The sequence below is a fragment of the Lissotriton vulgaris genome, chromosome 4_1 (genome assembly GCF_964263255.1).
Source record: "Lissotriton vulgaris chromosome 4_1, aLisVul1.2, whole genome shotgun sequence".
In the NCBI taxonomy this organism is placed as follows: domain Eukaryota; kingdom Metazoa; phylum Chordata; class Amphibia; order Caudata; family Salamandridae; genus Lissotriton; species Lissotriton vulgaris.
This window is the reverse complement of record NC_141691.1, coordinates 2,026,130,711-2,026,202,799: the sequence shown is the minus strand read 5'-3', so window position 1 is coordinate 2,026,202,799 and position 72,089 is coordinate 2,026,130,711.

Here is a 72,089-nt window from a genome sequence, read left to right as displayed (position 1 = left end):
GTCAGCAGGTCTCACACATATCCAATCCAATCCTGTCCTGCAATGACACGCCATCATCGCTGGCTGCGCACACACTGAGCTCTTCAGGTGCCACTAACTCTGTACATAAAAACTCATGGACCCTTTATAATTTGCGCTGTAGACACCAGGTGCAAAAATGTCACCTCAGGCACAGGAATATTCCGAAGGGACATTAACAATTTCTTCACATGAGCGCGCTCATCTCTGGTGCCCCTACCTCAGTGCACCGCAACTCATGGACCCTTTATGATAGAATCTTTTATGTATGATATTTATTTATTTATTTTATTTGTGGTTTTGTATAGCGCTAGAATCACTCCATCAGGCGTATCTCTGCGCTTTTGACCGGTAACTCCACGAACATATTGATATACTGAGAGATGTTTAGATTTGGTTTTTGAATAGAATGGTTTTTAATTGCTTACGAAATGTTAAATGTTCATTACATTGTCGTAAGGTCAGAGGCAGTTTATTCCACATCTTTGGGCCTAAAGTGGATAGAGCTCTACCTCCATGCCTGGCCTTTTTGACATGGGGGACCACAAGTAAAAGGTTGGTACTTGATCTGAGGGACCGCGCTGGGACATAAGAAACAAATCTCCGTTCGAGATAAGTAGGTCCCTGTCCGTTCAGACACTTGTGGATTAAGCAACAAATTTTAAATTTGGCCCTTTGTCTGACTGGGAGCCAATGCAGTTGCTCAAGGAGGGGTTTGGAGGGAGTTCTCGGAGGGGCATTCAGAACAAGGCGAGCTGCCGTGTTCTGAATGACCTGCAGTTTGTCTAGCACTCCTTCATTGGCTGAGATTAACAGACCGTTGCAGTAGTCTATCCGACTCAGTACAAGTGCTTGCACCAAGGTTTTCCTCACTGAGTTAGGTAGAAGAGGGAAGACTTTGCGAAGCAGGCCGATAGTGTGGAAGCATATCCCTGCTATGTAACTGGTATGCTGTTTGAGAGACAGATCATGGTCCAGTCGAATGCCCAAGTTCTTCACAATCTTCTTGGGTTCAGGGACAGCCCCCAGCTCAGCAGGCCACCAATCCGGAGTCCAGAGTATCTTAGCTTCTCCAAATAGCATGATCTCCGTCTTGCTGACATTGCATTGGAGGTAGTTGGAGGACATCCAATGTGCCACTGCTTTCATGCCAGCTGAGAAAGAGTTCTTAACTTCGGCGGAAAGAGATTTGAAGGGAAACAGGAGTTGAGTGTCATCTGCGTAGGATACGGGGACAAATCCGTATCTGCGCAACACTCCTGCCAGGGGGGCCACGTAGATGTTAAAGAGTGTAGGGCTCAAACATGAGCCCTGTGGCACCCCCTTAGAAATCTCAATTTCCGCTGAGCGATATGTGCCCATGGTGACTCTCTGGGTACGATCAGCTAAGAAACTCTTTAGCCATTCCAGGGCTTTGTTCTTAAGGCCAGCGCTCGACAACCGTTGAATTAAGATGGAATGAGATACGGTGTCGAACGCTGCCGATAGATCTAATAGAACCAGGATGACTGATAGGCCCTTGTCCTGGTAGGCATGGAGATCATCAGTAACAGACAGCAAGGTGGATTCAGTACTGTATTTGGGGCGGAATCCAGATTGGGACTCATCCAAGGCATGAACTTGTTCAATATGTCTAGATAGATGCTGATTGACATATTTTTCTGTGACTTTCCCCAAGAAAGGAAGCAGAGAGATGGGTCTTAAATTTGTCAGGTCAGACCATGGTAGGGCGGTGTTCTTCCTCAAAGGTCAAACAAGAGCTCGCTTCCATTCTTTGGGGACAGTGCCTGAGATGAGTGAAAGGTTCACTAGTTCTGTGATCAATGGGCTAAGGTGTTCATCCAAAGTGGGTATTAGTCTGGCTGGTATAGCATCCTCTGGGCTGCCACTTTTGATTTGTTTTATAAGTCGCGATATTTCTTGAGATGAAACAGGGGGAAAGATATCCAGAGATTGTGAGTCTGGTGTAGAGTCAGGGAGAGTAGGTAAGGGGTTCCCCGGAGTAGTAATTGAAGCCTGATTGGTACATAAAATCTTATCGTAGATTTTATCTATTTTGTTGGTGAAGAAACATGAAATCTCATCACACAACTGTTGGGACGAAGTATCAGGAGCTTCACATGCTGTTGGTTTAGCAAATGTCTGTACTATTTGAAAAAGAACTCGAGGGGAGTTTCCAGCTTCTTGTATTTGGGTAGCAATATGTGCTTTACGCGCGCAACGTATTGCTTTATGATAGGAGGATAATGCACTCCAATATTTTTCTTTGTCTTCTAGAAGATGGGATGTTCTCCAAATTTTCTCTAGTTTCCTGGCTCCTTGTTTAAGAGTTCTTAGTTTATCGGAGAACCAGACTTCTTGCTTCCTAATTGGCTTGGATTTAAAAAGTTTTAATGGAGCAATTCTGTCTATAGTTTTCCTGATTTCATCATCAACTTTCTTGAGAGCTGCTTCAGTGTCATTCAAATGTCGTATTGTGGGAGGGTTAAAATTATCTTTAAAAGTAGAATTGGTAACTTTGTGCCACTGTCTACGGATGCAAGGTAGTGTGCTGTGGTGCGTGGGTTTATGCGCCTGGGGGGGGGTTATAAATTCCACAACGAAATGATCGGTCCAGCTCAGCTGAGTAGCAGGCGGGCATGAAATCGCGTGAACATTCGAAAAAACTAAGTCCAAAGTATCAGATCTACTGCCCCAACCTCACTGCCCCACACGTCATGGTCCTTTTACGAAAGAATATTTTGTGTTTTATTTCACATCTGGTGCCCCTACCTTAGTGCACCACAAGTCATTGACCCTTTATGATGAAATCTCTGTGTGTGATCCGATATTCACTGTTATCTTTGTTTCTAGCACCAACCACTCACCCAACATGCATCCAGCACAGACGTCACTGGATATGTGACCCTGGTAATAAAAAGGGGCCGAGCGTTCGTGCCTGGAGCCAGTTCCACTATCTATCTAACTGTGTCTGTGTGTTCATTATGTATGCATGATGGCTCTGGGCCCTACCATATTACATTGTGCTGTTGACTGCGCATGCAACCATGTTACCTCTGGTAGTGGGGAAGGCCTCAGTTATTTAAGTCTGTCTGGGTCATTCTATGTGTGCAAGGGTATAGATTGGTTGATTAGAGTACTGCAAGGAGAGTATGGTTAATTTATAAGTGCTTGGGGATTGGCGGAGTGATTGGAGAAGTACATATGTTGGTGGAGCATAACCACAAGCACAAGCTTGGCTCTAATTGGCTGCCAAACAGTGGCAACCAAGCCTCGGGAGAGCCGATGCTACCCGCGGAATGTGAGTTGGCACCACACTGGTTCCTGTGGCACCCGCCTTCTTTGCTACGGGATCCCACAGCCTTTGCTCTACTACCCTGGGTTCCCGCCCACTGAAATCTGGGCCACTGGCTAGCTGAAATACTGCACGGATGCCTGGAAAACCAAGTCTAGGGGCTTGGAATTCTCATTGTGGTATACTGCTTTCTCATTCAGTAGATACTCTCCCAGGTCGTAGATCTCTGGATCAAGGAGTTCTGACTGTTGGATCCCCGGAGTCCCTTCCACTGGATCCCTTAAAGCGAGCTGCTGGGTCTGTGGAGCACCGGTAATAAAAGGCTAACAATCCTGTCTGCAAGATATTCCCAGCCCCACAGCTGGATCATTGACATACGGCGGATAGAATCTTCGGAATTCTGTAAGCGTAAACGGAGTGGGCTGAACTGGCACACGGCAGTCAGGCGCGCAACTAGAGCCAAATTTTGAGGGAGGCTGATAAAAAGTTAGTCGGGGGGCTAATTCTTCCAGTCATAGGCAGAGTGGAGATGCAGGGGCTCTAAGAAGGGGTGAAAACACAATGAAGCCTCTTTAACATGTAAATGGTCTTTTAAAGACCTGTGAAGTACTCAGGTGCCGTGCAGAGAGCCGCGCACCCAGCACTTTCTCACTCAGGGGATTTAGTAGGTGCATGACTGACTGTATGAGAGAGTGATTACATGTGTCTCACTGAGTGCATGGGTTAGTGACTAAACTGTCTTAATTTGTGCATCATTATATCTGTTGTTCTGTAAACTGCTGCATGTGTTGATCAGTAGCTATATGAGTAACTATATGGGTTATTGATTGGTTGCCCAAGTATTTGTATGGGAGAGTGAGTGTGTGTGTGTGGGTGGCTGGGAGGTGTGTGACTCTGTGCATAGATGTGTGAACAGTTGATTCACTAGATGTATGGGTTCAAAACTGCATGTGGAAACAGCTGTATGGGTGGTTGACTGTGTGCATGAGTGTATTGGTGAGTGAATGGATATCTCAGTGCTACATGTCAAAGTAAGTACATATGTAAAACACAGTACATGTGAGAGTTGACATATATAAATTACTGTGTATAAGAGCTAGTGAATGTGTGAGTGGCTGCATGGATCATTAAAAACTTGTATCAGTGATTGTATAAGAGAGTAAATATGTGTTAGAATATGTTTGAATAAGTAAGGTGTGTATAACTGTATAGTTGAGGAAATGGAGGTGAGATTGATTCTTTGCATGACTGACTAGGTGTATGAGTAACTCCATGGATGAGTGACAATCTGTGAGTGTCTGTTTACACTGAGTGTATCTAAGGTTATATTAGAGTCTGAAGAGGTTCATCGTATTATCACATGAATGATGTCATCAGTGATGTTGTCAGTGATGTCATTTGAGTTCTCATCAGTGATATCATCAGTGATGTCAGTGACCATGTCATGAATGCTGTAATATGTGACATCATCAGCAGTGGAACTCTCATTAATACAGCTTATGAAAATCATAAATGTTCCAAACGGCCCCGAAAGTAAATTATATTTTTTTTTATTGCTCCTGTTGAGCCCTTTATAATGACTGTTTTTCGTTCTCCCCCCCCCCCCAAAAAAAATCAAAAAATATATAAAAACCGATCTTAAAATACAAAAAAAGAAAAAAATGTTCATAAAAATAATAAAAAAAATTAAAACAACAAAAACAAGACAAAAAAGTTCTTTTCAGAACTACCTCCCATTTATAAAAAAAATGCTAGAATGTTTAGCACTCTGGCAACCTCTTTTTTTAAAAAGTTCGCTTCCTGGTTCGCGCCCGGTACGCAAACCGAAAGTGAAACAAAAAAAAAAGAAGAGTGAGTATAAGGGAAGAAGACAGCGAGAATAATGTTAAAAGAAAGACAGCTAGAGGGAGCAACACAGAGATACTGTATAATAGATAATTATACAAAGAAAAGTTGTAAGCAGGAAAAATTGTGAAAAAGAAAATAGAAAAACAAGTAATAGAAAAAAAGAGTGTAGAAGATTAATAAACAAGAATTACTTGGAGAATGTGAGTGAATCTTCAAATTAAAAAGAAACAGAGTAAAGGATGTGGAATAAGAAGTAGGGATAGAACCAGACTAAAAGAACAACCCTGAGGGAAGGTGTTAAAAAAAAAAAGAGAGTGTTAGTAAATAGGAGTAAAACAAGGTGTATCATAGTGAATAAGATAAAAACATGTGGAATGACAGAGAGAAAAAACAGAAAGAGGAAAATAATATGGCTGAGATACCCGCCACCCCCTCTCAACACAATCCCCAAGGATGGGAAACCGGAAACAGTTCTGAACTTTTGGAAGGCGGGAGGGAGTTACCCTCCCGGCCGTATTTATTAAAATATGAAAAAATCAAAACATTAAAATAACAGTTTCATATCATGTACAATTTCATTTCCACATTACGATGTTTTGGCTAACCTTAACATGTTTCTAATACAAAGGTTCTCCTAGCCGAAACTAACATCCTACAAATATATTTTAACTTGAAATTGTACATCCTAACGTTAAGGGCCAACGGCAAGGTCGTAACCGGTGTCAGATCCCTAAACCAGAAATACCCCCTCACTTGCGAGGGGCGACCGCACAGAGGACTGTACCTCATGTGCACATACCAATTTCCCTTATCTTGACGGGGGCCCCAATTAACTCGACGCCATTTTATGGTCGTCCGAGGACTCGTGTGAGGTGTCTAGAAGGTAGCGTAGACCCCCCTCCCCACCCCACACAACTTACCACATCTGCCGTCGCAGATGTCCTGGCCCCGGGAAATTCCCAGGAGGGGCCCGTAGCCCCTCCTATCCAGGGAGGGGCCTTGACCACCTTCCCTTTCCTTTCGGCGTCCCATCCTTAGAAGGGACCGCCTCCCCGTTGAGGGGCCAATGGCCACCTCCCCCCGGGCGCTCCCATCCGTAATGGGTGACGCCCCCCCCATAGGGATCTTCCAATTACTGCTCACCGATCATGACCTTACCGCCCGACCGAAAAATAAATACGACATTAAACTGGAAAGATTAAACCTAAAAGACAACAGATGCTCAAAGTATGACTATCGAAACATCACTGATCAACACTGGTGCAAATACTTTATTCGATAAAATATACTGTAAAGAATTATCCACTTTATTGCATAATGAATCACAACTTTAATCACAACAACCTGTAAGAAAATTGAGTTACCACATCAAAACTTTACTTCAAACCACTTGCTGTCTCCAGGGGCTGGTGGGTGGGTCAAAAATGGCTCTTCGTTCCGTCTCGAGCTCACGTGCAGCGGGGAGGTGCAGCTTCAGAGCACAGGAACAAGAGGATGCTTCTTTGGCTTGTTGCTCCTTTTATCCTTCTTCGGGCGGGCGTAAACCCGCCTCCGCCCGCCTCGGGGGCGTGGCTGGCGGCTTCAGTGTCTAGGACAACCGACTCTAGGGCGGGAAAAAGCACGCCCCGGCTACGCCGCTTGGGCATACCAGCCGAGACTCGCCTCCCGCCCAAGATGGCTTCCCGGGGGGATCGGGGTACTCCACCATACGTTCGGGGGGACCGAGTGGTCGCCCCTTTCCATATGGCTGAGATACCCGCCACCCCCTCTCAACACAATCCCCAAGGATGGGAAACCGGAAACAGTTCTGAACTTTTGGAAGGCGGGAGGGAGTTACCCTCCTGGCCGTATTTATTAAAATATGAAACAAAATCAAAACATTAAAATAACAGTTTCATATCATGTACAATTTCATTTCCACATTACGATGTTTTGGCTAACCTTAACATGTTTCTAATACAAAGGTTCTCCTAGCCGAAACTAACATCCTACAAATACATTTTAACTTGAAATTGTACATCCTAACGTTAAGGGCCAACGGCAAGGTCGTAACCGGTGTCAGATCCCTAAACCAGAAATACCCCCTCACTTGCGAGGGGCGACCGCACAGAGGACTGTACCTCATGTGCACATACCAATTTCCCTTATCTTGACGGGGGCCCCAATTAACTCGACGCCATTTTATGGTCGTCCGAGGACTCGTGTGAGGTGTCTAGAAGGTAGCGTAGACCCCCCTCCCCACCCCACACAACTTACCACATCTGCCGTCGCAGATGTCCTGGCCCCGGGAAATTCCCAGGAGGGGCCCGTAGCCCCTCCTATCCAGGGAGGGGCCTTGACCGCCTTCCCTTTCCTTTCGGCGTCCCATCCTTAGAAGGGACCGCCTCCCCGTTGAGGGGCCAATGGCCACCTCCCCCCGGGCGCTCCCATCCGTAATGGGTGACACCCCCCCCATAGGGATCTTCCAATTACTGCTCACCGATCATGACCTTACCGCCACAGGCCGGATAGTTGACCGGCTATCCGGACCCCCCACAAAACTCCTAACTAAAGGTCATGCTGTAAACACTTTAGCCAGGCTACGAGGTCTCCTATGAGTAACGCATTCCCCACCCGGGACAAATGGACCCCATCCTCTAGATACATACTGTCCCCCCTGATACAACCATGAGGAATAGAATGCAATGCACTTGAACGGAACAGTCTACCCAATTTGTTGTTCACTTTCTTCACCGAATGATTTATAGCAGACACCGAATTCGCCCCCGCCACACCTTTCGTGGAATCATATGGGACCATGCAATCGTGCACCCTGGAACCCTTCTCGCCAACCAACTTACTGTGGATAGTATCGCCTCGAGAAGAAGTCGTCTACCAGTGGTCACCAAATCATTGCCCCCAAGATGCACTATGATTATAGATGGCGGTGACATTGTCCGCCCTAACAAACCCTCGAAAAAAGATTGAAACTGGTCAATACAGAGTCCGCCCCTTCCGTAGAAGGTCACCCTGTACCCGTATTCCCCAGCTACGTGAATCTGTCACCTGCTTTGAATACGTCCGCGGCACGCCTCACGTATGAGTGGCCCACGACCCACACCACTTTTTCCGCAGCCGGTGATCTTTGACCGCTGGTTCCCAGGTGTCGGGTCGACTGCACAGTCCGCCCCGCCTCGTAAGCTTGCGAAACTGTAAACCAAACAAAAACAAGAAGCGTGAGTACATGATATCAGCTTCACAACATGTGCAACCGCACATACCTTTTGTAACAATTCGAGGACCAACGCCCCAATTGTTTCACTTTTTCCACACTCAGACCCCTGGCTGTAGCCTCTGTAGCAGCCCCTATCCGAAAGGAATGGGTCCCAAACTCGCCGGGGTTCAAGCCCGCGGCCGAAATTGCCATTGCAAGCACCCGCTGGAACTGAAACCTCGTCAGCGGGGTGGCATCAGCGTGTCTCAACAAGGTCCCCCCCCCATGATGCCGCCCTCTGCGCTAAATATTCCTCAACGCATACGACGGGGCACATGGGAGATCCGGGAATCCGATGTACGACTACGCAGTCCCCGATCGCACCCTGATCGGTCTTGGACCTGGCAAACGAGACAATCATCGTCTCCCCCTTAACCTGAATGTGCTCTCGGCACAGTCCCCCCCCCCGTATCCTGCTTGTTCTTTGCCACTAGTTCGCTTACCCGCATCGCCCCATGGAATGCTAATGCAAAAGCGGCCCGGAATAACACTGTTTCATACTGGGATGAACATGTCGCAGGGAGTACGGACAATAACAGGGCCAACCTTTCCAGACCTATCGGGTGCCTTTCATCTACTCTGCGACCCTCAAGGCGTTGCCACCCACGCAGCGCTTTCTGCACAACGAAAGACACTGTCGGGTCCTGGATCCCATGAGCCCTTGCCATAAAGGAAATGGCGGCCCAATGCCTCTGGGCCGTAGCTACTGATTTGCCTGCCTGATGTAAAGACAGCAAAAATTTTAAGACATACTCCTCTTGGCCCCAAAGCTCCCCCCTAGCAGAACCCAAAAAGGACCAATAGGAACGGAACGCCCCTTCATATGCCTTCCTTGTCCTGGGTGCTAAACTCTCTCCCAGGAGGTTTTGTAGTTCGGGGCACCGAGAGACCAGAGAGCTTCGGGAAAGGGTGCCGCCACCGGGTCCGCTGTGGGCAGAAAACCCCAGAAGGCCTGCATACGGAAACGAGAAAGCGCATCAGCCGCCTGGTTCAGTACCCCCGGCACATGTCTTGCCCTAAAGAGCACGTTCAATTGCATACACAGTAACACAATTTCCTTGAGCAATCTCAGAATCCATTTGCATCGTGCTGCCTGACTATTGATACACTCAACCACAGTCATGTTATCGGACCAGAACACCACAGAGTGATGCCGAAACCCCTCAGGCCATGTTTTCAGGGCCACCAGAATAGGGAAAAGTTCGAGAAAAGCAATGTTACTCGTCAGCCCACACTCGTGCCACCATGACGGCCACTTTTGAGCCGACCATTGATTACCGAATATGGCGCCAAAGCCTATACTCCCCGCTGAATCTGTCCACAGCCCCAGCTCCTCGGAGGACACCGCCGGCTTGTTCCAGACAATCCGACCATTGAAATCCGCCAGGAATGCCAACCAAATGCGCATGTCCTGGCGAATCTCTGCCGAGAGCCTCGTGCGGTGGTGTCCCTCTTTAAGACCGACCATGGCTTGTGCAATCGAGCGGGAAAAGGGGCGGGCCATTGGCATTACTCTAAGGGCAAAATTCAACTGACCCACAGTTTGCTGCAATTGATGCAAGTTCACCTTAGTCTCCCGAATACACGTTTCGAGGGAGGCCCTGAATTTCACCACCTTTTCTTTGGGTAACCGGAAGCAACCTTCTTCTGAATCGAGCTCTATTCCAAGAAACTCGAGCGAAGTTGATGACCCCACAGTCTTACCTGGTGCCAATGGCACACCAAAATGACTCATCAGACCACAAAATTCTTTTAAAGCCTGTGCACATTCTGGATCCCCGGCTGACCCCAGGAACAGAAAATCTTCAAGATAATGCATAACATGCTGAAACCCCGTCCTTCTTGTGAATACCCATTGCAGAAAACAACTGAATTTTTCAAAATAAGCACAAGATATGGAGCATCCCATTGGCATACATTTATCCATGTAATAGCGACCCTGAAACATAAAACCAAGGAGACGCTGATAGTCTGGGTGTACCGGGAGCAACCGGAACGCTGACTCGATGTCTGATTTGGCCACTAGCGCTCCGGGCCCCAGGCGATTCAACATGGCGACGGCCTCATCGAAAGATGCGTACCCAACCGAACACACCTCCGGGTCTATCGCATCATTCACAGAACGACCTCGCGGGGCTGACAAGTTATGTATCAATCTAAACTCACCCGGGTCCTTCTTGGGGACCACTCCCAAGGGGGAACAAACAAAGTTAGCAACTGGTGGTATGTCGAATGGTCCGGCAACCCGCCCCCGAGTCACCTCTTTCCCAATCTTTGCCTGTACCACCGCCGTATTCTGCAGGACCGACAATTGGTTCCTACAATGTGTTTTACCCTGAAAATTCCCCACTGGGATGCGGAAACCATACGAAAACCCGTCTCGCAACACCCCAGCGGAGACATGATCCGGGTATTCATTGAGCCAAGGAATCATTGCCATGGTATCAACCGGGGTAGGTAAAGGCGCCCCTCGGACTATTTCAGACCTGTTTGGCGCTTCCCCTACCTCCGTTATCACCCGTTTTGGCTCTGCACATGGTCTCAGGATGCGAGGACTGCCCACACCCCCCACAGTCGTGCCTAAACTTGCATGACCCCTGGGGCCTTGTACATTTTCCCCTATTAAAATTCCAGCAGATTCCTTTTTTACCTGCGTTGCCTCGTTACCTGCACCCGCCCGAAAGGGCGTCCCAGATGAATGGCGGGAAAACTCACCCCCGTTACCCCCCGACAATGGTGCCTTTAACATGCCTGAATTCTCCATCTTTTGCCAAGAAATGGAGTCGTAACAATCCCAGGTCAAAGATGCGTCGTGCTCCTTGGCCTTCCGAAAAACATTATCATAGCAAAACCACTGATTGCCCTCATAAGACTGAGAGTACTCCATAATACGTGTCTGATACACAGGCAACTCGGCCAACATCTCAGGCCTTCGTTCCCCCATAATTGAAGTGAATATGCCAAACGCTCTGCCCCAGTTACCTATGTTCTCAGCGACCTTAAAGGCGGCCATCTTGGCGCGCCAAACACTCGGATGCAGAAACTCTTTTTGACCCTTCACATGCTCGATCTCGTAGTGATCAGTTAGCAAAGAAAACATGTTTACATACTTATCAGCCCAAATCTTTTCCTTGACTTCAATCGGAATATGCTGAGCCACTTTCTCCCTTCGTGAGGGTACAGACCCCTCCCCCGCAATCGGCAGTAGCCGCTTACCTAAATTAGAAGCTGTAGCCGTATTCGCTGCCGAACTCGTGCCCGCTGCGGTTTCACCCACCGGAGCCTGTGGGGGAACAGAAGAACATGGTGCCTTCGCAGCCTCTCTAGATTCTCGCAATTGCCTCATTACTGCCCTGGCGTCATCTGCCGTGGTGCCCTCACTATCTTTCCCCAACCACGCTGCCAGTTGTGCAGCTAACTCGGGAGGCATATCCCCCCCGTTCACAGGGGTGACTACGACGGGGATTGGTTGCCCCTCCTTCGGAACCGGGATTGGCTCCTCAGTCGGTGTATCAGGAAGTGCCGGCGGCGCCTCGGGAACCGGAGCCTCTCCCCCAGATGCCCCCCTCTTGGACCTCTTGCCTCTCCCGCTGGGGACTACTCCCGGCAATGCTGGTCCGACGACTCGCTTAGGGCCTCCTACACCGTTCATTGCCGCCATCTGCTTCTTCATCTCGGCCATGTCTTTTACGAGCATGCAGAGCATCTGATCGGTACCGACCCGCTTTCCGACCTTCTTGCCCGGCATTCTCCAACGAAGATATCTGAAAGAACAAAGACAAAATTACAACGCTCAAAAATGGCTCTTCGTTCCGTCTCGAGCTCACGTGCAGCGGGGAGGTGCAGCTTCAGAGCACAGGAACAAGAGGATGCTTCTTTGGCTTGCTGCTCCTTTTATCCTTCTTCGGGCGGGCGTAAACCCACCTCCGCCCGCCTCGGGGGCGTGGCTGGCGGCTTCAGTGTCTAGGACAACCCACTCTAGGGCGGGAAAAAGCGCGCCCCGGCTACGCCGCTTCGGGCATACCAGCCGAGACTCGCCTCCCGCCCAAGATGGCTTCCCGGGGGGATCGGGGTACTCCACCATACGTTCGGGGGGACCGAGTGGTCGCCCCTTTCCAGAAGTGATAGAAAAAGAATAATTGAAACAGCAAAAAAATGAAAGTAAGATACTGTGCATGAACTACAGAGAGAAAGCATAAAGAACAACTTGTAAAAGAGTGAAGAGACAGTGACAGTTTAATGGTTTTAAGTAACCACACAATAAAGTCATTCAGTGACAGTTTGTGTTAGAGAAACGGACTGAGTGAAAAGGAGTGAGGAACTTTGAGAACAGAGGGACTGAGAAAAGGAGTGGAAGGAGTAGAATAAGTAAGTAATAGAAAAGGAATAAGGGAAGTAGCAAAGGCAGGAAACTGAGGGTTAAAGAAATGAAGCAGTGGAACTAATAAAAGTTAAATGTGATAGAGATGTAATGGAAAGAGTACTAAACATTTACCTTATAATTGTCGTTAACTTAGTCACTTGTTATTTTTATACTTTCAATCTGTGAAAGAAAGAACAAAAATTTTAAAATTGATAGAAGGTAGTAAAAGATGAGTGAGTACATATTAAAAATTACAATTCAAAGTACAGAATTAATTATACATTTTAAATGGTTTATTTTTGCTGTTCTCAGAATATATCAAATTTCACTAAAAACAGTGAGTTGAAGGTATTCATCATATAACAGCAGGGAAAAAAACACAATCAAAATGATTGTGTTTAAAAAACCCATATAATATAACCAATCAGAAATCAGATCTCCTCAAAAGTAACTTACTTTCCATGACGTCAAAGGATGTCCTATGAACAGCTTATACTCTGTTGTGCTCTTATTATTTTTTGCCTGCCACTTTCTGAAAGATAAGGTCCATCATTTTAACAAAAATGTGACATACAAACCACTTGCTGTCTCCAGGGGCTGGTGGGTGGGTCAAAAATGGCTCTTCGTTCCGTCTCGAGCTCACGTGCAGCGGGGAGGTGCAGCTTCAGAGCACAGGAACAAGAGGATGCTTCTTTGGCTTGTTGCTCCTTTTATCCTTCTTCGGGCGGGCGTAAACCCGCCTCCGCCCGCCTCGGGGGCGTGGCTGGCGGCTTCAGTGTCTAGGACAACCGACTCTAGGGCGGGAAAAAGCACGCCCCGGCTACGCCGCTTGGGCATACCAGCCGAGACTCGCCTCCCGCCCAAGATGGCTTCCCGGGGGGATCGGGGTACTCCACCATACGTTCGGGGGGACCAAGTGGTCGCCCCTTTCCATATGGCTGAGATACCCGCCACCCCCTCTCAACACAATCCCCAAGGATGGGAAACCGGAAACAGTTCTGAACTTTTGGAAGGCGGGAGGGAGTTACCCTCCCGGCCGTATTTATTAAAATATGAAACAAAATCAAAACATTAAAATAACAGTTTCATATCATGTACAATTTCATTTCCACATTACGATGTTTTGGCTAACCTTAACATGTTTCTAATACAAAGGTTCTCCTAGCCGAAACTAACATCCTACAAATACATTTTAACTTGAAATTGTACATCCTAACGTTAAGGGCCAACGGCAAGGTCGTAACCGGTGTCAGATCCCTAAACCAGAAATACCCCCTCACTTGCGAGGGGCGACCGCACAGAGGACTGTACCTCATGTGCACATACCAATTTCCCTTATCTTGACGGGGGCCCCAATTAACTCGACGCCATTTTATGGTCGTCCGAGGACTCGTGTGAGGTGTCTAGAAGGTAGCGTAGACCCCCCTCCCCACCCCACACAACTTACCACATCTGCCGTCGCAGATGTCCTGGCCCCGGGAAATTCCCAGGAGGGGCCCGTAGCCCCTCCTATCCAGGGAGGGGCCTTGACCGCCTTCCCTTTCCTTTCGGCGTCCCATCCTTAGAAGGGACCGCCTCCCCGTTGAGGGGCCAATGGCCACCTCCCCCCGGGCGCTCCCATCCGTAATGGGTGACACCCCCCCCATAGGGATCTTCCAATTACTGCTCACCGATCATGACCTTACCGCCACAGGCCGGATAGTTGACCGGCTATCCGGACCCCCCACAAAACTCCTAACTAAAGGTCATGCTGTAAACACTTTAGCCAGGCTACGAGGTCTCCTATGAGTAACGCATTCCCCACCCGGGACAAATGGACCCCATCCTCTAGATACATACTGTCCCCCCTGATACAACCATGAGGAATAGAATGCAATGCACTTGAACGGAACAGTCTACCCAATTTGTTGTTCACTTTCTTCACCGAATGATTTATAGCAGACACCGAATTCGCCCCCGCCACACCTTTCGTGGAATCATATGGGACCATGCAATCGTGCACCCTGGAACCCTTCTCGCCAACCAACTTACTGTGGATAGTATCGCCTCGAGAAGAAGTCGTCTACCAGTGGTCACCAAATCATTGCCCCCAAGATGCACTATGATTATAGATGGCGGTGACATTGTCCGCCCTAACAAACCCTCGAAAAAAGATTGAAACTGGTCAATACAGAGTCCGCCCCTTCCGTAGAAGGTCACCCTGTACCCGTATTCCCCAGCTACGTGAATCTGTCACCTGCTTTGAATACGTCCGCGGCACGCCTCACGTATGAGTGGCCCACGACCCACACCACTTTTTCCGCAGCCGGTGATCTTTGACCGCTGGTTCCCAGGTGTCGGGTCGACTGCACAGTCCGCCCCGCCTCGTAAGCTTGCGAAACTGTAAACCAAACAAAAACAAGAAGCGTGAGTACATGATATCAGCTTCACAACATGTGCAACCGCACATACCTTTTGTAACAATTCGAGGACCAACGCCCCAATTGTTTCACTTTTTCCACACTCAGACCCCTGGCTGTAGCCTCTGTAGCAGCCCCTATCCGAAAGGAATGGGTCCCAAACTCGCCGGGGTTCAAGCCCGCGGCCGAAATTGCCATTGCAAGCACCCGCTGGAACTGAAACCTCGTCAGCGGGGTGGCATCAGCGTGTCTCAACAAGGTCCCCCCCCATGATGCCGCCCTCTGCGCTAAATATTCCTCAACGCATACGACGGGGCACATGGGAGATCCGGGAATCCGATGTACGACTACGCAGTCCCCGATCGCACCCTGATCGGTCTTGGACCTGGCAAACGAGACAATCATCGTCTCCCCCTTAACCTGAATGTGCTCTCGGCACAGTCCCCCCCCCCGTATCCTGCTTGTTCTTTGCCACTAGTTCGCTTACCCGCATCGCCCCATGGAATGCTAATGCAAAAGCGGCCCGGAATAACACTGTTTCATACTGGGATGAACATGTCGCAGGGAGTACGGACAATAACAGGGCCAACCTTTCCAGACCTATCGGGTGCCTTTCATCTACTCTGCGACCCTCAAGGCGTTGCCACCCACGCAGCGCTTTCTGCACAACGAAAGACACTGTCGGGTCCTGGATCCCATGAGCCCTTGCCATAAAGGAAATGGCGGCCCAATGCCTCTGGGCCGTAGCTACTGATTTGCCTGCCTGATGTAAAGACAGCAAAAATTTTAAGACATACTCCTCTTGGCCCCAAAGCTCCCCCCTAGCAGAACCCAAAAAGGACCAATAGGAACGGAACGCCCCTTCATATGCCTTCCTTGTCCTGGGTGCTAAACTCTCTCCCAGGAGGTTTTGTAGTTCGGGGCACCGAGAGACCAGAGAGCTTCGGGAAAGGGTGCCGCCACCGGGTCCGCTGTGGGCAGAAAACCCCAGAAGGCCTGCATACGGAAACGAGAAAGCGCATCAGCCGCCTGGTTCAGTACCCCCGGCACATGTCTTGCCCTAAAGAGCACGTTCAATTGCATACACAGTAACACAATTTCCTTGAGCAATCTCAGAATCCATTTGCATCGTGCTGCCTGACTATTGATACACTCAACCACAGTCATGTTATCGGACCAGAACACCACAGAGTGATGCCGAAACCCCTCAGGCCATGTTTTCAGGGCCACCAGAATAGGGAAAAGTTCGAGAAAAGCAATGTTACTCGTCAGCCCACACTCGTGCCACCATGACGGCCACTTCTGAGCCGACCATTGATTACCGAATATGGCGCCAAAGCCTATACTCCCCGCTGAATCTGTCCACAGCCCCAGCTCCTCGGAGGACACCGCCGGCTTGTTCCAGACAATCCGACCATTGAAATCCGCCAGGAATGCCAACCAAATGCGCATGTCCTGGCGAATCTCTGCCGAGAGCCTCGTGCGGTGGTGTCCCTCTTTAAGACCGACCATGGCTTGTGCAATCGAGCGGGAAAAGGGGCGGGCCATTGGCATTACTCTAAGGGCAAAATTCAACTGACCCACAGTTTGCTGCAATTGATGCAAGTTCACCTTAGTCTCCCGAATACACGTTTCGAGGGAGGCCCTGAATTTCACCACCTTTTCTTTGGGTAACCGGAAGCAACCTTCTTCTGAATCGAGCTCTATTCCAAGAAACTCGAGCGAAGTTGATGACCCCACAGTCTTACCTGGTGCCAATGGCACACCAAAATGACTCATCAGACCACAAAATTCTTTTAAAGCCTGTGCACATTCTGGATCCCCGGCTGACCCCAGGAACAGAAAATCTTCAAGATAATGCATAACATGCTGAAACCCCGTCCTTCTTGTGAATACCCATTGCAGAAAACAACTGAATTTTTCAAAATAAGCACAAGATATGGAGCATCCCATTGGCATACATTTATCCATGTAATAGCGACCCTGAAACATAAAACCAAGGAGACGCTGATAGTCTGGGTGTACCGGGAGCAACCGGAACGCTGACTCGATGTCTGATTTGGCCACTAGCGCTCCGGGCCCCAGGCGATTCAACATGGCGACGGCCTCATCGAAAGATGCGTACCGCACCGAACACACCTCCGGGTCTATCGCATCATTCACAGAACGACCTCGCGGGGCTGACAAGTTATGTATCAATCTAAACTCACCCGGGTCCTTCTTGGGGACCACTCCCAAGGGGGAACAAACAAAGTTAGCAACTGGTGGTATGTCGAATGGTCCGGCAACCCGCCCCCGAGTCACCTCTTTCCCAATCTTTGCCTGTACCACCGCCGTATTCTGCAGGACCGACAATTGGTTCCTACAATGTGTTTTACCCTGAAAATTCCCCACTGGGATGCGGAAACCATACGAAAACCCGTCTCGCAACACCCCAGCGGAGACATGATCCGGGTATTCATTGAGCCAAGGAATCATTGCCATGGTATCAACCGGGGTAGGTAAAGGCGCCCCTCGGACTATTTCAGACCTGTTTGGCGCTTCCCCTACCTCCGTTATCACCCGTTTTGGCTCTGCACATGGTCTCAGGATGCGAGGACTGCCCACACCCCCCACAGTCGTGCCTAAACTTGCATGACCCCTGGGGCCTTGTACATTTTCCCCTATTAAAATTCCAGCAGATTCCTTTTTTACCTGCGTTGCCATTCGACTTTGAGTGATGCTCGTTACCTGCACCCGCCCGAAAGGGCGTCCCAGATGAATGGCGGGAAAACTCACCCCCGTTACCCCCCGACAATGGTGCCTTTAACATGCCTGAATTCTCCATCTTTTGCCAAGAAATGGAGTCCTAACAATCCCAGGTCAAAGATGCGTCGTGCTCCTTGGCCTTCCGAAAAACATTATCATAGCAAAACCACTGATTGCCCTCATAAGACTGAGAGTACTCCATAATACGTGTCTGATACACAGGCAACTCGGCCAACATCTCAGGCCTTCGTTCCCCCATAATTGAAGTGAATATGCCAAACGCTCTGCCCCAGTTACCTATGTTCTCAGCGACCTTAAAGGCGCCCATCTTGGCGCGCCAAACACTCGGATGCAGAAACTCTTTTTGACCCTTCACATGCTCGATCTCGTAGTGATCAGTTAGCAAAGAAAACATGTTTACATACTTATCAGCCCAAATCTTTTCCTTGACTTCAATCGGAATATGCTGAGCCACTTTCTCCCTTCGTGAGGGTACAGACCCTTCCCCCGCAATCGGCAGTAGCCGCTTACCTAAATTAGAAGCTGTAGCCGTATTCGCTGCCGAACTCGTGCCCGCTGCGGTTTCACCCACCGGAGCCTGTGGGGGAACAGAAGAACATGGTGCCTTCGCAGCCTCTCTAGATTCTCGCAATTGCCTCATTACTGCCCTGGCGTCATCTGCCGTGGTGCCCTCACTATCTTTCCCCAACCACGCTGCCAGTTGTGCAGCTAACTCGGGAGGCATATCCCCCCCGTTCACAGGGGTGACTACGACGGGGATTGGTTGCCCCTCCTTCGGAACCGGGATTGGCTCCTCAGTCGGTGTATCAGGAAGTGCCGGCGGCGCCTCGGGAACCGGAGCCTCTCCCCCAGATGCCCCCCTCTTGGACCTCTTGCCTCTCCCGCTGGGGACTACTCCCGGCAATGCTGGTCCGACGACTCGCTTAGGGCCTCCTACACCGTTCATTGCCGCCATCTGCTTCTTCATCTCGGCCATGTCTTTTACGAGCATGCAGAGCATCTGATCGGTACCGACCCGCTTTCCGACCTTCTTGCCCGGCATTCTCCAACGAAGATATCTGAAAGAACAAAGACAAAATTACAACGCTCAAAAATGGCTCTTCGTTCCGTCTCGAGCTCACGTGCAGCGGGGAGGTGCAGCTTCAGAGCACAGGAACAAGAGGATGCTTCTTTGGCTTGCTGCTCCTTTTATCCTTCTTTGGGCGGGCGTAAACCCGCCTCCGCCCGCCTCGGGGGCGTGGCTGGCGGCTTCAGTGTCTAGGACAACCCACTCTAGGGCGGGAAAAAGCGCGCCCCGGCTACGCCGCTTCGGGCATACCAGCCGAGACTCGCCTCCCGCCCAAGATGGCTTCCCGGGGGGATCGGGGTACTCCACCATACGTTCGGGGGGACCGAGTGGTCGCCCCTTTCCAGAAGTGATAGAAAAAGAATAATTGAAACAGCAAAAAAATGAAAGTAAGATACTGTGCATGAACTACAGAGAGAAAGCATAAAGAACAACTTGTAAAAGAGTGAAGAGACAGTGACAGTTTAATGGTTTTAGGTAACCACACAATAAAGTCATTCAGTGACAGTTTGTGTTAGAGAAACGGACTGAGTGAAAAGGAGTGAGGAACTTTGAGAACAGAGGGACTGAGAAAAGGAGTGGAAGGAGTAGAATAAGTAAGTAATAGAAAAGGAATAAGGGAAGTAGCAAAGGCAGGAAACTGAGGGTTAAAGAAATGAAGCAGTGGAACTAATAAAAGTTAAATGTGATAGAGATGTAATGGAAAGAGTACTAAACATTTACCTTATAATTGTCGTTAACTTAGTCACTTGTTATTTTTATACTTTCAATCTGTGAAAGAAAGAACAAAAATTTTAAAATTGATAGAAGGTAGTAAAAGATGAGTGAGCATGAGACAAGATGAGTACATATTAAAAATTACAATTCAAAGTACAGAATTAATTATACATATTAAATGGTTTATTTTTGCTGTTCTCAGAATATATCAAATTTCACTAAAAACAGTGAGTTGAAGGTATTCATCATATAACAGCAGGGAAAAAAACACAATCAAAATGATTGTGTTTAAAAAACCCATATAATATAACCAATCAGAAATCAGATCTCCTCAAAAGTAACTTACTTTCCATGACGTCAAAGGATGTCCTATGAACAGCTTATACTCTGTTGTGCTCTTATTATTTTTTGCCTGCCACTTTCTGAAAGATAAGGTCCATCATTTTAACAAAAATGTGACATACAAAGCAATTTAAAACAGCACACTAAACTTGTAATGCATCTTATCATACTCCAATTGGGATTATTGTAGAGATTTACAGGTCATCCTGAATCTCCGATCTACACTAGGATTGTAAATAATGTAGATAGACTTAGGCCATCCGGCATTTTGCCATAAAACGATTGATAAAGGACCAAAAGCCCCAGTACCAAATCATGTATGAGCTTCATGTTCTTGTCAGAAATGTCTTATGTTTCTTTTAAAGATGTCCTCGTAAATGTTACATGTTATTTTTAAATGTAAGTCAAAAAAAAAAAAAAAAAATTTTTTGTACATTAAGATTGATTGTATGTGTATGTCTTTTTTACCGACAGCCCTGAAGAAGTCCCATGTTGGGACGAAACGCGTCGGCTGTTTGTGCTTTTATACCGATTGAAAAATAAAGATTGAAAGAAGAACTCTAAATATCTCTGAGGAATTTTCTTCTTATGGTTGCTTAAACATCGTTTATACCCACTGGTTCATTTTTTGTGGTGCACCTTTGCTGTTGTTTGTTTTGCATTATAATTCCCTAGGGAATAGGCACGGTGTTGATGGGTGCCATTCAGTGTGCACACAACCCCTTTAATTAAACTTAAGGGCAAGGATAGCTCATGGGGGTAAAGTAGTCAGGTGCTTATCTCAGGTAGGGTCCATCATTTATTCAGTCTCAGCACACTAAATTATATCAACTAGTAGAATCATTATAGTCCAGTTACCTACCCTAAATTCTCACTTCTGAAAACAAGTCAAAAGGCAACATTGCTTCAGAGTCAAATGGTAATCATTGCCGAAAGATCAGCCTTTTTTACATTTCAAATAAGCTGTGAAATATCCTGATGTTGTCAAAGGACCATCATATCATATAATAGCTGCAGTTACAAATGTTCTTCCTGAAATCGACGACTGTGTAGCCAAAACATTTTTAATTAGACTTGACAACTTACTTTCATCCGGTTTATATAGTTGAAATTGTAAAATGACATTTCACCCATAAGTTTCTATAAATAATGTGGCAGCATTGCAGACTTACATTACCTCTACTCCTTGTTTTGATCTGCTGCTTGAATTAGCTTATTAAAACAAACAGTTTTCGCTCTGTACTACACTTATCCACAAGGCTATATAGTGTAGGAGCCATTAGAACCACTTGAAATTCCTCAGAGCAAATCCCGAGATTCCTTCCCTAAAAGTTTGGTTCTAAGAACACCAGGTAAGAATTTTTAGGTGAAAAGGCAATCTTCTTTTGAAAGTTAAAACAGAATCATTGCAGAATGACCAGCCATTTCCAGACTTCAAATAAGTTGTGTAATGTCCTGATGTTGTTGAAGGACCCTCATGATATATAATTGCTGCAGTTAGAAAAGTCCTTCCTGATATTGACAACTGCGAAGCCACAAAATTTTCAATTAAAGTTGTCAATTTTGTTCCATCAGGCCTACATCGTTGGAACATTAAAATGACATACTTGCCATATCTTTGTATAAATAATGTGGACAGCATTGCAGACTTACATTGGCTACACTCCATGTTTTGATAGGCTGCTTTTACTAGCTTATTAAAGGATACTGATTTACTGTCTGGCAAGGTTAAATATATAAATCTTTCTGAGTCTACACTAGTAGTACTTGATAACGTACAATTCTCGCAGTCATGCTGCCATTGATAAGAAAGGCCAAACAGATGATCTACATCTACACCTTCATCTTGCAATACATTAAGCATATACATTAAAAACTCCTGACAATCTTGCCGAATATTTTGAGAGAATTGTGTTTGACCTGAACATTTGTCTAACAGATTTCGAATTTCAGACACCCTTTCTACTCTTGTTCTATCAGCGCTACATTTCTCTAACACAGAATTCAACAAACAGCAAAAACTTTGATCCGAATCGATCACAATCTGTTCTTTTAAAGTTTCTAGAGAAAAGACAACATTAACCACTACATTAGCATAGCAGTTGACACCAGAACTATTTTCAAATTGAAAACCAACAACATCTTCAACAGAATTCATTCTCTTTCTGCTTACATTTTTGGGTTCATCAACTTTTGGTCTTTTTGCTACAACCTCCCTACTATTGGTGACATTTCTTCATTTCCGGCCTACCACACGTTTCTCAAACAAAGGATATTGAGTCGAATGTGGCGCATACTCTCTTCTTAACCTATTGTATTCCTTAACACAATCTAGATCCGCACAAATGCTTGTGACATCACACTTAATCAAGTACAAACCCAATAAAGTTCTGACTCGTGACAATGCTACATAAGCCATACCCTCTTTGAACACAGAACTGCCAATATTCACCAAAGCACTGTCTACACTTAAACCTTGTGATTTATGAATTGTCACCGCATATGCCAAACAAACAGGAAATTGCTTACGGCGAACATATATGTCTTTTACAAGCAAAAACCTAGCTGTGCAACACCCAATTAGCTGTACTTCCTCAATGCCATCAAATTAAATTTCTAAAAATTCAATTCCATCTCTATTTCTGTATTTCTCAAAATCAACGACATTACCCATTGATCCATCTACCAGACCTCGTTCAACATGTAAATTGCTTCTCAAAATGATACAGCAATTTAAGCACACATTCAGAGTCTTTTCAAAACCAGCAGTTTTAGATATAGTCTTCTCTAATGAATCCAATTTAGATTTCAAATTCTCAGACAAAATAATTGTTGCTCCCATATGCTCTATTCTGTCAATAGCTTCCAGTTTCACAATCTCTTGGTTTTCTAAATTCAACATTTTGTTGTTGAAGATGGAACATTCTGCAAGAGTTGGCATCAAACATATTCCAGATTTCTTCTCAGTAATTTTCAGAAAAATATTCTCTGGCAGAACGTCTTCTTCTGGACACAAATTTGACAGTAATCGTGCATGTAAAGCTTCTTTCCCACGCTCGGTCAGTTTCCCGATTCTAACATCTTGTAGAATATTCTTGTAATCTTCATCCTTCGCCTGACGCATATTTTCACGCAGCTCAGCATAATTGAAGTTTAACTATATGTTAACGTTGCCAATGCTCCCTAGGCACTTCCTGGTATCTTCATGTGTAAGCAATTTAAACACTGGTTGTCCTTTCACTGGTGTCAGCTGCAGAAGATCACCAAAAACAATGATGTGTTTGCCAACAAATAACACATCATACTCTGTTTTAAGTACTTCCTGCATTCTCAAATGCACAAAGGCAAGCATGACATTGGAAACCATGCTTACTTCGTTAATGGTAAGAAGTTTCATCTTCTTCAGGACTCTAGATACTTAACAACAAGCATCTCCCGATAACTTGTGGTATTGTAATTTGTTATCATGTTCCACTGGCAACATCAGTAGCCGATGCAAAGTAATACCTTTAATGTTATGTGCTGCCAGTCCAGTTGGAGCGGTGACAACACAAGACAGCGATGACTCAGTCCTTTTCTGCAGATAACATGAAATTGCTTTAATGAGGAAACTTTTTCCAGTTCCTGCTTCTCCACTCACGTACAGTCGGACAGGCTTCAACGACGTACATGAGCACTCTTTCTTCTAATGACTTAATCCATGATCAATTTGGCTGGTAACTTCGTCATATATTTTCCTCTGCTCAACGTTGAGTTGTCTTTCCAAATCTTCCAAGTTAACTGCATCCTCCTGAGCATGTGCCATGGCTCTTTCCTCTTCAATCATGGCAGTGGCAGCTTCATTTTCGATAACTGGTACTCCTAGTGGATCCTGACTCAATGAAACAGAACTCTGACTGTCCTGAGAACTGTCTCTAGCAATCTCGGCTGCAATTGTTGCTTCCTGCTCAATTTCTACATTCAACATTTCTTGATATTTTGGAAAAACAGGACATTCTATGGACTCCTTGGCTGCATTGAAAGAGTCTTCGTAACAGAGGAAATCTCCAAGCAGTTCCTCTTCTGCACGCCAAGGCTTGAAAAGTTGCAAAAGAGCTAAATAGAAAAACTCTTTTCTTTCTGGAGATTCGCAATCCAATTTTTGATGATTTACCAATAGACATTTTCTTTGCTTGACCAGACATCCCTCACTTCCAATTACAGCATACACTCCTTTATCAATATCTTCTTTGATGTTCCTCTTGAAAATGTAATTTTGTAGAACCTCATACAGACAAACATTCTCCAGGTGACTGCTTCTATTTGGATAATATGTATCCAACATGTTGGTCTTCAAAATATCTGTACTGTTTGGCTCCTTCTCGGCCAAATACTCAATTTCCCGTACAGGTTTCAGAACTCGATTACGCGTTGCAGCAAGACCAAGACTTGCCCAAATGATACTCCTAGATTTGGCATAGAGACTTGCTGAAGATAACCGGTCAGAACATTCGTAAGCTCCGATTTCTCGATGCAACAACATCTTCAGACTGAAACTGTACAACTTCTTACTGAGGCTCTTTTCATGGGAAATGTCCTTCCACATATCGTTGAGTTCTGTCTTTTCTTTTTTTGTGATGTAAGACGTCACATACCGAGCCACAGCCATACAGTTGTCAGCCACAAACTGTATATCCATGTTAGCATTCCACATGGACAAAATCACTGGGTTGTAGTCGTTGATGTTCTTGGACTCTTCATTTCTTTTCAAATTGTATGTATTTTTGGGTGATTTCTTCGTCACATTATGTCGCAGCGAAGACATCAAATTGTTCACTCTTCCTTTAGATATCACCGATCGTGCTTGTTCTTGTTTCTGAATTTACGACGACAGTACTTTCCACAACGATGTCATTGAAACCGTAATACTTGTTCTCTTAGACTTTTGTCTTCCTTTGTCTTTGGAACAGCACATGTAGAATACTGTTCTATGAAATTCATCACTAAGTCATCTGGATCTGTTCCAAATTTGGGTGCATCTTTGATCCATAGTAGCATATGTATATGATAAGCACCTCTTGCTTGATACTCCTTTCTCCAGAAGAAATCCAACACCTCTCCAAGAGGTGGAATTTTCTTGTTCGTGATGAAAAACATCATAGCTTCAAATCTATGATTGAAGTACCTGCATACATTCACTGGATCCAAAGAGCACAGTTCTCCGGGTGTCTTGAATTCAATATTTTCAATGCTTAAATTTGCCTCTCGCAGAAATTCAAGTAAGTCTTCCCAACCGTAGTCAGCACAGCTGAGAGTAAGTACCATGTGGGAGTTCCTAAGTTCCTCAGCATACATTTTAAGTCACCATGAAGACAGTACCAATACTCATTAGTACCACGCTGACATGCCATCAGATTAATCAGATGAGAATCCAAAATACTGTCTTGCTTATTCACTTTATCCATAAAGTCCCTTGCTGAGATATTTCGCAGTTGTACACCACTTTTCAGGATGTGGTTCACTGCATAAGACAGTCCAGACAGTTCACTTTCAAACAGTAGATAAAACAAATAGGGAATGCATTGACGAAACCTAGGATCTTCTGCATACAATCGTAAAGTCCGGAATTCCGAAGCAGGAATTTGATAAGGTCGCTCATCATATCGTCCTCCTCGAGCTGTGGGAAATAACTGTGGAAAACAACGAGCTTCCAAACTTTCCTCCCAAACACTAATGGGACTCCCTTTGGCTTGTTTCATTTGAAACAACTCAATAGCATTCCCCATGAGTTCCTTGGAATGCAAGGGATGAACACTATAATGTTCATATATTTCTTCATTTTTAGAGGTTTCTACTTTCTCAATTTGTCCAGCACACAATTCGCTGTCTTCTTCTTCACTTACTTCCTCTTCTGCAACATATACATTCTTGTAGTACTCATTGTTTTTTATCAAATACAATGTTGCCTTTTTGACTTTCCTAACATCCACTAAATCTTGCCAGATTTTCTTACTCTTTGTCGGAACCCCATTAACTAGGATAACCAGAGGTTCCTCTTCCACTTTCTCTACTCCAATTGTATTAATGTTTTTCTTCAACTCTAAAGGCAAATAAACAACTCTTCCCTTTAATCCTCTCTGTAAATCTGATGGAGGCAATTTCCCTGTCGTTTGCTCCATTCGTACAATAGCCTGAAAGGGATGCACACTTTGAATCAAAATAGATTCATAAGTATTTAAACCCTTCAATTCAGAAGGAATGTTAACCAATTCCAGATTATTATGAACCGCTCCAGCAGGAATCCGGTTTTGGTTTAATTTGTTAAAACAATAAGTACACATACGTTGGTCCGATCCCAAACACATACGTTGGTCCGATCCCAAATCAAAACAATTTTCTACCATCAAGTATGTGGCAAAATCCTTCCATTCACTATTGTTTTCCATTTCACTTTTTGCATATAAATCCACTAACTTAGTCTGATTCTTATAATAAGTCAGTCGACAACACACACAAGTGAAATTAGGCCTCTCACTTGATTTCACCTGAAAGATGGAAATTTCCTTGTGAAACTTATCTATATTAGAAATCTGTACACTCTCCTCCACATTACCTTCTTCTACTGGGTCAATTTCAACAGTGTTCTCTTTACTAGCAAAGTAACAGAACTCAATTTCTTCACAAATATTCTTCACATGTAGTTCTAAACCATGCAAAAGAGCACTGCTCAATTGTTTAAGCATAATTGCTGGACTCTTAGCATAATACAACATTCTCACTAATTTCCTCACTTTATTATGATGCGCTGCTAGCATCCTGAAATGATGAAAAACACTCTGGCATACTCTTCTGGAAAGACAAGCCAGTGAATGCCCATGCAAACCTGTTACTTCTCTCACTCTGCAAGGATCTAATTCTTGCAACAACTTCATTTTCTGTTTTAAACTTTTCTTATTAAATGTACGAACAAAGTCACAAAGCAAATTGATGGAATCCTGTCGCACACTGCAAATAGTACTACACTTCCAGGTGTACACTGGTCCCTTAGGACGTCTCCCGAAAACTTCATTACCTAACACCTCTTCTGCATCTGCAGACACAAGTTTTTCTTTTTCAACCGGACAACCATCTTTCACCTCATATGCTCGACCACTGGTGTCAACTGCATGCACCAAATCATTGTCCTGGAAGTAACTCTCCTCATTGAAAAATACCTCAGAACTTGAAATATGCATCCATTCTCCTGAGAAAACTTCACAAAAATTACTACGATTAACTACTCTCTTCCATCTACTATTTGATTTGAAATCATAAATTACCTTGTTTAGTTTCCTAATTCTATTGATTACCAAAATAAATAACTTTCGCTTAATTTCGAAAGCCTGATCAATAATTTTCTCTACATTTTTCTTTTTCTTATAAAATGCCACTTTCTGGTGGCCTTTCTTAATATTTTTTAACAAATTGACAATTATCCTGTTGCGGAACATTCGCCTACGAATGTCCCGGAACTGATTTTCCCTTCTACTGCCATGCACAGAGTTATCTCCTGCTCTAGCAGAAACTTTTTTGATGGGCCTTACCTTTTCCTTTAAATTGTCTCTCTTTTTCTTCACTAAAACATGTTCTATAGTGGTATTTTTTTGTCTGCAAATTCTTTTTAAAAATTATTTCATTTTCTTACCTGGAGCTTTTTTGGCGACTTGAAACGATTTTATAGTAGAGGACTGCTGCAAATCATTACCAAGGTGGAGTGTAAGTCGCTTTGCTTCTTTTTGTTTCCTCTGCCTTGAGGGCATTTTTAAATTTTTCAAAAGATCTTCAGTTAAATCTGTGGAATTTTTTTTACAAAATTGTTATTAACCACTATTACCAAACAGTAAACCAATAACAGTAGGCAAACAATTAACACAATAGTTGTCAATTCTACCTACAGTAATTTAACAACATAGACACATTTAAAAATCTCAAATAGTAGCAATGGAATGAAATGCTGCTACATATGACCTGTGCTCTGTTATATGTTAATCTCAACTAATTTTGAGACTCTATTTCACAGTTATATTAAAAACACTTCACACAGGGTGTTTTTGAAAACTTTTATATAATTTTAAATCAACATCTACAGATTGTTCCTCATCTAGAGATTGTTCCACATCTAGGGATTGTTCCTCATCTAGACATTGTTCCTCATCTAAAAATTGTTCCACATCTAGAGATTGCACCACATCAGACATTGTTGATGTTATTGTTATTAACTTAAAATTGCCAAGCACAAATGAAGGCATATTTACAAGGCCCTTGCACCAGGGGGAAGTGACTTAAAATTGCCAAGCACACATGGGGGCGTATTTAAAAGGCCCTTGCACCAGGGGGAAGTGACTTAAAATTGCCAAGCGCACATGGGGGCGTATTTACAAGGCCCTTGCACCAGGGGAAAGTGACTTAAAATTGCCCAACAGACATGAGGGCGTATTTACAACGCCCTTGCACCAGGGGGGAAGTGAGTTAAAATTGCCAAGCACACATGAGGGCGCATTTACAAGGCCCTTGCACCAGGAGGAAGTGACTTGAAATAGCCAAGAACACATGAGGGCGTATTTACAAGGCCCTTGCACCAGGGGGAAGTGACTTAAAATTGCTAAGCACACATGAGGGCGTATTTACAAGGCCCTTGCATCAGCATAAGGTGTGGCCTATCCAGAGGTATGCTGGATTGTCTGACAGCCATGGTAACACCAAGACATATCCAGGAGCAAAAAGGCAGGTCTTGCAGTCACAAAAGTTTGTTTGAGGTGAGGCCTACTCAGGGTTGCAGATGAAATTTAGGCTTGTTGAAGAGTACAGAGGAGATAATACATGTGCAGGCCTACAGATGAAGTGAATCATGTCCACTGCACTCTTGAACAAAGGCCAGACCTCCTCTGTCTCCCTGGACAGGCCTAAACCTCATCTGCACAATGTGATTAGTAATGTTAGGAAACACAGGTGATGTAATTGAAAAACGTGCAAATATTTTTGCTCATTTCACAATCACATCACCTGTGTTTCCTCAGCTTGGGTATCACATTGAGCAGATATAGTCTAGCATATCCAAGAGTACGCAGAAGGTGAGGACTGTATGCAGCAGTGCAATGTACATAATTATCAGTCTTTGACAATTACAGAAGCCTCAGCATATCCATGCCCCCTAAACAGTCCTAAATGTATATCATTATTATCATAGTGACTATGAAACTCTAGCAGTACATATTGTGAAACATAATTGACTTCAAGAAACGGGTTTTTAAACCGACAAACAAGCAAATTATTCTCCCATATTCATGTTGGGAAGTGAAATATTTATTTAAAAAAGCAGACCCCATGCTGTCCTTCTCATAAATGTGAAAAGTATTTCTTTTTTTAAAAAAACGATTTTCTGGTCATAATTTGAAAACACAGCACAGCTCCTATGTACAAACACACCCTAGCTGGCTTCCTTATTTTCTCCAAAAAGCAAACTAATCTCTTTCTAAATTAAAGGAATCTTTTCTCACCTTAGCACGATTTTTAAACACATCATGTAAGCAAATTCGTCTCCCAGATTCATGGGAGAAGTACCTTAAAATTGTCTAGCACACATAGGGGCGTATTTACAAGGCACATGCACCAGGGGAAAATGACTTAAATTTGCAAAGCACTCATGAGGGTGTATTTACAAGGACCTTGCACCACTTTTAAAGTCACTTTTAAAATGGGGAAAATTACGTGAATGTGGCTCATAAGCCTTGTAAATATGCCCCCATGTTGACTATGTAACTCTTGCAGAACATATTGGAAAGGGGCGGCCACTCGGTCCCCCCGAACGTATGGTTGGGTGCCCCGATCCTCCCGGGAAACCATTTTTGGCGCGTGGGGCATGTCCCGGCTGGTATGCCCGAAGCGGCGTAGCCGGGGCATGCCTTTTCCCACCCAAGAGGGGTTGTCCTAGACACCTACACCGAAGACCACGCCCAGTAGGCATACCGGAGGAGGGTACACGCCCTCCCGCAGAAGAATAAATAGAGCGGGAATCTGAAGAAGCGTCCTCTTGTTCCTGTGCTCTGAAGGCTGCACCCACTCATTGCTCGTGAGCCCTCGACGGAACAAGCAGCAATTTTGAGAACTTTTAATTCTTGTGTTTTTCTTTCAGTTACTCAAAGGCGAAGAATCCAGGACCTTGTTGATCGTCTAGGAGCGGATAATCGAAACCATGGCTGGCAAGAAAGCAGGAAAGGGTTCCTAGACGGATAAGGTGCTACGCCTGTTGGTGAACCGGATGGCTTGCATGGAGCGGAAACTCGGTCAAGTCCCATCGATCGGTCGAGGTTCGGCGGAGGTCAAACAACAACTGGCTGCGCTGAGCAATCCTGGTAACCCTAAGAAGGTAATAGGCCCGGCCTTGCCGGGAATTGTCCCCGAGGGTAGAGGGAAGCGGGTCAAGAGGAGGGCGGTTTCAGGGGAGGTTCCGGTCCCAGAGGTTCCGGTCCCAGAGGTACCCCCGGCCACCCCTGTCACGTCGGCAGACAACCCGGTACCAATCCCAGATGCGGGTCAACCGATCCCGGTAGTGATTACCCCCGCTAACAATGAAGATATGCCTCCTGAATTGGCCACCCAGTTGGCCGCATGGCTCAATAGAAAGGCAGGGGGTGTCAAGGCGCCCGGAGACACGGCCGTAGAGGCCAAGCTACTAATCCAGCAATTGCGGCAGTCGCGAGATGCCGCAAAGGCGAATCTTCCTCTTGTTTCCCCACAGTTGACACCGGTAGGACCTGCAGTTGGTCTCGAGAAAACGGCGGGAACAACGACCAAACCGGGTAAGCTCACTTTGCCACTGGCGGGGGAGGGCTCATTACCCTCAAGGCGGGAGAGGGTGGCACAGCACATCCCTATGGCCACAAAAGAGTTAATATGGGGAGACAAATATGTCAATATTTTTTCATTATTAACTGACCATCGCGAGATGGAATATGCTAAAACCCAGAAAGATTTGTGGCACCCGAACGTGTGGCGCACCAAGATGGCGGAATTCAGGGTGGATGAAACGATAACGAATTGGGCGAAGGCCTTTGCAATGTTTACTGCAGTTATGGGGGAACGTAAACCCGAGGTGTTAACTGAACTGTCTTGCAATCAAACTCGTATTATGGATTTTTATGCAATGTATGAGGGAGAGGAATGGAAAGGTTATGACATGAAATTCCGAAAAGCGAAAGAATATGATGCCTCTCTGACATGGGACTGTTAGGAAAAAGGGCTAGTCTGTCCTCTATGGCCATACTTCACCATCACATGATCGGCCTTGGGGGGGATAAAAGAACCGCCCCTTCTATCTTTCAGTGCTTGGTATCTTTTAGTTTGGGTTCCAGGTGCTGGGTTGTGGTTTCTACGTTGTGAGAGAGAATGGTTCACGGGCTCGTGTTCCTTTACATTTGGATCCCCTCTGTATTTTTAGATTTGTTGTTTTTTGACTTGCCCTTTCCTTTCCCTGGTTATTCCGTTTTTTCCCTATTAGCTAGTGCAGTTCAGGAGAAGCTCGAACCCCATTCCCCCCCCTCTCCCTTACCTTCCCACTGTTCCTTCGTTTCTGGAAATTTGAGCTGTGGTGTTTTTTTTGTTATGTGAGGATTGCTGGGGCTCCAGTTTCCTCGGATACCAGCTCTTCGGAAGGACAGTAGGTAATTATTCAGAAAGACTCTGGCTGGCATGTTAGCTGCGTGGATTCCAAGCAGCGTCCTCTACTTCCGCATTGAGTGAGGCTGTCCGCCTCATTGTGTGCCGCTTGGGCGCTTTCAGCCGCGCTGGGACGACAGAGGAGCTGCAGATACCAGAAGAGGGATACGTTTGTTTGTGGTCTCCCCCTTCTTGCTTAAAAAACTAATAACACTCGGAAGGACAGTAGCGGGGGTTTTTTATGCCGACTCGGTCTCATGGCATAAGCAGCTCCTGCCGGGGGCGGCAGGTACATCCTCGCCGGGCGGGAGTGGTTCGGGGGCATTCCGCCAAAAGCCAGTGGTGCCCTTTCGAGCAGGCGCCGGTATCGATCACCAGCCGAAAACCGGCGGGAATGGCGCCAAGCGGGGGGTCTGTTGGGGCTTCAATCGAGGCAACTGTAACAGACCGCAAGGAACATGTAGGTTCAAGCATGTGTGTGCGGGCTGTGGGAATTCCTCACACCCGGAGAGTTTTTGTAGATCAAAAAATAACGGGGCGGGAGGAAAGGGAGGGTCCAAGCAGGAGTAAGGTAGAACGTTGTGACCAACTGCCTACACCCGTTGATCTCATGGCTATGACTTCTTGGTTAAACGAATACCCTGATCATGTCTCCGCTGGGGTGTTGAGAAAGGGATTCTTGCACGGCTTCCACATCCCAGCGGGGGATTTTCGTGGGAACTCCTTTTGTAAAAAACAGTTATCGGCGCAACATAATCCAAGTGTGGTAGAGAGAAAAATTGCAAAGGAAGTCAGCTTAGGGCGAGTGGCAGGGCCTTTTCATCGCCCACCGGTGGCAGATTTCATCTGTTCCCCATTAGGGGTTGTCCCGAAGAAAGACCCGGGGGAGTTTAGACTTATTCATAACCTGTCTGCTCCAAGGGGTTCCTCGGTGAACGAGGCCATTGACCCAGAAGTCTGTTCGGTGCGGTACGCATCGTTCGATGAGGCCGTGGCCATGTTGAATCGCCTGGGCCCCGGGGCGCTATTGGCGAAATCAGATATCGAGTCGGCATTCCGGTTGCTCCCGGTACACCCGCAGGATCAGCGTTTGCTGGGTTTTGCAATCCAAGGGAGTTATTACATGGATAAATGCATGCCTATGAGTTGCTCCATTTCTTGTGCCTATTTCAAAATGTTCAGTTGTTTTTTAGAGTGAGCATTCACCGAGGCCACAGGGCATAGGCATGTTATGCATTATCTCGATGACTTCCTGTTTTTGGGGGCAGCCGGTGATACGAAATGTGCGCAGGCGCTGCACGACTTCTGCATCCTCATGAGGGAGTTTGGAGTCCCATTGGCACCAGGTAAGACGGTTGGACCATCTACTTCACTGGAGTTTCTGGGAATTGAGCTCGATTCTGTGGAGGGATGTTTCCGTTTGCAGTTGGGAAAGGTGGCCAAATGTAGGGCTTCCTTGAAGCTTTGCCTTGGTAAGGAGAAAGTGACCCTGCACCAGTTGCAGCAAACAGTGGGTCAGCTTAACTTTGCCTTGAGAGTGATACCAATTGCCCGCCCCTTCTCACGCTTTATTGCACAAGCTATGGTTGGTCTCAAAGAAGGACACCACCGTACGAGACTGTCTGCAGAGGTTCGCCAGGATATGCGCATTTGGTTGGCATTTCTGGCGGACTTCAACGGTCGAGTAGTGTGGAACAAGCCGCCAGCGTCTTCAGAGGAGCTAGGTCTGTGGACTGACTCGGCGGGGAGCGTGGGATTTGGCGCCATCTTTGGTAATCGATGGTCGGCGCAAACATGGCCGGCGTGGTGGCACTCTAGCGTTCTCACAAGTAACATTGGGTTCCTGGAGCTATTCCCCATTTTGGTTACTCTGATGGCATGGCCAGACGATTTCAGAGACCGCTCAGTGGTGTTTTGGTCTGATAATATGACTGTTGTCGAATGCATTAACCAACAGGCAGCACGCTGCAAATGGATCTTGAGATTGTTGAAAAAGGTTGTGCTGCTTTGCATGAGACTGAATGTACAGTTCAGGGCGAAACATGTGCCGGGTGTACTGAATCATGTGGCTGATGCACTCTCTCGTTCACATATGCAGGCGTTCAGGGGTTATTCCCCGAAGCACTTTGGCTAATCTGTGCCCCGGATTACAAGACCTCGTGGCAGCAAGCTTAGCCCCTAGGACAAGGAAGGCATATGAAGGAGCGTTTCGTTCCTATTGCACATTTTTGGGTCCGGCAGGGAATCAGAGCTGGGGTCAGGAGGAATCCTTCCTGGGGTTCCTGGTAGCACTGCACAGGGAAGGCCGATCAGCGGCAACGGCCAATAGGCATAGGGCGGCCATTTCATTCATGGCGCAGGTGCATGGTATAAAAGACCCAACGGGTTCCTTTTTGGTGAAAAAAGCCCTTCGCGGCTGGCAGCGCCTCGAGGGTCGCAAGCAAGATGAAAGGCGCCCGATTGGCTTACATAGGTTGTCCTTACTCATAGCGAAACTAGACGAGACATGCTCCTCCCAATTCGAAGCAGTTCTGTTCCGGGCAGCTTTCGCATTAGCGTTCCACGGGGCTATGCGGGTGAGCGAACTGGTCGCAAGGAATAAGAAAGACGTGGTCCTTCTCATAAATGTGAAAAGCATTTCTTTTTTTTTTAAACGATTTTCTGGTCATAATTTGAAAACACAGCACAGCTCCTATGTACAAGCACACCCTGTCAGTACTAATACTTCACATTATCTATAATTATAATTTGTCAAATAAGCAAATTCTTTTCTGAAAAAATAATGAAAACACTTGCCACAAAACCACATTTTAAATGCACAGCTGGCTTCCTTATTTTCTCCATAAACTATACTAGTCTCTATCTAAATTAAATGAATTTTTTCTCACCTTAGCAAATGCTTTTTGAATTTCAAAACAGTCTCTGACACACACCAATTATTCTTTAGCAGAGCAAAGGGTATGCACTCCAGAGGCTGCAACCAACAAAGGCACAGACATGCTGTATTTCATCACACATATCTCTCATGTCACCCAATCAAAACTCTTCCCTCACTTTTTTCAAATCAACAGCCTTCCCCCCCCTGCCCTTTGTGCCCTTTTTCCATAGCAACTACCTCCTGGAAGACCTCTCATGTTTACAAGTTCACACAACAATGTTTCAAGTGAACTCTGAACTACACCTGCTAATCCACTGCAATGTTTCTTAAAATAATTTTTTCTTAACCATTCAAATTACATCTTTCAAAGAACACATCCATGCACCCTAAGTTTCTGTTTTCAGAAATGGAAATCCACCAATCACTGCTAGTAAAACATTAGCACTGAAACTCCACAGTTTTTTTTCTTTACAAACTCCTACTGTTTCAACTGCCATTTCATTCCCACACTGCATCTGACTGCAGCAGAACCTCCTCTCACCATGTTTTCTGTCTGGATTCTTGGACATAGCTACATCCACTGGGCTCACAAGTATGCTAATACCAGAAATTTACACAACCTCAATTTACAAAATGTGGAAATCAAATGGATTGGCCAAAGAGGATTGAGATGTCACCAATTGATACCATTGGTGAAAACCTTTTTACATTTGCCAAACCCTGACCTCATAATAGTGCACTGTGGAGGAAATGATTTGGGCACTTTGACTGGGGTGGGTCTGGAAATGCTTTTAAAGGACACCTTTGAGCAATTGATGGCACTTTTTCCTCAAACTGCCTTGGTATATTCCAATATATGCCAAAGACAGAAATGGAGGTGGTCCAATCAATTTTGTCCACAAATTGAGAAAGCGAGGAAGCATGTAAATAAGTCTGTTTCAGCTTAAATGAGAGACCATGGAATGGGCTCCATCTACAACAATAACTTGCGTTACTACATGCAAGATATCTACAGAGGAGATGGTGTGCACTTCTCAGATGAGGGAAACAGAGTTTTCATACAAAATTTAAGACTGTGTATTGGTACCTACCTACTTATAAGTACCTAGAACTTACACAGAACCCAAAAGCTCTTTTCAGAGCTACCTTAACTATAATTACTCTTTAAAAATTTCGAATGTACCTTTTTTCACTAATTTTCACTTATGTTCGCTTCCCGGTTCGCGTACCGGCAGCTAACCGCGCGAAAAATTCCCCCAATTTTTTTTTACATATATGAGCCTCCTCAGCCACCCTCAGAAAACCTAGGGGGTCAGGATACGTCTCCCGTGCCCCCTTATACCCATTTCACACATTGTTATTCCTCCATCTTGTGATTAAATTCAACCAAAACACAAAATGGCGAACTCCCGTTACGCTACCGGTGAGCTACCCGGTTCGCGTACAGGGTAGCGCTTCTACCGCGAAAAATCGAAAACATTTTTTTTTTATTTTTTGCCCCACAGGACCCTTTAATAGCCCCCACATCATTCCTAGGGGGTCAGGAGGGGTTCTACCTTGCCCCCTTTCATTAATTTCCCCCTTCGTTTTTCTCCACCTCTTGTCTCTCGATCCTACCGAGAGAAAAGATGGCGGCCGATCCGGACTGTTTAGAATGTTGACAGACACCGAAGAGCCAATCAGCTTCACTTCGCAAAGCTGATGGTTACGCGTCAGGTACGCGAACCGGGGCGCTAACCGGAGCGCTGTTACAGATATATCTGTTTTTTAAAATGCTAATTTCTCAAAATCCACTGGACCACATATATTGAGACATAGCAAAGGCACATCGGGCAAACTATATCTACAATTTTGCCAAGTTTCATGTAAATCCATTCAGTCGTTCGAGCTAAAAGTGATTCCAACCGCCCTATGGAAAAATGATTGGGAAAAACGCGTTTTGGGACCCCCCTTTTTTCTCGGCCCCCCCTTGACGAAACCCCCCCACATTTCAGGGGCTGCTCAGAAACAAGATGTGCCATTTTCCTGAAAGTTTCATCCAATTCCGTCCACAAACGCCAAAGTTATTCGACATAGAATTTTCAGAAATCCCATAGGAAAAAAATCCTAACTATATATACCTACGGGCGCCCGCCAGTAGGTAATATATATATATATATATATATATATATATATATATATATATATATATATATATATATATATATATATAGAAAAAGTTGCCGCTAGGTGGGGATGCAGAAACAGGTAGGAATTGATACCAACGCAAGGGCGCGAGCTGCAAATAGAGTCCCTTTCCTGCCAGACGTGTTTTGGGCCCAAGTAAGGCAGCTGTTGGCATCAATTCCTACCTGTAAGTGCATCCCCACCTAGCGGCAACTTTTTCTTTCCATATATATATATATTCAAAAAACAAGGTTGCCCTTTAGAGGATGCCACCTACATCAGGGTTACAGCACTCGGCGCCGCAGGCAGCAATATAGACAGCAGGCTGCCTCCCCACTCTAGCAGCCAAACGTGTTTCGGGCTCCCATGAGCCCTTGATCACTGGCGAGAAAGGAAACAGGATGCGGAAGGATGGAACATAATTTATTTGCATTCAGAGTCCCGCCCAGGTGGGCCAAAGGCATGCTGGAAATTGTGGTTCAAAGTGCTGCCCTTTGACTCACAGTTCCTCTCACCAAGTGGAAACCGCTCCTCCTCCTCAAATAAATGAATGTTTGTTCCTTGTCAGGAGAGAAGTGAAGGCAGCGCCGCTTCCAACTGCCACTGTGTTCCTGCAGCTCAGGCCCTCGATGTCCTAGACGCACCTGTAACTCACTATAACTTGTGCGTGTAATGCACTGCTGATGGCATCACATATTACATCACTCATGACATGGTCAGTGACATCACTCATGACATCACTGATGACACCATCCAGTGAATGTGTGTCTTTCTGAAAAATAAATATGTTTTATATATGTCTTAATGGATATTTTTTTTTATTAAAAATGATTGGTTAACTGGCTTATTAAGTGTATCATAGTGAATACATATATTAGCGAGTATTGTTTCAAATTTTTAAATGTTTGTATCAGTGTTTCACTTTGTATATAAGTGGGTGCATGGGTTGGTGAGTAGCTACATGTGTGTGTATATGGGTTATTAGATTTTTTTTAGTATCAGTATAAGTGTCTGTATGATTTGGTGGGGGTGTTACTTAGCACACTGATGCATCAATGACTGACTCACTGTTTGTATGTGTTTTGAAGACAGCATATGTGCCAGACTGTATGGGTGAGTGAGTGTGTATATGTATGTGTTAGTAAGTGAATGACTGTCTCACTATTGTCTTTATCAGTAACTACATATGTTTTAATCTAGTATATGTGAGTATTGGTGTATATAAGTGAGTATATGTGAAAGTGAGAGATTGAGTGTTTCTATAAGTGATTGTTTAAGAGAGTAAGTATGTGTAAGTTTCCTTAGAAGTAAGGTGGTAGTGTGTGTATAGGTGTATATGCAAAAAAATGGATGTTCAATAGTTTATTTACATGTGTGAGTATGTGTGTGAGCAACTTTTGGAAGACTGTCGGTGTGTTAACGGATGTATAGGTGTCTCACTACATATGATGGGTGAGTATATGTATGAATGACTATATAGAACTGTTGGTGAATGAGTGGATGAGTATATAAATGGTGGAATTACTGAATTGGTTGTTGTAACTGGTATAGGTATCTCCACTTTTTTGAAAATGTTAGTTTCTATTTTTGAATATGTGTTTCAAGGGTTACTTTACAGTGAAAGGAGGTCAGTCACTCTGTCACAAGGATGGTGTCATCAGTGATGTCATGAGTCATGTCACTGACCATGTCATGAGTGATGTAATATGTGATGTCATTAGCAGTGCATTACACGCGCAAGTTATAGTGAGTCCAACTAACTATAACGTGCGAATTTCAATAGTTTTATGTCAGTAAAATTTCCAGCTAACTATAACTGGTGTGAAACCTATGTTTTTTTCTGTGAATTTAATAGGTTTTTTAAATGCTAATTCCTAACTATAACTGGTGTGAAACCTATGGTTTTTTCAGTGAATTTCAAAGATTTTTTAACTGCTAATTCCTAACTATAACTGGAGTGAAACCTTTGTTTTTTTCTGTGAATTTCATAGGTTTTTTAACTGCTAATTCTTAACTTTTTATAGGGCTTCATACCTATGTACTTTTTAGTGAATTTCTAAGGTTTTCTTTTGCAAATTTCTATAGCTGAGAAAGGTATGTTTTTCTAAAAATGAACCCTATATTGTATATTAATATACTATATTTTTTTTAAAGTATATTCATTTTTTTTTTAAATTTCACTTTGGTGCGCTTCCGGTGCGCATACCGGTGAGCGCCCTGGTGCGCGTACCGGGGCGCGTTCCGTCAGTGCACTTTTTAAAAAAAAGAAAAAAAATTTATGAGAAAAGGAAAATGAATAAGGGAACAAAAGAAGAGGAAGAAAACTAAAGCAGAGGTTCTGGGAGAATGTGAATGGGTGATGAAAGTAAAAGGAAGAGCAGCGAGAGCTTGGAATACCCTGCCTCTGCAACTGAGAACAGCCCCTTCCATCATGGCATTCAGGAAAGGCCTAAAAACCTACCTCTTTAACACCAATGCCTAATGGCTGTCCCTCTTTTGCATTTACTGTGATCTGTCCCCTTCTTTTTTCTCCGCGCCAGGATACTATACTATTTAGTAGCAGAGCGCGTTACAAAAGCCTCTATAATAATAATAATAATAATAATAATAATAATTACAGGTAGTGACGGAACCAGAGAAAAGAAACAGTAGTGACGGAGGGAAAGAAAATAGCAGTGAGTGTAAGTAAAGAGCAATGAAAGAGGGTGGATATAAGTGAATAAGGGTAAGACATGGGGAGTGACAGAGAGAAAAAAGAGAGAGAGTAAAGGAAGGAGTGTCAGAAAGGGACTAAGTGAACCAGTAAAAAAGGTAAGTGAAGGAGTGTGGATGAGCAGGGGCACTGAAAGAAATTGAATGTGGTAGGAAAGTAAGGAAAAGAGAAGTAAACATGGAGGATAAGAATACGTGAGGAAGCAGAGTAAGGAAACAGGGGTGAGGTAGGGTGAGAGAAAAGTAGTGAGGTTAAAGCAAAGGGTGATGACAAACTACATTTTGTAGACACACTTACCATAAAATTAATGAAAACTTACTTGTATCTGTGAAGGACAAAAGAAAAAACAAGTTATAATTAGTAAAATATATATTTAAAAATAGAAGAAACAGTTCAAGAGGTAAAAAATCTAAAAAAGTTTACTAAGAAATAAAGCAATAGTGAAGGTACAAAAACAGAAATAAAGTAATGTAGAAAGAGAAAAAAGAGGGAAAAAGAAATAGAAAGAGAACAAAATTCTGAAGGTAAGTAAGATACTAAAAGAATGTGAGATACCAAAACGAAATCAGGAAAGATAAGAAAGTAAAAGGAAAATGAGTGAAAAGGAGAGGGGTCTAAATAAGGAACAATTAATAAGAAAGAGGAATAGAAGATGACTGAGAGAGAGTGACGGAAAGTCACAGAGTGAAGGGATGAAGGGAATGTGGTTAATATAGAATGATGGATGAAAAAGGAGTGAGAGAGTAAGTACACAGAAAAACAAAGGGAAGGACTGAGTGAACTGCAGTACAATGAGTCCGAAAGGAAAAAGAGTAAAGGAGAAAAAGAAAGAAAGAGAGGGGACGAAAACTAAAGCAGTGGTACTGAGAGAATGTGAGAAAGATAATATGGCTGAGATACCCCCTCTCAACACAATCCCCAAGGATGGGACACCGGAAACGGTTCTGAACTTTTGGAAGACGGGAGGGAGTGACCCTCCCGGCCGTATTTATTAAAATATGAAACAAAATTAAAACATTAAAATAACAGTTTCATATTAATGTACAATTTCATTTCCACATTGCGATGTTTGGCTAACCTTAACATATTCTCTAATACAAAGGTTCTCCTAGCCGAACTAACATCCTACAAAACATTTAACTTGAAATTGTACATCCTAACGTTTAAGGGCCAACGGCAAGGTCGTAACCGGTGTCAAGATCCCTAAACCAGACATATCCCCCTCACTTGTGAGGGGCGACCGCACAGAGGTGTACCTCAAGTGCATTTACCAATTTCCCTTGACTTGACGGGGGCCCCAATAAACTCGACGCCATTTAAAGGTCATCCGAGGACTCGTGTGAGGTATCTAGAAGGTAGTGTAGACCCCCTCCCAAACTGCACACAACTGACCGCCTTTCCTTTTCTTTCGGCGGCCCATCCTTAGAAGGGCCGCCTCCCCGTTGAGGGGCCAATGGCCACCTCCCTTGAGCGCTCCCATACGTAATGGGTGACGCCCACCCATAGGGATCTTCCAATTACTGCTCACCGATCATGACCTTACCGCCCGACCAAAATAAATACGACAATTCTAACTAAATTACTAAATGACTAAATTACTAAAAGACAGTAACAATTACCACTTATTAAAAGGCATGATTACTGATCAACACTAGTGCATCATTACTTTATTTGCAAAAACATACTACAATTTGACCATTCTTTATTGCATATTCAAAGTTATCACGACAATCATCACAACCTGCAAAAAATTAGCGTTACCACATCAAACTTTATTCAAAACCACTTGCTGTCCTCAGGGGCTGGTGGGTGGGTCAAAATTGGCTCTTCGTTCCGTCTCGAGCTCACGTGCAGCGAGGGGTGCAGCTTTAGAGCACAGGAACAAGAGGATGCTTTCTTGGCTTGTTGCTCCTTTTATCCGTCTTCAGGGCGGGCGTAAACCCGCCCCTGCCTGCCCCAAAGGGCGTGGCCGGCCGCGTCAGTGTCTAGGCCAGCCCACTCCAGGGCGGGAAAAGAGCGCGCCCCGGCTACGCCGCTTCGGGCATACCAGCCGAGACTCGCCTCCCGCCCAAGATGGCTTCCCGGGGGGATCGTGGTACTCCGCCATACGTTCGGGGGGACCGAATGGGCGCCCCTTTCCATATGGCTGAGATACCCGCCACCCCCTCTCAACACAATCCCCAAGGATGGGACACCGGAAACGGTTCTGAACTTTTGGAAGACGGGAGGGAGTGACCCTCCCGGCCGTATTTATTAAAATATGAAACAAAATTAAAACATTAAAATAACAGTTTCATATTAATGTACAATTTCATTTCCACATTGCGATGTTTGGCTAACCTTAACATATTCTCTAATACAAAGGTTCTCCTAGCCGAACTAACATCCTACAAAACATTTAACTTGAAATTGTACATCCTAACATTTAAGGGCCAACGGCAAGGTCGTAACCGGTGTCAAGATCCCTAAACCAGACATATCCCCCTCACTTGTGAGGGGCGACCGCACAGAGGTGTACCTCAAGTGCATTTACCAATTTCCCTTGACTTGACGGGGGCCCCAATAAACTCGACGCCATTTAAAGGTCGTCCGAGGACTCGTGTGAGGTATCTAGAAGGTAGCGTAGACCCCCTCCCAAACCCCACACAACTTACCACATCTGCCGTCGCAGATGTCCTGGCCCCGGGAAATTCCCCAGGAGGGGGCTGTAGCCCCTCCTACCCAGGAAGGGGCCTTGACCGCCTTTCCTTTTCTTTCGGCGGCCCATCCTTAGAAGGGCCGCCTCCCCGTTGAGGGGCCAATGGCCACCTCCCTTGAGCGCTCCCATCCGTAATGGGTGACGCCCACCCATAGGGATCTTCCAATTACTGCTCACCGATCATGACCTTACCGCCACAGGCCGGATAGTTGACCGGCTATCCGGACCCCCCACAACACTCCTGCCTAAAGGTCATGTAATAAAGTTTTTAACCAAGCTATCAGGTCTCCTATGAGTAACTCGTTCCCCATCCGAGACAAATGAACACCATCCCCCAAATACATACTGTCCCCTTTAATACAATCATGGGAAATAGAATGCAGTGTACTTGAACGGAACAGTCTACTCACTTTATTATTAATTTTCCTTACTGAATGATTCAGAGCAGAGACCGAAAGAGCCCCCCGCCACACTTTCCGTGGGATCATATGGGACCATGCAATTGTGCACCCTGGAACTCTTCTCGCTAACCAACTTACCGTGGAAAGCATCGCCTCGAGAAGAAGTCGTCTACCAGTGGTCACCAAATCATTGCCCCCAAGGTGTACTATGACTACAGACGGCGGTGACCTTGTCCGCCCTAACAAACCCTCGAAAAATGATCGAAACTGGTCAATACAGAGCCCGCCCTTTCCGTAGAAGGACACACTGTACCCGTATTCCCCAGCCACGTGAATCATGTCACCTGCTTTGAATACGTCCGCGGCACGCCTCACGTATGAGTGGCCCACGACCCACACCTCCTTTTTCGCAGCCGGTGATGTCTGACCGTTGGCCCGGTGTTGGGTCGACTGCACAGTCCGCCCCGCCTCGTAGGCTTGCGCAACTGAAACCAAACAAAAACGAGAAGCGTGAGTACATCATTACAGCTTCACAACATGTGCAACCGCACATACCTTTTATAACAATTCGAGGACCAACGCCCCACACGTTTTACTTGATCGACATTCAGACCCCTGGCTGTAGCCTCGGTAGCAGCCCCTATCCGAAAGGAATGGGTCCCAAACTCGCCGGGGTTCATGCCCGCGGCAGAAATCGACATCGCAAGTACCCGCTGAAACTGAAACCTCGTCAGTGGGGTGGCGTCAGCGTGTCTCAACAAGGTCCCCCCCCATGATGCCACCCTTTGCGCTAAATATTCCTCAACGCAACCCACCGGGCACATGGACGACCCGGGAATCCTTTGTATCATTATGCAGTCCCCCATCGAACCCTGATCGGTCTTGGACTTGACAAATGAGACAGTCATTGTCTCCCCCCTGACCTGAACGTGCTCTCGGCACAGTCCCCCCATGGTATCCTGCTTGTTCCTTGCCACTAGTTCGCTTACCCGCATAGCCCCATGGAATGCTAGCACAAAAGCGGCTCGGAATAACACTGCTTCATACTGGGATGAACACGTTGCAGGAAGTACAGATAACAACAAAGCCAACCTATCCAGACCTATCGGGCGCCTTTCATCTACTCTGCGACCCTCAAGGCGTTGCCACCCACGTAGCGCTTTTTGCACAACGAAAGACGCAGTCGGGTCCTGGATCCCATGAGCCCTTGCCATAAAGGAAATGGCGGCCCGATGCCTCTGGGCCGTAGCCACTGATTTGCCTGCCTGATGTAAGGACAGCAGAAAATCCACTACTAGTTCTTCCTGGCCCCAAAGCTCCCTCCTAGCATCCCCCACAAAGGCCCAGTAGGATCGGAACGCCCCTTGGTATGCCTTCCTCGTCCTGGGTGCTAAACTCTCTCCCACGAGGTTCTGTAATTCGGGGCACCGAGAGACCAGAGAGCTTCGGGGAAGGGTGCCGCCACCGGGTCCGCTGTGGGCAGAAAACCCCAGAAGGCCTGCATACGAAAACGAGAAAGCGCATCAGCCGCTTTATTCATTACCCCTGGCACATGTCTTGCTTTGAATAGTACGTTCAACTGCATACATAATAACACAATTTCTTTGAGCAATCTCAGAATCCATTTGCATCGTGCTGCCTGGCTGTTGATACACTCAACCACGGTCATGTTATCAGACCAAAACACCACAGAGTGATCTCTGAACCCTTCGGGCCAAGTTTTCAGGGCCACAAGAATGGGAAAAAGTTCCAAAAAGGCAATGTTACTTGTCAGTCCACACTCATGCCACCATAACAGCCATTTTTGAGCCGACCATCGTGTGCCGAATATGGCACCAAAACCAGTGCTCCCTGCCGAATCTGTCCACAGCCCCAGCTCCTCGGAGGACACCGCCGGTTTGTTCCAGACAATTCGACCATTGAAATCCGCCAGAAATGCCAACCAAATGCGCATGTCCTGACGAACCTCTGCCGATAACCGTGTGCGATGATGACCCTCCTTCAGGCCAACCATGGCTTGAGCGATCGAGCGGGAAAAGGGGCGGGCCATCGGCATGACTCTCAGGGCAAAATTCAGCTGTCCCACCAATTGTTGCAACTGATGCAGCCTGACCTTGGACTCGCTAATACAAGCTTCCAGGGCAGCCCTGAATCTTATCACCTTCTCTTTAGGTAATCTAAAACAACCTTCCACAGAGTCGAGTTTAATCCCCAGGAACTCGAGGCAAGTCGAGGGACCCACAGTCTTACCTGGTGCCAATGGCACACCGAAATGCTTCATTAAAGTACAAAATTCATTCAAAGCCTGTCCACATTCCGGACCCCCGGCCGCCCCCAGAAACAAAAAATCATCGAGATAATGCATGACATGCTGTAAGCCCGTCTTCTTTGTGAAGACCCATTGCAGAAAACAACTGAACTGTTCAAAATATGCACAAGAAATAGAGCAACCCATTGGCATACATCTATCCATGTAATACTGACCCTGAAACATGAAACCAAGGAGACGCTGATCGTCTGGGTGTACCGGGAGCAACCGGAACGCTGACTCAATATCTGACTTTGCCATCAGCGCCCCGGGCCCTAGGCGATTCAACATGGCCACGGCCTCATCGAAAGATGCGTACCGCACCGAACACACATCCGGGTCTATTGCATCATTTACGGACAGACCACGTGGGGCTGATAAATTATGTATCAGTCGGAACTCACCCGGGTCCTTCTTAGGGACCACCCCCAAAGGAGAACAAACAAAGTTAGCACATGGTGGCTCATCAAATGGACCGGCGACTCGACCTCGAGTAACCTCTTTCCCAATCTTTTCCTGTACTACGGTCGTATGTTGCAAGACCGATATTTGATTTTTACATTTTCTTACACCCCGAAACTCCCCCACTGGGATGCGGAAACCATATGAAAACCCGTTCCTCAACACTCCAGCGGAAGCGTGATCCGGGTATTCGCTGAGCCAAGGAATCATTGCCATGGTATCAACCGGAGTAGGTAAAGGCGCCCCTCGGACTATTTTAGACCTGTTTGGCGCCTCCTCTCCCCCCGTTATCACCCGTTTTGGCTCTGCACATGGACTCTGGATGGGATGGCTGCCCACACCCTCCACATTCATGACGGAATTTACATGACCCCTGGGGCCTCGTACATTTACCTCTGTTGAAGTTCCAACAAATCCCCCTTTTACCTGTGTTGCCGTTCGGCCTCGAGTTGTATTCGTTACCTGTACCTGATCGAAAGGGGTCCCGGCATATTGGCGGGAGGATTCACCCCCGCTACTCCCTACTAATGGTACTTTTAACATACCAGTACTCTCCATTTTTGACCATGAAACAGAATCGTAACAATCCCAAGTTAAGTTTTTATCGTGTTCCTTTGCTTTTCTAAAAATATTATCGTAACAGAACCACTGATTGCCCCCATATGATACGGAATATTCCATGATCCGTGTCTGGTATATCGGCAATTCGGACAGCAACTCGGGTCTACGTTCGCCCATGATGGAGGTAAAAATCCCCCACGCCTTCCCCCAATTGCCAATGTTTTCATCAACTTTAAAGGCGGCCATCTTTGCGCGCCAAACACTCGGATGCATGAGCTCCTTTTGGCTCTTAACATGCTCCATCTCATAATGATCGGTAAGCAACGAGAAGATGTTTATATACTCATTTGCCCATATCTTCTCCTTAATAGCCAGAGGGACATGTTGACCCAACTTTTCCCTTCGTGAAGGTGCAGACTCATCCCTCGCAATCGGCAATGGCCGCTTACCTGAACCGGAAGCTGTATCTGCGGCCGGACCTGTTCCTGGTGGTTTTTCTACTGCCGCAGCCGGCGTGATAACTGGCGATGATGCCTTCGCCGCCTCCCTCATTTCACGCAGTTGCTTCATCAACACCCGTGCGTCGTCAGCCGTGGCGCCCTCGCTTTCTTTCCCCAACCACGCTGCTAATTGTGCTGCCAGCTCGGGCGGCATATCCCCCCCGGACACGGGGGTGATCACCACGGGAATCGGATTCCCCTCTGCCGGCACCGGAGTTGGCTCTTCGAGTGGGGCACAGGGAACCGGGATGTCCCCCCCAGCTGCTCCCCTTCTGGGCCTCTTGCCTTTTCCTCCCGGAGGTGCTCCTGCCAAAGGTCGTTTCGGTCCCCCTTCCCCGTCTCTATCCGCCATCCGTTTCTTCAGATCGGTCACCTCTTTCATGAGTATGCGCAGCATCTGGTCGGTAGTCATTCGCTTTCCGACTTTCTTAGGCATTCTCCGACAGAGTATCTGTAAGACAAAAAGAAAGATTACCACGCTCAAAATTGGCTCTTCGTTCCGTCTCAAGCTCACGTGCAGCGAGGGGTGCAGCTTTAGAGCACAGGAACAAGAGGATGCTTTCTTGGCTTGTTGCTCCTTTTATCCGTCTTCAGGGCGGGCGTAAACCCGCCCCTGCCTGCCCCAAAGGGCGTGGCCGGCCGCGTCAGTGTCTAGGCCAGCCCACTCCAGGGCGGGAAAAGAGCGCGCCCCGGCTACGCCGCTTCGGGCATACCAGCCGAGACTCGCCTCCCGCCCAAGATGGCTTCCCGGGGGGATCGTGGTACTCCGCCATACGTTCGGGGGGACCGAATGGTCGCCCCTTTCCAAAAGTGGTGGAAGGGAGAGAGGAAATGCAGACAGTTCAAATTGGATTGAGGAGTTGTGAATGAAGTGGAGTAAAGGAACAGCGATGAAACAAAGTTAAAAAAAAGGCAGTGTAAATGAGTAAAGAGAGCTAAATAAGGGTGAAAAAGGAAAATGAGTGTGAGACAATGTGAATACAATATAAATTACACAATGCAAACTATAGAATAACTTCTACAATATGTTACATTGTTTATTTTTGCTGTTCTCAGAATATATTGAATTTCACTTAAATTAGTGAGTTCAAACTCTTCATCATATAACAGCGGGAAAAAAACACAATCTAAAAGATTGTGTTTAAAAAAAACCATACAAACTTACAACTCATATATGTACACTAATCTTTGATTCACTTACTTTTCTGTGAGGCCAAATAGAAGATAGTGAAGTTCCTTTTGGTGGAAAAAAAATCTGCTGTGCTCTATAACTTCCATTTCATCGACTTCCTATGAAAAAAGATCTAAGAACATCATACCTTACACTTTCCTTACGGCCAAATTGTGTCAGATATATGAGTATTTTTTACTATGAGATTCACTTACAGTACCTATATGAGATAAATATTTTAAACATTAGACTAACTAACTAACTAACTTTTATTAACTACTCCCGTCTTCAAAGGCCACTTACCTTAACTAAAACTTTGGTTTTAAGAACACTAGGTAAGAATTTTTAAAGTCATAAGGCAAACGTTGTTTATAAATCAAATGAGAATCATTGCAGTAAGTCTAATCTTTTTTACATTTTAAGTAGCATGTATAATGTCCTGATGTTGTCGAAGGACCGAGGGGGAGCTCTTCAGAGCCAACGACAGCGGAGCGTAGATCACAGGGGTTATTACCTGATTCACGCTGAACTTTGTCCTGACCAGGAGGAACCAGCACCGGAGAGCGCAGACCGCGAGCACCAGGCACGCCACCGCCGCTTCGGGACTACAGGTCCCGGCAGCCTTTGCGGCGGAGGCGCGTTCCCTGACGCCGATCCTAGGCGCCAGGAGGGGCGTACAAAAGCAAACAGCCCTCGGTGAAGCGGGGATAGCTCTTCAGAGCCAACGACAGCGGAGCGTAGATCACAGGGGTTATTACCTGATTCACGCTGAACTTTGTCCTGACCAGGAGGAACCAGCACCGGAGAGCGCAGACCGCGAGCACCAGGCACGCCACCGCCGCTTCGGGACTACAGGTCCCGGCAGCCTTTGCGGCGGAGGCGCGTTCCCTGACGCCGATCCTAGGCGCCCGGAGGGGCGTACAAAAGCAAACAGCCCTCGGTGAAGCAGGGGGAGCTCTTCAGAGCCAACAACAGCGGAGCGTAGATCACAGGGGTTATTACCTGATTCACGCTGAACTTTGTCCTGACCAGGAGGAACCAGCACCGGAGAGCGCAGACCGCAAGCACCAGGCACGCCACCGCCGCTTCGGGACTACAGGTCCCGGCAGCCTTTGCGGCGGAGGCGCGTTCCCTGACGCCGATCCTAGGCGCCAGGAGGGGCGTACAAAAGCAAACAGCCCTCGGTGAAGCGGGGGGAGCTCTTCAGAGCCAACGAAAGCGGAGCGTAGGTCACAGGGGTTATTACCTGATTCACGCTGAACTTTGTCCTGACCAGGAGGAACCAGCACCGGAGAGCGCAGACCGCGAGCACCAGGCACGCCACCGCCGCTTCGGGACTACAGGTCCCGGCAGCCTTTGCGGCGGAGGCGCGTTCCCTGACGCCGATCCTAGGCGCCAGGAGTGGCGTACAAAAGCAAACAGCCCTCAGCTACGCGGGACGCGAGCGGGACGCCCGGGGCGAAGCCCGGGCAAAGGGCGGGCCCTCTGTGGCCCTCAGAGGCACAAAAAGGCCAGGCAAGGCCATTCCCTATCCATCTTCCGGCTGATTACCTAGGTACTGTTCCTTGTCTGCTACTTTGTTCACCAAACTGTATTGCTGTGATCGGTCCGCCTTTATCTTGTCACTGATTGTCAGCCACAACACATTATTCCATTGGCTCTTATTGAATACATCTGATGGTGAGTTTTCTGTAGGCTGTCCATAGCCACAGTTCTAATAATGGTGAAAAAACGGGCACCTGCGCCGGATGAGACTGTGAACACCTTAGATTCATATTTGGTACAAGTGGTTAACGATATTAACAATAAGCGAAGGCAATCTCTAGGTTTGAGTCAATCACCTATCATGCCTCCAGAAAGCCCTTCGACAAGCGTACTTAGTACCGCGACATCTGACCCACCGCAAGAAAACCCCACAATATATCCAACAGATTTGAACCCTCACTCTAATGGAACCGTGGACAACGCCGATGTTGATTCTGATCCTCGATCAGATAGATTAGACCTGATAGACCTATCAGTCAACGCCATCAATGACTCAAACCATCAGATATCCATCACGGACGCAGCATCACAATCCCCGCAGCCCGCCACACGGGCTGTCAGAGCCTGCCGTAAATCCGTAGCCAAACGGGGGGGGGAAACATCTAGGTAGGAAAAAGGCCACCACCCCACCTCCTAGACGGCTAGGGAAACTGGTGGATCTCGATACTGATAGTGAGCCAAGAAGTACTAATGATGATGATCTCTTCAATAGGATCCAAGATATGATAGACATTAAAATCAAGACTATAATCAAACCTCTGATCGGGAAACTGGACAAACTAACATCCGAGGTCAAAAAGCTGGGCGCGGTTCATAGCAAGTTGGCTGACGAGGTCGAAAATTTATCCTCCCTCGTCACAAATTTAATACCCACTAATGCGGAGGTTACTCCTACTGAAAGTAACCCGCAACCCACTCAGCAAGGGTCACCGCTTCTGCCTCCATTACTACCACTTTCATTACCTGTACTTGGACAGGACGCAGATGCCGCAGACCCCCGTATTAGCATAACTGCTGCCACAGTGGGAACACAGCAAGAGGATGTTTCAGCTCAATTTATTTTGGAAGCCTCACCGGTTGTTCTGGTGTTGGCAAATGTCCCTGTTCTAGCACAAGGCAAAGTAGAGTCCAATCAGGATCTAAAAGATAAAGCGTTGTATTGGCTCACTAACAATATGTTCATGACAGATCAAGGGTACGATAAGCTGGCAGGGGACATTGTCATGTCTAGGAGGGTATCTTGGATCGGTAGCAAGCCTAAAAAGTTTAAAGGGGATTGCGTCATTTTAAACTTCGCAAATGCGGAGGTTCTTCCAGACATTCTGAATAATGTCTTTCCACCCCAACGTCGTAGAGGCTCCATTGTTCCTCTCACCCTCAAGTTCTTTTTCAACGAGACTAAGTTTCGCACCTTACCTAAATTCACCAGTTATAATAGACACACCAATACTAGTAACTGGAGAGCTGCCACCAGACTTCGACAACCAAATGACTGGTTTCAGCCTATAGCTTATCAGGACCCAGGAAGATTCCATCGCCCGACTGAGTTGAACATCAGGCCTGTCTTGGCACAAGAGCCAAGAGGTAACGTTTGGGGTGGTGGCTTTCTGGGCGACGATCGTAACGCCCGGGGCTTTAGGCCAACACACTGGCTGAGAAATGACCAGTTCCTGCAACACCCAAATACTCCACAACCCATGTGTAACTCAGTACCATATGGTCAGGGTCAGGTAGCTACCCCGTTTGAGTGGGGCTTTAGCACAGGCAATAGGTTTGCCCCTCTATCTGACTTAAACACTTGCGATTGACTTGAACCAGGAGTCAGGCAAGTAAGGGAGGCGTCGAATGACCCATTATCAGTAAGTGGTGTTCTGGTATCGCAACAAACAGCTGAAGGAGCATCAGAGGGCGTTAACGATTCAAGGTTACCCATTGACTCATGTAAGATCATAAGTTGGAACGTAGCAGGTATAAATGCAAAATGCCAGGATCAAGCATGGCTGAGCTTTGTCTCAAAATATCACATCATCGCCTTGCAAGAAACTTGGGACACATCTAACAATCTCTGGTGGGATTGGTTCACCAGTTTCACTAAACCTGCAGTACCCAGCAGAGCGGGCAGAGCCAAAGGGGGCTTGGTGATTTTATTCTCATTAGCCCTAAAAGGTAGCTATAGGCAGATCAGCGCTGACTCTGATAACATCCTAATAGTCGAGAGGGTGATCAACAAAGAAAGTAGGACACTGTATGTCAACTTTTATAATTCTGGGAACAGCGATTACAGTGGCTGCAATATCGCCAACCTGGATAATATTTTAAACACAGTATCACAGGATATCAACTTTGCTTTTGAGTTTATTTTATTAGGCGATTTTAATATTCATCCATGTGGATTAGCCTGCAAGGGAAGAGATGTTAACGAGGCTGATGACGCAGCTACACGGGGACCTCACTTTGAACATTCTGTAGATGGGCAGGAGCTTGAAGAGCTACTGGCTAATTACGATTTACACAAACCTGACTGTGGCCTGAGAAGTCCAACCTTTACTGGTGCCCAACATGGAACAGTGATTGACTATATTTTTGTTTCATCAGGCATCTTAAATCGGTCTATGGCCTACTGCACAGTCACTACACACTATAGTGACCACAACCCAGTTCTACTTGAAGTGGCATGGGGAGCCCATATGGGGGCACCACCAGCAATGCCTAAATCGGCTCATCCCCTGAGGACCTCTGATCAAGACAGACGTGTAAAGTGGGCTAAAGTTATCCCGGAAAACTTTTATGAAAAATGCTACCCAAAAATCAAAGCTCAGGTGGAGCTATGTAGAGATCCGGGCACCCAAGGGAATAAAATAATAGCAGCTTATGAGGAAATCTGCGATCAGGTCTCTAAGGATCTTCTTGCCAAACCTACCCAGGGAGCCCATGGGCATAAGCGATGGTTCGACCCTGCATGCTCGAAAGCCCACAGAGAACTGATGGCGGCACTTAAATCTGCTCCTAGGGTTAAAGATGACATCTCGAGATTAAGGAAAGCCTATAAAGCAGCCATAAAGAACCGTAAAGACATCATTAAACGTGAAACATGGGATAATCTCCTTTCAGCGGCAGTACTGAAGGACAGTAGGAGATTTTGGGAAATCATCAAACAGCCCTTATTTCTTGATGACAGTAATGATCCCATGGATTGCGTGATCACCGACGAGTCTTGGTTGTCTTTCTTTGAAAATGTATACGGGGGTGATGATGAAGGAACAAAAAAAGGCAAACTGTATAACATAGATGCCCACCCTATCATCTTTAACCCTCAAGAAGTGGAAAAAGCCCTGCTGACAACCACTAAACATAAGGCACCAGGGCCAGACAGAGTACCCGCTGACTTTTTCATGTTTTCACCTAAACTGTGGGCTGAGGTCTTGTCAAACGTATTTAATGCAGTCACCGGTAATTCAGCCCCCGCTTCATGGGCCAAATCTACTATCGTCCCTATTTTTAAAAACAAAGGACGGCGGGACGACCCCGCATTTTACAGGCCAATATCCCTCCTGGACTCAACTGTAAAAATCTTGGGTAGAGTCCTCTTATCTAGATTGAGGGAGAACGTCGAGGGTTGCGGTGGGTTGTCCGAACTGCAATACGGCTTCAGAGAGAGAAAAGGGACCATTGAACAATGCATTAACCTGCACCTACTCATCTCTAAGTATACGGTGGCTAAGGAGGGTTCCGTGTTTCTCGCATTTATGGACCTTTCGTCGGCGTTCGACCTTGTCAACAGGTCAAAACTGTGGGCGATCCTGTTGGAGATGGGCATCGATGAAGCTTTGGTGACATTCATGGCCGCGTTGCATCAGGAGCTCTTTGCAGCCGTACGTGTGTCAAACAATGGCAGATGTACTCCACTGTTTAAATCACTAAAGGGGGTACGGCAAGGTTGCATTTTAGCCCCCACGCTTTTTACCATCTACATCAATGGCCTGGGGGCACACCTGCGTGGCCAGGACGCGGACGTCCCGCGCGCATGAGATGTGCAAATTCCGGCACTCCTGTACGCGGACGACGCGGTGCTGATAGCCCGCACTGGTGTTGGACTTCAGCTCCTATTGGATGCCTTCGGTTCTTTTATGGAAAGTTTGGACCTGAAGGTGAATGTTTCCAAATCACATATGATGGTCATGGGGCGTGAGTGTACCAAAAAAAGTCATAAATCATTCTTTTGCAGTGGGGTCCCTGTCTCAAAGGTAACCACATTCCCCTATCTGGGCGTTTTGTTTTATCAAAAGGGAACATGGGGGCCACAGATAAGAGCAAAAAGGTTGGCCGTAACCAGGTCTTCCTCAGCGATCCTGGGCTTTGCGGGTAAGTTGGGAGCTAGGCCCATGGAAGCCCTTCTAAAGATCTACAAGTGTAAGCCTGTGGCCATCGCACTTTATGGATCTCCCGTGTGGGGCTATGTAAATCTTGATCCTATCCAGAGAGCAGAAAACAGATTCATTAGATCCCTCCTCTCTGTACCTCAGTCAGCCCCAACTTATTCGATACATCAAGAGGTGGGCTTACCCTACTTGTCGGATTCACTAAGCTTAGCGCCGCTGATCCTATGGCTGAAAATGTGGTTGAATGAAGATCTCCCACTGAACCATAAAATATTGAAAGATGTTCTTTCCCTAGACAAACATAGGAGTATTCCATGGCTGGCCTATCTAATTAAATCATTCACAGACTTGGGTCGACCAGAACTTTTTTCATGCCCAGAAAAAATCAAGGCCTTGGACATTGTCCATATAAAAAAGGTATTCATGGAAAGGAAGGCAGCGCGTCGCGAGGGCGTTGAACTACTGAAGCCTTCAGTTAGGTCACATAACCTTTTGGTCAGTGCTCCCTCTCTTGCCCCTTATCTCAGTTTTGTTACATACCCTTATCACAGGTTTTTATTGACAAAGTTTAGGTTTAACCTGTTACAATTTTATTTAGGTTCTTTTAAGCGATGGCAGAAGCCAGAGCTAGCTCCACCCTGCAGTTGTGATGACTTCTCGGTGCAGGACACAATGCATTTCGTCATGTTCTGTAGCTTGTATCACGAGCAGAGGAAAAAATATTTGCTCCCCATCCTGAAAGAAGCGGGTTTTACACAGGTACGCCCGCACTGCTTTATCTATAGCTTGCGTCAAATCCACGTACAACCTTCTGCATCGCTAATTTCCTAGTGGCTGCTGCTAGGGTGAAAGCTGCTGGTCAAATTTCGCCTTCTTAATCTTGTATATAGTATTTTTTAACGTGTATGTAGATTGATGCTTTTTTTTAAAACGCAATGTTATGTATGTATCCTATGCTATGTTTTTATTGTTTGTGTTTCTTTGTATGACTTGGAATAAGTCGAATAAAGATATAAAAAAACAGACCGTCATGATAAATAATAGCTTCAGTTGTAAAGGTTTTTCCTGAAATTGATAACTGAGAAGCTACAAAATTTTTGATACAAGTTGTCAATTTAGTTCCATCAGGTCTACATCGTTGGAAAACTAAAATGATATACTGACCATAACTTTGTATAAAAAACATTGGACATTTACATTGAGTACACACCATATTATGATCTGCTGCTTTAACTAGATTTGTCAAATATATAAATCATTCAGTGTCTATTCTAGTATTACTTGATGAACTACAATTGTGGCAGTCATGCTACCATTGATAAGAAAGGCTGAAAAGATTATCTACATCACCATCCTCTTCCAAAACACCAAAAATATACATTAAAAATTCCTGACAATCCTGCTGAATGTTCTGTGAAAATGTATCTTGATCAGAACACATATCTAAAATATTTCGAATTTCTGTTACACTTTCTATTTTTGCTCTATCACTGCTACATTTCTCAAACACAGAATTCAATAAACCACACAATCTTTGATCCCGATTTTCAACAATCTGTTCTTGTAAAGTTTTAAGAAAAAAAACAACATTAACCACTACATTAGCATAGCAGTTGACACCAGAACTATTTTAAAACTGAAATCCAACAACATTTTCATCACAATCCTTTTTCTTTCTGTTTTGAATTACAGTTTCATCTACTTTTTGTCTTTTTGGTACTACCCCACTGCAATTATCCTCATTTCTTCTTTTTCGGCCTACCACAAGTTTTTCAAACAGAGGATATTGTGGCAAATGTGGAGCATACTCTCTTCTTAACCTATTGTATTATTTAACACAATCTAGATCTGCACAAATCTTTGTCTCATCACACTCAATCAAGTACAATCCTGATAAAGTTCTGACTCGGGATAATGCCACATATGCCATACCCTCTTTAAACACAGATCTTCCAATGTTCACCAAGCACTATCTACACTTAAACCTTGAGATTTATGAATTGTTACTGCATATGCCAAACAAACAGGAAACTGTTTTCGGCGAACATATAAGTCTTTTACAAGTAAAAATCTAGCAGAACAACGACTGATTTGTTGTACTTGCTCAATACCATCAAATTTTATTTTTAAAAATTCAATTCCATCTCTATTTCTATAATTCACAAAATCAACAACATAACCCATTGCTCCATTTACCAGACCTCTTTCAGCATTTAAATTCCTTCTCAAAATGATACAACAATTTAAACACACATTCAGAGTCTTTTCAAAACCAGCTGTTTTAGAAATACTTTTTTCTAATGAATCCAATTTTGTTTTTAAATTTTCTGACAAAACAATTGTTGCACCCATATGCTCTATTTTATCTATTGTTTAAAGTTTCACAATCTCTTCATTTTCTAACTTTAACATTTTGTTGTTGAAGATGGAACATTCTTGCAGAGTTGGCATCAAACATATCCCAGATTTCTTCTCACTCATTCTTTTAAAAATATTCTCTGGCAGAATGTTTTCATTTGGATACAAATTTGAAATTAATCGAGCATGTAAAGCTTCTTTCCCAAGCTCACTTACTTTTCCAATTCCTACATCTTGTAGAATATTTTTATAATCTTCATCCTTTGCCTGTCGCATATTTTGAAGCAGTTCAGCATATTTAAAATGTAACTATATATTAACGTTTCCAATGCTTCCACAGGACTTCCTGGTATCTTCATGTGTGAGCATTTTAAACACTGGTTGTCCTTTTACTGGAGTCAACTGCAATAGATCTCCAAAAACAATAATGCGTTTTCCTCCAAATAACACATAATACTCTGTTCTAAGAATTTCTTGCATTCTCAAATGCACAAAAGCAAGCATTAGATTTGAGACCATGCTTACTTCATCAATGATATGAAGTTTCATTTTCTTCAAGACTCTTGAAACTTCAGAACACGCATCTCCAGATAACTTGTTGTAATGCAATTTATTATCATGCTCAACTGGCAGCATCAGTAAACCATGTAGCGTAATCCCTTTAATGTTATGTGCTGCCAGACCAGTTGGAGCAGTTACAACACAAGACAGCGGTGAATCAGTCCTTTTCTGCAGATAAGTTGAAATGGCTTTAATCAGAAAACATTTTCCTGTTCCCCCTTCTCCACTTACGTACAGTCGGACAGGCTCAAATGATGTACATGAGCACTCTTTTTTCTCATGTCTGAATCCATGTTCAATCTGTTCTGTGACTTTGTCATATATCTTTTTCTGCTCAACGTTTAGTTGCTTTATCAAATCTTCTAAGTTAACTCCATCCTCTTGAGCTTGTTCCATAGCTCTTTCCACCTCATCCATGGCAGTTGCAGCTTCATTTTGGATAATTGGTCCTCCTAGTGGATCCTGGCTCAATGAAGTAGAACTCTGACTGTATTGAGAACTGTCTCTAGCAATCTCTTCAACAATTGTGGTTTCTTGCTCTATTTCTTCGTTCAACATTTGCAGATAATTTGGAAAAACAGGACATTCTATGGTATCCTTAGTTGAATTAAAAGAGTGTTCATAACACAGAAAATCTCCAAGTAGTTCCTCTTCTGTACGCCATGGCTTAAAGAGTTGCAAAAGAGCTAAATAGTAAAATTATCTTTTGTCTGGAGCTTCGCAACTCAATTTTCGATGATTAATCAAATGGCCTTTTCTCTGCTTCACTAGACATCCTTCATACCAAATGACAGCATATATTCCATTATTGATATCTTCTGTGATGTTCCTCTTATAACTGTAGTTTTGCAGAACTTCATATAAACAAGTGTTCTCAAGGTGAGTACTTCTATTTGGATAGTATGTATCCAACATATTTGTCTTCAAAATATCTGTACTGTTTGGTTCTTTCTCTGCCAAATATTCAATTTCTTGTACAGTTTTCAAAACTCGGTTTCGTGTTGCAGCAAGACCTAGACTCACCCAAATGATTGCTCTTGATTTGGCATAGAGACTTGCTGATGATAACCGATCAGAACATTCATATGGTCCAATTTCTCGATGCGACAACATCTACAGACTGAAACTGTATAATTTCTTGCTTAGACTCTTTTCATGTGAAATGTCCTCCCACATTTCCTTCAGTTCTGTCTTTTCTTTTTTTGTGATGTAAGATGTCACATATCGAGCCACAGCAATAGAGTTGTCAGCAACGAACTGAATATCCATGTTAGCATTCCACATGGACAAAATCACTGGGTTGTAGTCGTTGATGTACTTGGACTCTTCGTTTCTTTTTAAATTATATGTATTTTTGGGAGATTTCCTTGTCACAGTATGTCGTAGAGATGACATCAAATTATTTACTCTTCCCTTAGAAATCACTGGTGTGGAAACGCGAAACAACATTTTGTGTAATACTTTTCCTTGTTTTTAAATTTTCGACGACAGTACTTTCCACAACGATGAGATTGAAAACGTAAAACTTGTTGCCTTAAACTGTTTTCTTCAGTAGTTTTTGGAACAGCACATGTTGAATACTGTTCAATGAAACTCATCACTGTTTCATCCGAATCTAATCCAAATGTGGGTGCATCTTTAATCCACAACAGCATATGTATATGAGGAGCACCTCTCGCTTGATATTCCTTCCTCCAAAAGAAATACAAAACCTCTCCAAGGGGAGGATTTTTTTTGTTGGTAATAAAAGATATCATAGCTTCATATCTATGATTAAACATTCACTGGATCCAAAGAACACAGTTCTCCAGGTGTTTTCAATTCTATATTTTGTATGTTTCCATTTGCCTCTCGTAGAAATTGAAGTAAGTCGTCCCATGCATACTCAGCACAGCTAAGAGTGAGGAACCATGTAGGAGTTCCTAAGTTTCTTAGCATACATTTCAATTCCCCATGACGACGGAACCAATACTCATTTGTTCCACGCTGACATGCCATGAGATTGATTAGCTGAGATTCCAAAATACTGTCTTGCAGATTGACTTTCTCCCTAAAGTCCCTTGCTGAAAGATTTTGCAGATGAGCTCCACTTTTCAATATATGATTAACTGCAAAAGAAAGCCCAGACAAATCACTTTCATACAGTAGATGAAACAAATACGAAATGCATTGCCGAAACCTTGGATCTTCAGCATATAATCTTAAAGTCCGGAATTCAGCTGCAGGAATTTGAACTGGTCGATAGTCATATCGTCCACCACGACCTGTTGGAAATAACTGTGGAAAACAATGAGCTTCCAAACTTTCTTCCCATACACTAATGGGACTTCCTTTTGCTGCTTTCATTTGAAACAAGTCAATTGCATTCCCCATTACTTCTTTGGAATGCAAAGGATGAACAGTATAATGTTCATATATTTCTTCACTTCTAGACACATCAACTTTTTCAATTTGGCCAACTGAACAATCACTGTCTTCTTCTGTAGCTGTTTCCTCTGCTCCAACACTTACGTCTTTATAGTACTCATTGTTTTTGACCAAATACAACGTTGCCTTTTTGACTTTCCTAACATCCACTAAATCTTGCCAGCTTTTCTTACTCTTTGTCGGAACCCCATTAACTAGAATAACCAGAGGATCCTCTTCTACTCTTTCTACACAAAACTCTGTTTTGTGTTGCAGCAAGACCTAGACTCACCCAAATGATTGCTCTTGATTTGGCATAGAGACTTGCTGATGATAACCGATCAGAACATTCATATGGTCCAATTTCTCGATGCGACAACATCTACAGACTGAAACTGTATAATTTTTTGCTTAGACTCTTTTCACGTGAAATGTCCTCCCACATTTCCTTCAGTTCTGTCTTTTCTTTTTTTGTGTTGTAAGATGTCACATATCGAGCCACAGCAATAGAGTTGTCAGCAACGAACTGAATATCCATGTTAGCATTCCACATGGACAAAATCACTGGGTTGTAGTCGTTGATGTACTTGGACTCTTCGTTTCTTTTTAAATTATATGTATTTTTGGGAGATTTCCTCGTCACAGTATGTCGTAGAGATGACATCAAATTATTTACTCTTCTTTTAGAAATCACTGGTTGTGGAAACGCGAAAAGACATTTTGTGTAGTACTTTTCCTTGTTTTTAAATTTTCAACGACAGTACTTTCCACAACGATGAGATTGAAAACATAAAACTTGTTGCCTTAAACTGTTTTCTTCAGTAGTTTTTGGAACAGCACATGTTGAATATTGTTCAATGAAACTCATCACTGTTTCATCCGAATCTAATCCAAATGTGGGTGCATCTTTAATCCACAACAGCATATGTATATGAGGAGCACCTCTCGCTTGATATTCCTTCCTCCAAAAGAAATCCAAAACCTCTCCAAGGGGAGGATTTTTTTTGTTGGTAATAAAAGACATCATAGCTTCAAATCTATGATTAAACATTCACTGGATCCAAAGAACACAGTTCTCCAGGTGTTTTCAATTCTATATTTTGTATGTTTCCAGTTGCCTCTCGTAGAAATTGAAGTAAGTCGTCCCATGCATACTCAGCACAGCTAAGAGTGGAAAGGGGCGACCATTCGGTCCCCCCGAACGTATGGCGGAGTACCACGATCCCCCCGGGAAGCCATCTTGGGCGGGAGGCGAGTCTCGGCTGGTATGCCCGAAGCGGCGTAGCCGGGGCGCGCCTTTTTCCCGCCCTGGAGTGGGCTGGCCTAGACACTGACGCGGCCGACCACGCCCTTCAGGACAGGCGGGGGCGGGTTTACTCCCACCCTGAAGACGGATAAAAGGAGCAACAAGCCAAGAAAGCATCCTCTTGTTCCTGTGCTCTGAAGCTGCACCTCCTCGCTGCACGTGAGCTCGAGACGGAACGAAGAGCCATTTTTTGAGCGTGGTAATCTTTCTCTTTGTCTTACAGAAACTCTGTCGGAGAATGCCTAAGAAAGCCGGAAAGCGAATGACTACCGATCAGATGCTGCGGGTACTCATGAAGGAAGTGACCGATCTGAAGAAGCGGATGGCGGATAGAGATGGGGAAGAGGGACCGAAACGGCCCTTGGCAGGAGCAGCTCCGGGAGGAAAAGGCAAGAGGCCCAGAAGGGGAGCAGCTGGGGGGGACATCCCGGTTCCTTGTGCTCCGCTCGAGGAGCCAACTCCGGTGCCGGCAGAGGGAAATCCGATTCCCGTGGTGGTCACCCCCGTGTCCGCGGAGGATATGCCTCCTGAGCTGGCAGCCCAATTAGCAGCGTGGTTGGGAAAAGATGGCGAGGGCACCACGGCTGACGACGCACGGGCTTTGATTAAGCGGTTGCGTGAAACGAAGGAGGCGGCGAAGGCATCATCACCAGGTATCACGCCGGTTGCGGCAGTAGAAAAACCACCAGGAACAGGTGCAACCACAGATACAGCCTCTGGTTCAGGTAAGCGGTCATTGCCGATTGCGAGGGATGAGTCTGCACCTTCACGAAGGGAAAGGTTGGGTCAACATGTCCCTCGGGCTATTAAGGAAAAGATATGGGCAGATGAGTATGTGAACATTTTTTCATTGCTTACTGATCATTATGAGATGGAGCATGTTAGGAGCCAAAAGGAGCTCATGCATCCGGGTGTGTGGCGCGCAAAGATGGCCGCCTTTAAGGTTGATGAACACATTGGCAATTGGGGCAAGGCGTGGGGGATTTTTACATCCATCGTGGGCGAACGTAGACCCGAGTTGTTGTCCGAATTGCCGATTTATCAGACACGGATCATGGAATATTCTGTAGCGTATGGGGGCACTCAGTGGTTCTGTTATGACAACATTTTTAGGAAAGCAAAAGAGCACGATAAAAACTTAACTTGGGATTGTTACGATTCTGTGTCATGGTCAAAAATGGAAAGTACTGGTATGTTAAAGGTGCCACTAGTAGGGAGCGGTGGGGGGGAATCCTCCCGCCAAAATGCCGGGACACCCTTTCGAACAGGTTCGGGTAACGAGTACCACTCGAGGCCGAACGGCAACACAGGTAAAAGGGGGGTTTGTTGGAACTTCAACAGGGGTAAATGTTCGAGGCCCCAGGGGACATGCAAATTCCGCCACGAATGTGGAGGGTGCGGGCAATCATCACATCCGGAGTCCATGTGCAGAGCCAAAACGGGTGATAACGGGGGTAAAGGAGGCGCCAAACAGGTCTGAAATAGTCCGAGGGGCGCCTTTACCTACTCCGGTTGATACCATGGCAATGATTCCTTGGCTCAGCGAATACCCGGATCATGCTTCCGCTGGGGTGCTGCGGAACGGGTTTTCATATGGTTTCCGCATCCCAGTGGGGGATTTCCAGGGTATAAGACAATGTAAAAATCAAATATCGGTCTTGAAACATACGACCGTGGTACAGGAAAAGATTGCGAAGGAGGTTGCTCGAGGTCGGGTGGCCGGTCAATTTGTCGAGCCACCATGTGATAAATTTGTTTGTTCTCCTTTGGGGGTGGTCCCTAAGAAGGACCCGGGTGAGTTCCGACTGATACATAATTTATCAGCCCCACATGGTCGATCTGTGAATGATGCAATAGACCAGGATATATGTTCGGTGCGGTACGCATCTTTCGATGAGGCCGTCGCCATGTTGAATCGCCTAGGGCCCGGGGCGCTGATGGCGAAGTCAGATATCGAGTCAGCGTTCCGGTTGCTCCCGGTACACCCAGACGATCAGCGTCTCCTTGGTTTCATGTTTCAGGGTCACTATTACATGGACAGATGTATGCCAATGGGTTGCTCTATTTCTTGTGCCTATTTTGGAAAAGTTCAGCTGCTTTCTGCAATGGGTCTTCACAGAGAAGACGGGTTTCCAACATGTCATGCACTACCTCGATGACTTTTTGTTTTTGGGGGCGGCCGGGGTTCCAGAATGTGGACAGGCTTTGAATGAATTTTGTACCTTAATGACGCATCTCGGTGTGCCATTGGCACCAGGTAAGACTGTGGGACCCTCGACTTGCCTCGAGTTTCTAGGGATCGAGCTCGACTCCGTGGAAGGTTGTTTTAGGTTACCTAGAGAGAAGGTGGAAAAATTCAGAGTAACCTTAGAAGCGTGCATTAGGGAGTCCAAGGTCAGATTGCATCAGTTGCAACAATTGGTAGGGCAGCTGAATTTTGCCCTGAGAGTCATGCCGATGGCCCGCCCCTTTTCCCGCTCGATCTCTCAAGCCATGGTCGGCCTGAAGGAGGGTCATCATCGCACAAGGTTATCGGCAGAGGTTAATCAGGACATGCGCATTTGGTTGGCATTTCTGGCGGATTTCAATGGTCGAGTGGTCTGGAATAAACCGGCGGTGTCCTCCGAGGAGCTGGGGCTGTGGACAGATTCGGCGGGGAGTACTGGTTTTGGTGCCATATTTGGCACACAATGGTCGGCTCAGAAATGGCCATTATGGTGGCATGAGTGTGGATTGACGAGTAACATTGCCTTTTTGGAATTGTTTCCCATTCTGGTGGCCCTGAAAACTTGGCCCGAGGGGTTTAGAGATCACTCTGTGGTGTTTTGGTCTGACAACATGACCGTGGTTGAGTGTATCAACAGCCAGGCAGCACGATGCAAATGGATTCTGAGATTGCTTAAGGAAATTGTATTATTGTGTATGCAGTTGAATGTCCTATTCAAAGCGAGACATGTGCCAGGGGTAATGAACAAGGCGGCTGATGCACTTTCTCGTTTTCGTATGCAGGCCTTCTGGGGTTTTCTGCCCACAGCGGACCCGGTGGCGGCATCCTTTCCCGAAGCTCTCTGGTCTCTCGGTGCCCCGAATTACAGCACCTCGTGGGAGAGAGTTTAGCCCCCAGGACGAGGAAGGCATACCAAGGGGCGTTCTGATCCTACTGGGCCTTTGTGGGGGAGGTTAGGAGGGAGCTTTGGGGTCAGGAGGAATTAGTAGTTGATTTTCTGCTGTCCTTACATCAGGCAGGCAAATCAGTGGCTACGGCCCAGAGGCATCGGGCCGCCATTTCCTTTATGGCAAGGGCTCATGGGATCCAGGACCCGACTACATCTTTCGTTGTGCAAAAAGCGCTACGCGGGTGGCAACGCCTTGAGGGTCGCAGAGTAGATGAAAGGCGCCCGATAGGTCTGGATAGGTTGGCTTTGTTGTTATCTGTACTGCCTGCAACATGTTCATCCCGGTATGAAACAGTCTTATTCCGGGCCGCTTTTATGTTAGCATTCTATGGGGCTATGCGGGTAAGCAAGCTAGTTGCAAGGAACAAACAGGATACCCTGGGGGGATTGTGCCGAGAGCACGTTCAGGTCAGGGGGGAGACAATAACTGTCTCGTTTGTCAAGTCCAAGACCGATCAGGGATCGATGGGGGACTGCATACTGATACAAAGGATTCCCGGGTCATCCATGTGCCCGGTGAGGTGCATTGAGGAATATTTAGCACAGAGGGTGGCATCATGGGGGGGGACCTTGTTGAGACACGCTGACGCCACCCCACTGACGAGGTTTCAGTTCCAGCGGGTGCTTGCGATGTCGATTTCAGCCGCGGGATTAAACCCCGGCGAGTTTGGGACCCATTCCTTTCGGATAGGGGCTGCGACAGAAGCTACAGCCAGGGGTTTGAATGTCGAACAAATTAAACGTGTGGGGCGTTGGTCCTCCAATTGTTATAAAAGGTATGTGCGGTTGCACATGTTGTGAAGCTGCATTGATGTACTCACGCTTCTTGTTTTTCTTTGGTTTTCAGTTGCGCAAGCCTACGAGGCGGGGCGGACTGTGCAGTCGACCCAACACTGGGCCAGCGGTCAGACATCACCGGCTGTGAAAAAGGAGGTGTGGGTCGTGGGCCACTCATACGTGAGGCGTGCCGCGGACGTATTCAAAGCAGGTGACATGATTCACGTGGCTGGGGAATACGGGTACAGTGTGTCCTTCTACGGAAAGGGCGGGCTCTGTATTGACCAGTTTCGATCATTCTTCGAGGGTTTGTTAGGGCGGACGAGGTCACCGCCGTCTATAGTCATAGTACATCTTGGGGGCAACGATTTAGTGACCACTGGTAGACGACTTCTTCTTGAGGCGATGCTTTCCACTGTAAGTTGGTTAGCGAGAAGAGTTCCAGGGTGCACGATTGCATGGTCCCATATGATCCCACGGAAAGTGTGGCGAGGGGCTCTTTCGGTTTCTGCTCTGAATCATTCAGTAAGAAAAATTAATAATAAAGTGAGTAGATTGTTCCGTTCAAATACACTGCATTCTATTTCGCATGGTTGTATTAAAGGGGATGATATGTATTTGGGGGATGGTGTCCATTTGTCCCGGGTGGGGAATGAGTTACTCATAGGAGACCTGATAGCTTGGCTAAGGACTTTATGACATGACCTTTAGGCAGGAGTATTGTGGGGGGTCCGGATAGCCGGTCAACTATCCGGCCTGTGGCGGTAAGGTCATGATCGGTGAGCAGTAATTGGAAGATCCCTAGGGGTGGGCGTCACCCATTACGGATGGGAGCGCTCGAAGGAGGTGGCCATTGGCCCCTCAACGGGGGCGGTCCCGTCTAAGGATGGTCCGCCGAAAGGTAAGGAAAGGCGGTCAAGGCCCCTTCCTTGGGTAGGAGGGGTTACAGCCCCCTCCTGGGGAATTTCCTGGGGCCAGGTCATCTGCAACGGCAGATGTGGTAAGTTGTGTGGGGTTTGGGAGGGGGTCCACGCTACCTTCTAGATACCTCACACGAGTCCTCGGATGACCTTTAAATGGCGTCGAGTTTATTGGGGCCCCCGTCAAGTCAAGGGAAATTGGTAAATGCACTTGAGGTATGCCTCGGTGCGGTCGCCCCTCACAAGTGAGGGGGACATGTCTGGTTTAGGGATCTTGACACCGGTTATGACCTTGCCGTTGGCCCTTAAACGTTAGGATGTACAATTTCAATTTAAAGTTTGTAGGATGTTAGATCGGCTAGGAGAACCTTTGTATTAGAGAATATGTTAAGGTTAGCCAAATATCAAATGTGGAAATGAAATTGTACATTAATATGAAACTGTTATTTTAACGTTTTAATTTTGTTTCATATTTTAATAAATACGGCCGGGAGGGTCACTCCCTCCCGTCTTCCAAAAAGTCAAGTTTGTTTCCAGTTTCCCATCATTGGGGATTGTGTTGAGAGGGGGTGGTGGGTATCTCGGCCATATGAGGAACCATGTAGGAGTTCCTAAGTTTCTTAGCATACATTTCAATTCCCCATGACGACGGAACCAATACTCATTTGTTCCACGCTGACATGCCATGAGATTGATTAGCTGTGATTCCAAAATACTGTCTTGCAGAATGACTTTCTCCATAAAGTCCCTTGCTGAAACATTTTGCAGATGAGCTCCACTTTTCAATATATGATTAACTGCATAAGAAAGCCCAGACAAATCACTTTCATACAGTAGATGAAACAAATATGGAATGCATTGCCGAAACCTTGGATCTTCAGCATATAATCTTAAAGTCCGGTATTCAGCTGCAGGAATTTGAACTGGTCGATCGTCATATCGTCCACCACGACCTGTTGGAAATAACTGTGGAAAACAACGAGCTTCCAAACTTTCTTCGCATACACTAATGGACTTCCTTTTGCTGCTTTCATTTGAAACAAGTCAATTGCATTCCCCATTACTTCTTTGGAATGCAAAGGATGAACAGTATAATGTTCATATATTTCTTCACTTCTAGACACATCAACTTTTTCAATTTGGCCAACTGAACAATCACTGTCTTCTTCTGTAGCTGTTTCCTCTGCTCCAACACTTACATCTTTATAGTACTCATTGTTTTTGACCAAATACAACGTTGCCTTTTTGACTTTCCTAACATCCACTAAATCTTGCCAGATTTTCTTACTCTTTGTCGGAACCCCATTAACTAGAATAACCAGAGGATCCTCTTCTACTCTTTCTACACCAATTGTATCAATATTTTTCTTGATATCGAGAGGCAAATAAACAACTCTTCCCTTTAATCCTCTTTGTAAATCTGTAGGAGGTAATTTCCCTATTTTAGGCTCCATGCGAACAATAGCTTGAAAAGGATGGACACATTGAATCAAAATTGATTCATAAGTATTTAAATCCTTCAATTCAGAAGGAATATCTATCAACTGAAGACTATTATGAGCAGCTCTAGCAGGCATTCTATTTTCATTAAAGTTTTTCAAACAATAATTACAAATACACTGATCAAAACTCAATTCAAAAGAATTCTCCACCAACAAATAACTTACAAAATCCTGCCATTCACTATAATTTTCCAATTCACATTTTGCATATAAATCAACTAACCTAGTCTGAATCTTATAATGAGTCAGTCAACAACACACACAAGTTAAATTAGGCCTTTCACTTGATTTCACCTTGCACTTGGTAATTTCCTCGTCAAACTTTTCTGTACTTGAAATCTGTACATTGTCTTCCACATTACCATCCATTACTATATCCATTTCTACACTGTCCTCTTTGTTCCCAAAATAACAAATCTCAATTTCTTCACAAATAGTTTTCACATCCACTACAGATTCATGCAAAAGAGCACTGTTTAACTGTTTAAGCTTAAGTGCTGGACTTTTTGCATAATACAACCTTCTCACTAATTTCCTCACCTTATTATGATGCACTGCTAACATCCTAAAATGATGAAAAACACTCTGACATACTTTTCTAGAAAGACAAGCCAGTGAATGCCCATGCAAACCTGTGCTTTCTCTCACTCTGCAACGATCTAACTCTTGCAAGATCTTCATTTTTTGTTTTAGACTTTTCTTACTATATGTAAATCGATTGAATCCTGTTGCACACTACAAATACTACTGCACTTCCATGTGTACACTGGACCCTTAGTACATCTCCCTAAAACTTCATCACTTAACACCTCTTCTGCAACTCTAGACACAAGTTTCTCGTTTTATATCACACAACCCTCTTTCACCTCATATGCTCGACCAATGGTGTCAACTGCATGCACCAAATCATTTTCCTGAAAGTAACTCTCTTCATTAAAAAATGGCTCGGAACTTGAACTATGCATCCATTCTCCAGAAAATACTTTACAAAAATTAGTCTGATTAATAATTCTTTTCCATCTACTGTTCGATTTGAAAACATCAATTGCCTTTTTAAGTATTCTAATTCTATTGATCACTAAAATAAAATAATTTTTTCTTAACTTCAAAAGCCTGATCAACAATCTTCTCTACACTTTTCTTTTTCTTGTAAAAATCAGCTCTCTGTTTACCTTTCTTTTCATTTTTTAGCAAATTTAAAACTACCCTATTGCGAAACATTCGTCTACGAATGTCCCTAAATTGATTTAACCTTCTATTGCTATCCATAGTCTTATCTCCTGCTCCAATAGAGACATTTTTTGAGGGCCTCTCCTTCCTTTTGTTCTCTGCTTCTGGATCTTCTTATGACCATTAACATTACTTTTTGATCTACATAAATTTTGAAGAAAAGACTTAATTGTCTTACCAGGAGCTTTTCCGGTGTTTTTTGAAGTACTTGTTGTAGAAGATTCTTGTATTTCCTTTGATGATTTTGATTTTTTACGTATGGTATTTTTTCTATTCCTTTGCCTTGTTGGCATTTTTGCTTGCTTTTAAAATGTTGATTTCAATCTGTGGTTCTGAAAAAAATAACACATTAAAGACCACTATTAGCAAACAACAAAGTAATGACAAAAAGAAAACAATATAAACACTAATTTGCAACATATTAAAGTTTATACCACAGCAACTCAGGGCCTTATTTATGAAGGCCTTGCGCCACCAGTGCATCCTATGTTAAAAGAGGCACACTGGTGCCACAAGGCAGTCATAAATAAGGACCAAATGTAAATACCATTGATTTTCCCCAAAAATCGTTTTTTGAATAACATTTAAGAAACACTGTGCAGAACCTATGTACAACCACTCAATATCACTTTTGGAACCTCACTGTTTCCCAAAATACAAATCCTCTATCTTGCAAATGTTGATCGCAAGTATTATCAAAAAGCAAAAAACAAGCCAACAGCAAACAAACTCAGGGCCTTATTTATGAAGGCTTTGCGCCACAAGAGCATCACTTATTTCCCATGTTTAAAGTGATGCACCGGCTGCACAAGGAAATCATAAATAAGAGCCAAATGAAAATACCATTGATTTGCACCCAAAATCGTTTTTTGAATAACATTTTAGAAACACAGCAAAGATCCTATGTACAAGCACTCAATTTCACTACTGAACCCTCACTATTTCACAAAATACAAATCCTCTCTCTTGCAAATGTTCATAATAAGTATTATCAAAAAGCAAAAAACAAACCAACAGCAAACAAACTCAGGGCCTTATTTATGAAGGCCTTGCGCCACAAGAGCGTCACTTATTTCCCATGTTTAAAGTGATGCACCGGCTGCACAAGGAAATCATAAATAAGAGCCAAATGAAAATACCATTGATTTGCACCCAAAATCGTTTTTTGATTAATATTTTAGAAACACTGCGCGGAAACTATGTACAACCACTCAATATCACTTTTGAAACGTCACTGTTTCCCAAAATACAAATCCACTATCTTGCAAATGTTGATATCAAGCATTATCAAAAAGCAAAAAACAAACCAACAGCAAACAAACTCAGGGCCTTATTTATAAAGGCCTTGCGCCACAAGAGCGTCACTTATTTCCCATGTTTAAAGTGATGCACCAGCTGCACAAGGCAATCAGTCAGTCAGTGAAAAATGTACTTTATTTGGTTTATCACAACCATAAAGCATACATATACAAAATTTCAATTAAACAGCAGAAGATAAAAAATCATTTACTTAAAATATATTTTCCCATTCCTTATTTAAAACATTATATTCCTGACCATGTCTTTAGTCTTTTTCAGCTTTTAAAAACTGAGTCTCTACAAATTTCATGAATTATAACCCGAGGCATATTAGGATGTTTGAACCTGCTCCCATCCAGCTGGTGACTGCTTGCCTGCAGGTACGGATCTGCAACATATTTAAAATTGGTTTCAGTAAAGTTCATCTCTCGTATTTGGTGGACTCACATGTACACAGGAGATGGCACAAAGTTTCCGTGTGGTAATCACATAGTCTACATCTTGGTCCCTGGTGTGTGTTTTTCCATGAGGGGATCAAGTCTTTTGAAAAATGATCACCCATTCTGAAAGCCATAAATTTCATTTTTAAAGATAGCCGGAAGTGTGCCACGAGGTAGGGTTGTGGTTTTAATCGTTTATACGAGTTTAAAACAGTCCATGCGTGTCGCCGTTTGGCCAAAGTCTTTTTATCTTCTATCAATGATAGAGCTTTTGCATTTAGCTTGCAAATCTTTTTAACCACATCGCTGCTGTGGTTATTTTTCCCCTGTGCTGGAAATTGCCATTTTGCTGGTGTCATGACGAGCTCAGCTCGTCATCAGCACAGCTCAACTGTGCCTCATGACGAGCTGAGCTCGTCATGAGCATGGAAGGGGTTAAAGGATGATTCTTCTGGTTGACTATTCCAGATCTCCTCTATTTTGAGGGTTTCTAGTGATGCTCGCAGATCATCACCCCATGAATTGGGTTCCTGTTGGTCATATTGTTTTTTAATTTCTTGCCAACATAGGTTATTTAATGATCCCATTTCCGCGGATCTTAATTTCCAGCACCATTTCACTAGGACTGCTTTCCTTTGATATATTTGATTTTGCAAGCCAAATTCCAGCCTTATTTGTGCCGGGGCTGACCCTTTGTAAAGGTGAAACCCGGATTTATGTATTTTTGTCTGGAGGGTGTTTAGGATGGCTGCTTCTTTCCCATGCCATATTCCCAGTCCATATGAGAGGGATGGTAAATCTTGGGCTGCCATTACTTTTAGCAGATGGTCGTATGATGGGCATTGCAATTTCTTTTGGAGGTTTCTGAACGCAAAGCTCAGTGATTGTGCTTTTGCAGCGATGTTTCTTTTTTGATCTAAAAGGGACATATTTTTACTTATTGTGAACCCCAGATATTTATAAGCAGTTGTTTCCTCGATGTGTTTGTCCTTTGTGTACCACTTGAAAGATCATCTGCTTGTGCCCGCCAATCTCACCACTTTTGTTTTTTTGGTGTTTAATTCCAGACCTTCTCTGTCGAAGTAGTCCGTTAATTCGGATATTGTTCTTTGGAGGCCTATCGGTGTTTGACTTAAGACTACAATATCGTCCGCATATTGTAGAAACTGGATGCTTTTGTTGGCCAGTTTTGGCGGGTGTCCTTTCACGTTCTGAAGTTGGTCTTTCAAATCTGCCAGGTTTATGTTAAAAAGGCTTGGAAAGAGCACACAGCCCTGTTTGAGACCGTTACTTATTTTTAATTCTGCGGATATTCTTCTCCCATCTCCAAGCTTTACTTTTGCCCACGTTCCGCTATATAATGCTATTATTGTTTCAATTAATGCCGGCGGAAGACCCCAAAGATCCAGTTTTTTCCATAGGCGTTGTCTTGGAACTCGGCCGAAGGCGGATTTCAGGTCTATATAGCAGGCTATTAGTCCGGTCTTCCTTTTTCCCGCTCCTTCGATTAGTAATGACAAAGCTGAAAGATTGGTTATGCAGCCCATGCCTTCCATAAAACCCGTTTGGAATTTGGGTACTATTTTATTTTCGTTTATCCATTGTCGGAGGTGAATCAGTATACAAGATGCAAAGAGCTTTGCCTCTACGTCAATTAAAGCTATTAATCAATAGTTCCCGGGTTCCATTCTGCATCCATTTTTGTGTATTGGGTGGAAGATGTTGGCTTGCCAGGACTGTGGTATCTTTTTTTCTTTATAGACGTGATTGAATAGCGGTGTCAGGTATTTCGCCCAGAAGTTGGGGTCATATTTAAATAAGGCGTTTGGCATCCCATTTGGGTCTGCTGCTCCTTCCGCTTTTAGTTTTCTTATTAGGGCGGTTGTTTGTTCGACATTTGTCAGAGGTGCCTGTTCCTCTCGGTGTGTACTTTCTTGGTGGTGATTTTTTCTTTGCTCAAAATCTGTTTCTTTTTGGTCTTGACTTTTTTTAAAGTTTTTCTTTATTTATGTATTATTTGGGTTCCTATGGATGTTATATAAACTTTCAATATAAGCGGCCCATGTTATTTCACTTATTCCTATGTTGTATTGTCCACCCGCTCCTTTTGATAGTTTATTAATTGTGTTCCAGAATTCTCCACTATTTGGTAGCTTACTTGTTCTTAATAGATCTTCCCAGATTTCCTCTGTTTGCGATTTTTTCGCTTTTCTGCAATCCTCTTTATATTCTTTTCTCATTTTTTGTATACCGTTATTATCTACTTCTTTTCCCAACCTCTTTTCTGCAGCCTTTATTCTTAATTTTTTCGCGATTTCCCTTTTTTTATCTCTTAGTTTAGTGTTGTACCACGGCTCTTTGTTAGCTTTGTGTCCATAATTTGCTGGTGTGTTTACCAAGAATTTTCCTAGCACAAATTTATGTAAGTTCTCCCATTTTGTTGTGGGTGATTGATTTTTGATGGACTTCATATCATTTTCATGTTCAAGTACTGAGTCCATTATCTCCTTTTTTATGGGACCCTTACATTTGATTTTCTTCAATTTGTGTATTTCCGGAATTGCGGTGAGAAATTCTATTTGTGTTTTC